The 67,580-nt window shown below is 53.7% G+C and overlaps 4 protein-coding genes across 4 annotated transcripts; 2 read left to right on the plus strand and 2 right to left on the minus strand.

The window, feature by feature from the left end:
* Positions 1 to 2,229: 2,229 nt before the first annotated feature.
* LRRC59 (leucine rich repeat containing 59) lies at positions 2,230 to 15,129 on the plus strand. The gene is made up of 7 exons (XM_045984698.1): positions 2,230 to 2,561; positions 3,916 to 3,975; positions 5,551 to 5,709; positions 5,911 to 6,015; positions 9,330 to 9,402; positions 11,407 to 11,580; positions 13,172 to 15,129. The coding sequence occupies exons 1-7, from the start codon at positions 2,457 to 2,459 to the stop codon at positions 13,414 to 13,416; spliced, it is 921 nt and encodes a 306-aa protein (XP_045840654.1). The 5' UTR covers positions 2,230 to 2,456; the 3' UTR covers positions 13,417 to 15,129.
* Positions 15,130 to 15,270: 141 nt separating this feature from the next.
* Positions 15,271 to 21,872, minus strand: EME1 (essential meiotic structure-specific endonuclease 1). The gene is made up of 9 exons (XM_045984697.1): positions 21,218 to 21,872; positions 19,893 to 20,692; positions 19,676 to 19,803; positions 17,523 to 17,612; positions 17,309 to 17,430; positions 17,042 to 17,165; positions 16,710 to 16,825; positions 15,810 to 15,999; positions 15,271 to 15,577 (listed from the first exon to the last, which is right to left on the minus strand). The coding sequence occupies exons 2-9, from the start codon at positions 20,665 to 20,667 to the stop codon at positions 15,401 to 15,403; spliced, it is 1,722 nt and encodes a 573-aa protein (XP_045840653.1). The 5' UTR covers positions 20,668 to 20,692; positions 21,218 to 21,872; the 3' UTR covers positions 15,271 to 15,400.
* A 125-nt stretch (positions 21,873 to 21,997) lies between these two features.
* MRPL27 (mitochondrial ribosomal protein L27) lies at positions 21,998 to 27,323 on the plus strand. Its single transcript, XM_045984699.1, has 4 exons — positions 21,998 to 22,063; positions 24,598 to 24,729; positions 25,146 to 25,213; positions 26,933 to 27,323. The coding sequence occupies exons 1-4, from the start codon at positions 22,024 to 22,026 to the stop codon at positions 27,137 to 27,139; spliced, it is 447 nt and encodes a 148-aa protein (XP_045840655.1). The 5' UTR covers positions 21,998 to 22,023; the 3' UTR covers positions 27,140 to 27,323.
* Positions 27,324 to 33,414: 6,091 nt separating this feature from the next.
* Positions 33,415 to 47,181, minus strand: XYLT2 (xylosyltransferase 2). The gene is made up of 11 exons (XM_045985992.1): positions 46,977 to 47,181; positions 40,356 to 40,848; positions 39,889 to 40,064; positions 39,424 to 39,626; positions 38,952 to 39,032; positions 38,355 to 38,571; positions 38,077 to 38,253; positions 37,534 to 37,796; positions 37,052 to 37,247; positions 36,097 to 36,430; positions 33,415 to 34,625 (listed from the first exon to the last, which is right to left on the minus strand). Exons 1-11 carry the CDS (start codon positions 47,109 to 47,111, stop codon positions 34,303 to 34,305), a joined length of 2,598 nt encoding a protein of 865 aa, XP_045841948.1. The 5' UTR covers positions 47,112 to 47,181; the 3' UTR covers positions 33,415 to 34,302.
* Between the last annotated feature and the right edge of the window lie 20,399 nt (positions 47,182 to 67,580).

Below are 67,580 nucleotides of genomic sequence, written 5' to 3' on the forward strand. Positions count from 1 at the left end.
CCAGATTCTCTCCCACAACCCACTCACATGAGTGCATGCTCTCTAAAAAAAGAGAGAGAGAGAACCATAAAAGGCACTGTATAGTCTCTTTTTGTACTTTATCACAATGAGATAATGGGTGCTCAAGGGCTTTAGAGATTGCCAAGTGCTAATGTATAATTATTCAATTGCCTTGTCTGGTTCCCAGAAACCCAGCACTGTGCCTTGTGCCTTGTTGTGGGTGGGAGGGGTGTGCACAAGGATTTGTGAAATGAATAGGTCCCGCCACCGACTTCGGTTGGTCTTCACAGTTGCCCTCTGAGATAAGCTTTGATGTACCCATTTCAAAGATGAGCAAACTGAGGTACAAAGTGGGTAAAGTGCTTCACTTGTTCATTCATTCATTCATTCATTCATTCTTTCTTTCATTCAGCAGGCCTTTGAACGAGAACCACCATGTCTCACACACTCAGACACTGGGGATACAAAGACAAAATCTCTCCCTCACAGATTGGGGCAGAGTGGAGGACAGACACATAAAGATAAATATAACACAAGGCAAGTTATGAATTACGGCTAATATTTATCAGGTACTTACTAAATGCCAGTCACTACAGTAAGCTCATGGTGTTTTGCTCATTCAGTCCTACCCAGACTCTACCAGCTAGGCACCATTATTATGCACATTTCTCACCTATCCATAAACAAGCATGGTAATCGCCTAAGCTTTCTGGTAAACCATAGGTCCTGCCTTAGACACCACGCCCTATCACCTCTGACAGTAAGGTAGCACATAAGACATTATCAGAGTCCCAAGGAGGGACCCCTAACTAGCTCTGGAGTTCATGGTGGTCAGGGGAGGTTTCCTGAAGCACTAGAAATTAGCTAAGCAGAGGTGCATTGGGAAGCAAGGCCATTCCAGGAGAAGAGAAAGGTGTGGAGGCAAATGCAAGAAAGAACTTAGGGTTTGAAGCCAGCGGCCAAGAAAGAATTCTTGAGACATCTTTGGTGCAAAAAGATGATTTTATTAAAGCGTAAAGACAGGACCCGTGGGCAGAAAGAGCTCCCCTGGGGTCATGAGGAGTGGCCCATCATTTACTTTCAAGTTGGGAGGGGGGTAAGGATAGCCTAAGTCTCAAAAGAATTTTGGAAGCAGGTTTCCAGGACCTTGAGGGGGCTAGCTATTGTTGGAAAAATGTCATTTATTACTGTCTAATAAAACCTTAGTCATGAGACCCTTCAGATGTATATCGGTGGGCCATATGCTTGGGGGATGATTGCCAATGTGTATCTTAGAGGGGTAGAGATAACGGAAGTTTCCAAAGGAATTTTTATATGTTGAAGTAGTCTTACAGGATCCTGGGGCCAGGGTGGAGGACTGGGGGGGTGGGGTGGTCAGGCTTGTTTTGCCCTTAATAAGGTATTAATATGGAGGCAGCTGAGTTCGGAGAGGAATGTCACTCTGTCTGTTTTAAGGACTTAGCAGTGGGCTGTAAGTAGTAAGGAAATTTAATAATTTTTCTTTTGCCTTTGCTTCTTACATCAGAGGCCACCTAATGGACGTCTACACAGCATCCTAGGCAGGGAGGGGCTGGGGATTGTGAGGAGACTGCAGAAGCAGGCAGGAACCAGTCTAGAAAGGAGAGTAGTCCATATTCTAGAGGTAGCCAGAGGTCTGAAGGGTTTTAAGCAGAGGAAAGACTTGGTTATATTTTTAGAACGATCATCTGGGCAGTTGGGTAGAGGTGGGTCGCAGAGAGAGAGACTCAAGAGTAATCCAGGCACGAGGTGATGGCGGCCTGGCAAGAGGCTGGGGCAGGGAAGAGGAGTTCAGAGAGATGAAGAGGCTGAAATTTCCTGATGATGATCATTTGGGAATTACGTAAAGAGGACAAGGAGCAATTTTGAAAGACTTGCAGTTTTGGCTTCTAATCCAAGGGAATCGGGGTGATCTGATAAAGTCAATTTTGGATGCAACCCAGGTCTTCTGGCGCCCACTCCCGTGCCCTTTCGCCTCTTGGCGTTGCCAGCGTCCGTAGCGCACCCTGGGCCATTGCAGGAAAAAACCGCGTCTCGGCCAGTGGGGAAAAAAACCTTGGCGGGGCAACGGAACTCCTAGCTTTGAACTCCACCCTTCATTGCAGTGGAGTTCACTGCGGCCACTGCAATGCGCCCTCCTAGGCGCCAGATGGCGTTCCCGCACACGCCCGGGCTGCTCTGGCCCCGCCCGTCTCAGTGGCCGCGGAAGGTGACGTGGACACGGAAGTGGTCGTCGTCGCCGCGGCGCGGGTGGGAGTGGGGCGCGGGGCTCAGAGTGCAGCAGGCGGTCGGGCTGACTACGGCGTTTCGCACCTGCGGTGGCGGAGGACGCGGGCCTTGCCGGTTGGGTGCGAGTCCACTGAACCGACGAGCAGCTTCTCAGCCCGTCTCCTGCCCGTTGGAGCCCCCGGAGCCGGGACCGCTCGGCCGGCGTCACCATGACCAAGGCCGGTAGCAAGGGCGGGAACCTCCGCGACAAACTGGACGGCAACGAGCTGGACCTGAGTCTCAGCGACCTGAACGAGGTCCCCGTCAAGGAGCTGGTCAGTACAGCCCCGCCAGGCCCAGGTGTCTCCCGAGACGGCGCTGGCCTCTGTGCGGGCCGCCTCCTTTCCAACGCCTTACTTTCCAGATCTTAAAACTAGGTGGGAGGAGTGGGACTTAGTTCCCGGGGAGTCCATCTCTGCCCCAGTTTTCTTCCTGGGAGGTACACGTGTCACTTTGGCGCAGTTCCAGAAGATGAGAAGGCGCTGCCCCTTCGGTCCTGGGCTGTTTACGGGTCAGGAGTGAATCTCCCCTCCCATCTCGGGAGCTTTCACAGCGCTCAGCTCCGTGTTTGACTCAAAGTAGGCGCCCACGGAGCGGTTGCTGGGTGTTCGGAGAATGAATGAATAAATGAATGAATGACTCCTCTAGAGAAGTAGGCCTCTGGGTAGACCTGGGTGTGGCCCGGAACTTTGCATTTCTAGGAAGAGGGCAATCCCAGCTGGCTGTCCCGGCCCTGAAGCATCCTTCCTTGAAGAATGTGTAGTGTCACTGCTTGGTTGGCAAGGGCTCTTCCCAACACTTCAACTGGCTGGAATCCAACTGCTGCTGCCCACCCCACCACCCCTCTACTCTCACACTCCCAGCCAGGAAACTGAGGCCTGAGGTCCCAGGAAGATCAAACTAGTTTGTTGACAAAGTGGAGTTAGATCACAATCCCTGCTTTTCCCATCAGGGTTCCTTCCAGCACCAGCACATTAGGGTCACTTTGGGTGACCTACGCTTTCCTGCCTTTAATGAATTACGTTTGCCTTTGGCACTTGGCTCTGTAGTGTGGAGGTTAGAACAGGTTTCCAGTCCATATTCCAGTTGCATTGCTTAAGAGCCACGTCCCTGCCCTTGGCAAGCTGGTTAACCTTTAAGCCCATAGATTTCCTCATTAATAAAATGGTGGTAATAGTTCCCATTTTACAGGCTTGTGAGGGTTAAGATTGGAGTGTAAGATCCTTGGTAGGTAGTAAATGTGGACACATTCAGCTGTTATATTATTATTACTATTCCGTAATATTTGAGTGCTAATTTTTTTTTAAATATTTTATTTATTTGACAGAGAGAAATCACAACTAGGCAGAGAGGCAGGCAGAGAGAGAGGAGGAAGCAGGCTCCCTGCGGAGCAGAGAGCCCAATGTGGGGCTCGATCCCAGGACCCTGGGATCATGACCTGAGCTGAAGGCAGAGGATTTAACCCACTGAGCCACCCAGGCGCCCCTTGAGTGCTAATTTTTAAAGGCCTTCCTAATTGTGGGAGTTTTCTCTGGAGAAGGCTTTTTCTGGAGAAGGAGTTTTCTCTGGAGAAGTCACTGAACCATTCCATGTGTTGGTTTGACATTGTGTTCTCATTCCTTTTCCTAGGCTGCCCTCCCGAAGGCCACTGTGCTGGACCTGTCCTGCAATAAACTGACTAGTCTCCCGGTAAGACTGGCAGGCGGGCACGCTTCCTTGTAGAGCCGTGATGCTTCTTGTTTGAGGGAGTTATATCTTAAGAGTCGTAATTTCAGGACAGGCCTGCAGCCAAACTGTAAATGAATGGGAGCGTGCTGGGGGTGGGGTGGGGTGGGGTGGTTTGTCTCTGCAGGAAGGAAAGCACGGTGGAGGCTTCATTCTTTAGAATAGTGGGAAGGTTAGGCCGTGAATAACTAAAGTCAACAGAATGCTGGCTGAATCACTTTTTTCCTCACTTATATTATTCCTTTGAAAAATAGTTTACCCTCCCTATTGTGGAGAGGAGAGGAGAGACCACTCTGTAAGTTCCTCTGATTTCCAGGGAGAAAGCTGCTGATGAACAGCTTCCGTGTGTTTCTTTTGATGAGGAACAGGAAAAAAGATGTGGCTTTTGGGAACTACTGTATTATTATTCTCCCAGCTCTTGAATTACTTGAGATACTTTTTTGTTTGACACATCCAGCCCGTGGTTGGATCCTTTCGATTTTTCTTGCACAACTCCCAGTTCTCCTTCTCCATCATATGCTTTGCGATGTCTTCAGTACACGGTCCTTTATCTGCGTAGGCCCCAGAGTGGTGCAGCCCTTTAGCTGCTCCTGGGTGACGGCCGGCCTGTGCTCCAGAGCAGCGTGCCGTCAGTGTCAGGACCGAGTTTGTTGCCGTTGTTGTCTTTGCCAGCAGTCACTCTGGCCGTGTCACTCCCTGCTCGGCTCCACTGGGCTCCGCTCCGGGATCGGGTCTCAGAAGTTGGCAGTTTCTTCCTTGGGTCATTAGTCTGTTCCCCCGTCAGTATTCCCCTTGGGCCTCGCTCATTATCTCTAGCATCTTCCCGCAGCTCAGCAAGAACCGTTTCTCACTGAGAAAGCATCCAAGATCCCACTGCTTCTAGGCAGCATTTCGTGTCTAGTGAAAGGATGGTGGCCAGTCCCTGCGGCCTGCTGCCGCCGTGCGTGTTGTCCACAGTCCCCCCACACCCCTCCCTGCCGTGCGCTTTTCAGTCCGAGCGAGTTCAGCTGTTTGTGCCTTCCTTGGCAGTGCCGATCCACTGGCAGTTACAGATCCCCAGAGAGCGTGAGCAGTGCCTCTGCGCCAAGGTGGGAGCAGTACCGCAGATAGGTGCTGTGTTAGGTGCTGCAAAGAACAGAGAATAACCGCGAGTGCTTGAGGGCGCTCTATCGTTTTAGGGAACTGGATGGTCCCTCTGCGCTTTGACTTTCCCCATGGAAGGAGAGCACAGGGTGCCGTGGGGGGGCCGGAGAGGCCCCTAGTCCCTCCAGGAGCAATGTGGAGGTTGGGTTGGAGGGTGCACGGAGCATGAGGGAACACACACTTATTTTGTGCCGACTTTGTGCCAAGTCCTTGGACGGAAGCAGCTCACTGCTTCCCCTGCAGAAGTGCTGAGTGTCGGCTGCATCTCCTTGCAGGCAGAAGAGCTGGGGGCAGGTGGGGTCAGGCTTTCCACGCAGCTGCCTCCGCCTCCAGGGCTCTGGCATCTCCCGTGGAGGAGTGGGCCCAGGGCCGAGGTGTTCTGTGTCTGGGTCCTAGGCGGATTTCTGTGGCCTCACACACCTGGTGAAGCTGGACCTGAGCAAGAATAAACTGCAGCAGCTGCCGGCCGACTTCGGCCGTCTGGTCAACCTCCAGCACCTGGATCTCCTCAATAACAGGCTGGTGACCCTGCCTGTCAGCTTCGCTCAGCTCAAGGTAACAGTTCGTGAACCAGTGTTTGGTGCCAGGTGAGGCAGATGGCCCGGGGACGGGCGGGGCACAGCCGTGTGCGTGGCCCGCGGGGACCCCACCTTGGTGCTGCCGCCTTGGAAGTCAGAGGCTTGCTTCCAGCTCCTTCAGCTTGAGGGGCTCTGTGTGAACCTGGGTTTAGACAGCCTCTCTGTCCTGTCTCTTCAGAGCCTGAAGTGGCTAGACCTGAAGGATAACCCCCTGGATCCTGCCCTGGCCAAAGTGGCAGGGGATTGCCTGGATGAGAAGCAGTGCAAGCAGTGTGCCAACAAGGTAAGCAGGGAGCTCCCTGGGGCCTCCCCCGCTCGGTCCCCTGGGACTCGCGGCTGCCTCCTCTTGTTTCTTCCCCTCCTGGGGGACCTGTAGCTGTTCGAGGTTTCCAGTACTGAGGTCTCAGTGAAATAGGGCTGCTAGTGGCCCATCAGGCTGTTTGTGTTCCTTTACAAGTAGAAAAGTACTGGCTTCTCTGTTGCAGAACTTCCATTCTTAAGAAACCGGCACTTCAGGGCATCTCGGTGGCTCAGTCGGTTAAGCCTCTGCCTTTGGCTCAGGTCATGATCTCAGGGTCCTGGGATCGAGTCCCACATCGGGCTCTCTGCTCAGCAGGGAGCCTGCTTCTCCCTCTGCCTATGCCATACCCCCTGCTTGTGTGCTCGAGCGTGTGCTCTCTCTGTCTGATAAATAAAGTCTTAAAGAAAGAACCCAGGACCTTGCCTAATCCAACATCACACCATTGACAGTTCTTTAATTGGACAAGAAGATTATCTGGGTCACAGGTATTGTAGGAATTTTGATAATAAAAGTGTTAATATTCGTAAGCTTATACCTGTAAGCAGACACATCCTGGGCAGATCTGACATTTGATTTCAGTCAAGTTGTCTGATGTGGGAGGAACTAAAGGCAGCATGGAAGGCAGGAAGGCAGGTGTCACCAACAGGCCTGAAGATGCCTCGCACTTTTTTTTTTTTTTAAGAATTTTTATTTTTAGAAAGAGACTGAGTGTGAGAGGGAAGGGGAAGAGGCCGAGGGAGAGAATCCCAAGCAGGCTCCACTCTTAGTGCAGAGTCCGATACGGAGCTCGGTCTCATAACCCTGAGATTGCTACCTGAGCCGAAATCAAGAGTCAGATGCTTAACCAATTGAGTCCCCCAGGCGCCCCACGCCTTGCACTGCATCTCTCTTAACGCCAGCCACGGCCACTTTTTCCCTCCAGCTTTGGAACAGCTGAGCGCCAAATGGCTTATTTGGCCATGTCTAGGAGGCATGAGGAACAGAAAGGACTCGAAACGCTTCAACTTTAAATGCTAGAATTAAGGGAAGTGGAATGGGGGCACGGTGGGTCTCTAGGTGAATCCCAGGAATAACGGCCTTTCTTTTCTTACCGTTAGTTCAGGGCTTCTTAGAAAGTCTCATCTTATGTCCCACCCGTTGTCACAGGAGACCAGGTGCAAGGTCATTGTGGCCCGGTAGCCCTCGGCGGAGAACAGTACAAGTGATCAGTGCGGCCCCGGTGCTTAGGAGTGCTATCTGTTCTGAAGGACGGCAGGCGCTGTGACCGACCACTCCTGTGTCCCGCGTGCTTTATGCCTCCCCTCCTGATCTCATCGCCCTGGGAGGCATAGCTCCCTTCCGCTCCCCTGACACACGAAACACTCCCTGTGCACACCCATTTCATTTATCTGCATGTTCATTCAACTAATAATAGGTTAAACTGTATGAAAGTGCCAATATTTCTCAAAGATCGTTTATTTATTTATGTATGTATTTGACAGAGACATAGAGAGAGAGGGAGCGTAAGCAGGGGGAATGGGAGAGGGAGAAGCAGGCTTGCTGAGCAGGGATCCTGATGCAGGGCTCCATCCCAGGACCCTGGGATCATGACCTGAGCTGAAGGCAGACGCCTGTGAGCCACCCAGGCGCCCCTCAAAGATCGTTTTTATTGAGCACCAAGATGTTTAGTGTTAGCATACAGCTTCCAGAGTGAGCCTGCTACTGCCTCGTGGGTGTGGTCTCTGAAGCCGTGCTACCTGGCACCATGGCCCAGCACAGACTCTGGTGTTTGGCACACTGTTAGGCGTCATAGCAGAGTGGCTTGGGCCAGCCAGAATGAGGTCACTTGTCCCCAGGAGTTAGCTTAGACTTCCCCAGCTCTGACCTTGTGTGGGTGCACAGAACAGCTGCAATAAGTGATAAGCTTGGAGCAGAGTACCGCACCTTTTAAAAATAATTTGTTAGCTGGATGGTATTTATCAAGTGCTTACTGTATGTCGTGGACTGGCACAGACAGATGGTGTCTGCCTTTCGGGGCTCACGGTCCACAGTAGAGGTGTTGCTCCCATTTCTGAGCTTGGTGTGTTGTCACAGAACTCGTGATGTACGGGAGCCCGGGTGAAAAGGGATGTCTCTCAAACCTCTCTGGTCTTTATTTAGCCACCCATATACCCCTTAAAACCACCAGAATGGTTGGTGTTTATTTAGTATTTGGAGTTCAGAGTGAGATGGTGACTTTGAACTTGGGTTGCCTCCTGCCATCAGGCTTGACCTTAGACAGATCTGCACTCCTTGTTGAGTGGCCATTGTTTAGTGAGCTTGACTCCCTTCCGAGAGGTTGCAGCAGGTTCAAGGCCTGGGACAGGGTTCCTCGTGGCTTCAAAGCAGGCTCTTGCAGGAAGCCCAAGAGGGGAAGTCACTTGCTAAGGTCACACGGTTAGGAAGTGGTAGAGTCAGGATTGCACTGGTCTCTAAGCTTGCACTCTGTCCTCTACATCCAAGGGATACTAGCTTCTAAAGATACAAACACACCTAAAAAATAAAGTCTTTTACCTCCTCTCCTACCCGTGGCTGTAATGAGAATTTTGGGGGCCGTTGGAGTCAGAGGCCACCCGTGACTGAGTGGACGACGACTGGGCACTAGGGCTTTGTCTGCTAGGTGGGCTGCGTGGTGCTTCCCTTCCTTCTAGAGGCTTCCTGGCTCTGTGTGCTGACATGAGTGGGACAGGCTCTGGCCCAGGAGCTCAGAAGACCTGTACTCTTAGCTGTGCTACTTTGAAGCCATGTGACACGGACAGATCATCCCTTCCCGCCGCCCCCCTGCCGGCCTTGGTTTTTTGCCTCTTGAAATGGGGAGCCAGGTAGTTGTTCATCAAACATAGTATTGAGTGTCTAGCTGGCAGACGGGACAGCACTCTCCATCCTCAGGATCCTAGTGTTGAGACCGGGAGAGAGAAGACGCCTCTCCCGATAGGGAGGCGCGGAGCTTGCATAACGGAGCCAGGGTGGGAAGGCTCGGCAGCAGAGCTGCTGGAGGCCAACAGGAGACCACGTGTGGCAGTGACTACAGAGCGGGACCCTTGATGCACTCCAGCTGGCATCCGCTCACAGCTTTGGTGGCCTGGGCTCGAATGACACGTCTGCTACTAAGGCCGGCGGTGTGAGTCAGGAGACAGGGACGGGATTGCCTTCCTTAGCTCTGCGTTGCCCGGGGCTGTGCCAGCCTGAAAAGAGCAGGGGGCCCCTTGGAGCCTCTGGAGTGGACGTGTGCTCCGTGGCTTCCCCGGCTCCCAGCACTTCCTCTCTCCCTCCTGCAGGTGCTGCAGCACATGAAGGCCGTCCAGGCTGATCAGGAGCGAGAGAGGCAGCGGCGGCTGGAAGTAGAACGAGGTACGTGCCATCCCCTCTTCAGCTATCTGCCCGTCCTTCTGCAGCTGCTGACTCCCCCGTGGTGGGAACTGGGGTCCCTGGAAGCGGCGGCAGAGCAGCAGGGGACCGTGTGGCAGTGGACGGCGTCCTCTCTGTCCGGCGGGTCTGTCTCCAGGCTTGGCTCACCCACTGAGCTCCAGAGCCCTCCAGCCTGCTAGGAGGGTGAAGAGGCATCAGAGGTTAAACAATGTCAAGACAGTCTCCTTCAAGCCCTCCCCAGAGCTCCCCTCTAGTAGGCAGTCCCCATTCCTGCACCTGCTCAAGCCTGAAACTGGAAAGACGGCCAGGATTCTTTTGTTCAGTTACTCCAATATCCAGTCTGTTAGCAAGTCCTGGTGTGACGCTCCCTCACCGCCAGGCCGCCCCAGGACTCAGCCCCCCTGCTGTAGCCGGTCCTGGCACCTCCCAGCTCCATGGCCTGTTGGCACACTCGTGCCCCCTCTGCCCAGGAGCCACAGCGATCTTTCTAAAACAGAAGTCAATCATGCTGCTCTTTGCTTACAGCATTCTGATGGCTTCTGCTGGAACTTAGGATGACATTCAGACATTATCCCGGGGCCGACAAGGCTCGCCATGGCCCCAGCCTGCTTGCTTCTGCCGCTCCGACCCACACCCCAGGGACAGAATGCTGGTAGCTCCAGCTGCACGAGCCCCTGCTGTTGCTCGAGCACACCGAGGCTGCGCTCGCTTCAGGAGCTGGGCCGGGTTGCTCTCCCCTCAGCTCCTTACACAGCTGGGTTTGTGTGCTTTCTCAGGCCTGCTCACAGGTTCCCTTAGCTTTGCTGTAACCCCCTCAGAAGCACCCAGACTTGGGCCTCCATCCGCCTGTCTCTCCCTCACAATCTCTGTTACTCTCTCTCTGGCACACGTCACGTACGGTTTGTTCACTTGTCTCCGTCCCTAGGAAGCTTTAGGCGCTGGAACCTGACTTGTCCTCCCCACTGTATCCCGAGCACCTCGAATAAGGCTTAGTGCTCAGTGGGCGCTCGTTGCTGGAGGACTCCCAGGATTGGGGAGGGACGGGTGTAGTCCTGGTTCTAGCAAACCCTGAGATGGTGTCTGAGTGACACCAGGCCCTTTTACATGCATGGTCCCATGACGCCATATTTCCTTGGGCCACGGCTGCTTGACTTCCTGCCGCCATGTGCTCTCTCCGGGCTGGGTGTAAGTGCCCTTGGCGTTCTCAGTGCCCAGCTGGAACTTGGAGCTTGTTTGTACGTGGAAAACCAGTGGAAAGCTCCAGTACTTAGCGTACTGCTCTTCAGCCACATTATGGGTCAGATAGGCTTTTAAGCTGTTAAGGGACTTTTAACTCCCTAATTTGTGGCATTCTGGCTTTGGAAAAATGTGCTTCGTGCTTCCAAATAGCTTACTGGGAAGTGCATTTTTAGAAGCCCGTGATTTCTGAGTTGGGTACTGGATGTGATGCACTTGAACCGTGAAGTAAATCAGAAGGCGCCACGGACTCCTGAGGTGAGGTCTAGAGTTTACTCTCTGACAAATTGTTAGTCTTGCTCTCTCAGCAAAACACTTCCATCTTCTCTCACGGTGAACTTGAACACTCACTTTCTCTTCTTCCTTGCCCTTCCCATGCCACGTTCCTTTCTGAGGCTTGGGAGGATAAGAGTCCCATAGAACCCACACCCCTGGTGTCTCTTCTCCCGACAGCTGAGTTGTAGAAGGCTGTCACTCGTGTGCTTTCTGAAGCCCCCCAGCTCGTCTCCCATGCCCCTTGTTACGTCACCCTAATCTCTCTGCTGCATGGGGCTCGGACCCCTTTAATCCATTTAGTAAACCCTGAGAGCGGCTTCCCCGAGAGCAGAGAGACTGCCTTTTCCCCTTAATACAGCTTATGTGACCTGCGGCCTAAGGGAAGGGAGGCTGAACCCCAGCTTTTAGTTCCTCGGGAAAGCACTCTTGCAGGTTTGTGGGCGAGAAGTCATTTCGGGATGCATTTTCTGGTAGAGGCCGAGAAGAAGCGGGAGGCCAAGCAGCGGGCTAAGGAGGCTCAGGAGCGGGAGCTACGGAAGCGGGAGAAGGCGGAAGAGAAGGAGCGCCGGAGGAAGGAGTACGACGCCCTCAAAGCAGCCAAGCGGGAGCAGGAGAAGAAGCCCAAGAAGGAGACGAATCAGGCCCCAAGTACGTGTTTGCAGTCGCAGGGCTCCTGCTGGGGTGCAGTGGGGGCAGAGGAGTGAGTGTGTGAGGCAGCCCCCATGGTGAGATCGAGCAGACTCTGAGGCTAGGGGAAGCTTGGAGGGTTTGGTGGCCGGGTGTGGGGGGCCGTCCTGGGGAGCAGGTGCTCTGCTGCCGTGTTGCCCCAGGGTGTTCGGTCAGAGGTGGCTGAGGGCCTTCCCCGAACAGGGAGCTGCCCTTCCTGTCAGGGTTAGATGCTAGAATCGCGACAAGGCGAGGACAGTGCCCTTCAAAGCCCCTCATGTCATCTGTGATTCTGGGACGTGCGCGTGGCATCTTGAGTGCCGGTACCGTCCCGGGGAGGCTGGCACTGCCTCTGCTTCTCCCTGTAGGTCGGAGCAGAGCACTCGCTCTCTTTCTGCTTGAACACCAGCGGGATCCTTGGGCTGTGTTCAGGGAGCCGTGTAGTATAAAAAACGCGCTAGTGTTTTGCCTGAATGTGTCCAGTTGAGTTCGTGAGGTGATATGGCTCTGTGTGCAGTGGGGGGCCGCATACCCTCTGGGTCAGCGTGGCCCCCAACGGAGAGGCAGCTGAGGGCGGAAGGAGCCCTGTCGGGTGGACCGAGGCCCAGGACGCTGCTGCTCGCCCTTGCCAGCCTTGAGCAAGTTGCCTACACTTTTTTGTTTCCTTGTGTAAAATGAGGATCGGACCTTCTTACCGGGCAGCCTTAAGTGAGAAAATCTATGTGACAGGATCATGCAGTTCTTGGCATGTGGGCAGTCCGCCAAGATTTTTAAAGTTTGGTGTAAAACAATCTCAAAACCAATTTTTTAAAAAGAAATTAGAAATGTGATATATATATGTTCATTCCAGAGAACTAAAAAAGTTCCATGTATGTTTCAGAAAATGGCAATCACCTGTAATCCCCCACACCCAGCAGCAGTCACCGTTGACGGTGCTAGCTCACCTTCCCGGGTTGTTTTTAAGATTTACTTATTTGAGAGACTTACTGAGCAAGCGTGCGCACAAGCAGGAGTGGCAGAGGGAGAGAGAGAGTCAGGCAGACTCTGCGCTGAGGGCACAGCCCGATGCAAGGCTCGATCTTGTGACCGCAAGATCATGACCTGAGCAGAAACCAAGAGTCGGCTACTTAACCAACGTGCGCCACCCTGGTGCCCGGGCTTTCTTTTTATGTGCCTCTTCTTCTATAATAAGGACACAAACAACAATAACAGATCTCCAGCCTATTTCCCCAGATGGGCAGCATGTTACCCGTGCTCAGTGCCCCCTGAAAAGCCCGTCCCCTGACCCTGAGGGTCACCCCAGGGACCGTGCGCTGCATGAGGCACCCGGAATGAGTTCTCGTTCCGAGCAAGCTCCCTGGAGAGCCACCAGGGGAGGACGTCTACCTCAGTCTCCATGTCAGCAGAGTGTACGACAACTCAGATGTCCCTGAACGTTTCTCTTCGGGGCCTGGGGTCTTCATTGCAGAAGAGAGGGGAGCGGGTCCGCTCAGGGAGACGAGCGTCGCTGGGTAGAGTGTGCTTCTCCTCAGACTGATGGAACTTTCTATCTGTGGTGCCTCTGTCCCTACAGAGTCCAAGTCTGGCTCTCGGCCCCGCAAGCCACCTCCCCGGAGACATGGCAGGTCCTGGGCCGTGCTGAAGCTGCTGCTGCTGCTGCTGCTGTGTGCGGCCGGCGGGCTGGTGGCCTGTCGGGTGACCGAGCTTCGGCGGCAGCCCCTCTGCACCAGCGTGAACACCATCTACGACAACGCGCTCCGGGGGCTGCGCGGCCATGACATCCTGCAGTGGGTGCTGCAGACCGAGTCTCAGCAGTGAGCTTGTCCTCAACACCTGCTGCCTCCCAGCCTTGGAGCTTGGATTCCTATGGAATTGGGTTCTGCTGGACACAAACCTCTTTTTAGCGTCAGACCTACCTGCCATCATCCAATGGCTGCCGATTGGTACTTGAGATCTCCTCTCTGTAGGACTTCTTTGTTCCTTAGTCAGGGTTCCGTGGTGGAATGAGGAGAAGTGGGAGGTGGGGACAGTTTACCTGCACGCCTAAAGGAATAGGCTTAAGGTGGGCAGAGGGAAAAACGGCCTTTTCTAGTTGTTGCCCAAAGCTGTGTAAAGGCAAGGCTCGTTTCTACTAAATGATCAGGTCAGCTGTCACTACATTTATACTTTTGTATGTCACAAACCCTTTCTTTCATTCCTCCCTGCATAGCCAGGGCAGATCAGGAGGCAGTGCGATATCGGGGACGAAGGGAACACCGTACTCAGCAAATCTAGCCTAAATTGGGGGGTGGGGGAGGGTATACCTATTTTCTTAAGGACCTCAGACATTTTAATGACCATACAAAATCTCAGGCTGTGAAAGGGACTTCAGGACCATCCATTCCATTAGTAACATGTGCAGACAGGGAAACTGAGGCCTTCATGACTTGCCTTCGGTCTCCCAGCTAGTTGGAGGCAGAACTAGACTCCCACTCCAGTATCCTCTCTTTCCATTAACTTTGCTTCCTTAACGTCTGGAGAGAAGAGAACTCACCCCGGAACTGTCTCTCGGCTGGAGTGCAGACTCTAGGGACGGTAGGCAGCTTTGTGTCCCACAAATAGGATTCTCCCAGCCAGGAGGGTCTGGGGCAGCTCGTACGGCGTCCTGCCCCAGCTCCTGTGGCTTTCACAAAACGGTCCAGGCTCCTTGGCTCTGTTAGAGCATTAACTCCCTCGTTGCCAGTAAACAAGGAGGTGGACCATTGCGAAGCCATTCTGTCTGTGACAGCTGTCAGTAATCAGTGTGACAAAGTGAGAGGCAGCCTGCAGACTCAAGTTTCGTAGGGCTGGAAGTTTAGCGTTGTTTGGGTCTCAACCTAAAACCACCTCCACAACGAAGGGAAACAAGTAGCACCATGGAGTTGGAAAGCGGCACGTTTACCAGCAGCTAGTGCAGAGAGGAGGGCTGTCTGTTCTCCTGCCTGCCAGATGCAGCCTCTTCTTGCTCTATGGCCTCCTTGCACAGAAGCCAGGGGAGGGATAAGGTGTAGTTGTCATGGTGCTCATTCACTGAAACTCCCAAATGTAGGCTGCTCATCTCCCCCTCAGGATGGCAAGAACTGGTCATGATGCAGAGACAGAGGGTGGGGCCCAGTTTTTGGCCTTTGTGGCTCATCTGGATGGAACACCCACTCCTGACTCCTCAGACTGAAGAGTGACTTACACCCCCCGCCCCCGTCCCCAGACATCTCTGCTGCAGGGACCCACACCTTACTCAGAAATCACTACACATTCCTTAGTCTTCCTCCAAGCTCCAGAGCCATTGCTACAAATGCTTTATTGAAACAAAATCCATAGTATGTGAGAAGATGAAGAGGATGGGGAGTCAGTCCAGGGATCAGACCCCCAAGCAGGGGGGCTGGGTGAGAGCGTGGCAGGGCACACCCGGCCCCCTCCAGCCAGCCCTCTGAGGGAAGTTCCCTCATGATCTCGAGATTTGAAGCTGAGGTTCTTGTGGATTTCTACAGTCATTAAATATGTGTCTGAGTGGTCTGTCTTTGTTCCTTTGTGTTTTGAGGGCTGCTGGGGTAGGGTGACTTGTGCACGGCAGCGGAGTTTCGCTGGGAGAGGGACAGTCCGTGCTTGTGAAGGTGAATGCAAGATCTCAGCCGCCTGTGCTAAGGTGGCAGGGAGACTCTGCAGATACTGACACTCGGGAAGGAGTCTGTTGTGAGCCCCACTCAGGCTTGTGCTTCCAGCCTCTTCCCGTGGTCCTCTTCCGAGCTGGGTGAGGTGGAAATCTCCAGCTTCCCCAGGGCTGGCCTCAGTCTGCACCATCTAAAGAGAGATCTGGCTGCCGAGCAGTCATCTGAAGGTAGATGCGCCTGGATAGCTCTGGTCCAATCCGGCGGGAGGTGGCAGTCACGCCTTCCCCTCGGCGTACCTGTATGTCCGCCAGCAAATTCTGACATTCTTGCTCCGAGAGACACCGCCTATAAGCCTGAAAGTGGCAAATGACCTCTCAATACTGTACCACCCAGAGTCACCGCCGTCCATCAATAAGGGGGCAGTGAGCTTGGGGGTGGGGTGGGATGAGAACCCGTCCTCTGTCCTTGAGTCACTGTTCAGACTTCGGCAGGCCTGCACTGCTGACTACCGGTGCCCTCCATGGAAACTGCCTGGGAGTCCGCTAAAGTCACAGGGTGCTGGGGGTGACCACTGGAGCAGCCTACCTGGACCAGGAGCTGGGGGGAGGGATAGGCGTCCACGATGGCACTGGCCATTTCCAGGCTGACTCGGTTCAGCTGCTGAATCTGTCTCCTCCACGCCAGCATGAGTCCCCTGCCCCCGCGGTCCACCTTTGCCCCTCCAGCCCAGTCACTCTCCAGGCAGAAGGAGAAACTAGTTTGGTCTCGAAGATTCCTGTGAACGGCAGTTGAAGAGCTGTGAGTCACTCGTCACTCTACCTGTTCCCTTTGCTGGCAACTTAAACACCCTCCCTCCACCGACCCTCACGAGCACCTCTTTGGGCGCTCACTTTGTTCCCAAGCCATGCTAGTTGCTGGTTCCCTTAAAAATGACATCTCGTCCTTCTCATTGAGAGAGAAGGTGCCAGGAAGGTACCAGCTTGTTTCCCATGTTGACCTTGGGTTGCATGGCCAAGAGGCAGTGTGCACAGGGGTAGCCACTAGGGACTGGGTGTCAGGCCACCTGGGAGTCTGGTTCCACTTTTAACCTGCTAGGAGCTCAGACAAGGCAGTCTTCAGGCCTCTGGTCCCTTGGGTAGAAAATGAGAGACTTGGACTAGACTGAGATCCCCTACTAATTCTGACCATGAACACTCCCAGAGCTCAGTAGGCTGAAAGTTTGTTTTATGAGAACTTACATCGTGACCTGACCAGGGCCAGATCCCGGTAACTTGGCTCACAGGTGACCCAGTCACAGGTGACTTACAGAGCAGCTGGCGCAGCATGTTTTAAAGGGACTGGGCTTGAAGGCTCCTCGCCAGCCTCCCCAGCACAAGGTTGGCTCCGTCCAGCGCCAGCCTCACAGACAACGGGCTGGTGGCAGAGCTCAGGTGAAGAGGACACAGTGGGGCCTAGCAGGGGGCCCAAACCTTTCGGGGCACTCACTTGAAGGGCGCCTCAGCCACAGCCTTGGTAAACGCGCACGCGAAGTCGGCCAGCTCTTTCCAGGTCTGCACCAGTCGGGCCTGGGCTCGTGTGTGCAGCTGCAGATCCACCAGCGCCTACCCCACCAAGAGCAGGATGGGTTGGAGGGGCAGAGGGAAGCCTGTCTGAGGCTCCTCCCTCACGCCTGCCGAACCTGCACCCAAGCCCCTTGGCTCCGTTTCACCCCTTCTCCCCTACTCAGTGCCAAGGCAGAAAGGCGTGTTCAGCGGGCACTTTGCTCCTGATCTAGAGCAAATCGGGTTCAATGGGAGTAGGAGCCCCGAAGTTCTTACCTCTTCCACATCTACTCTGGACACCACATGCCCTGCGCTGGCCTCTGGTCGTCTCTGTTGCTTCTCCTTGGCCTGTTCCCTATCTGCCACTCCCTGCTTCCTTCTTCTTGAGGGGTTCGGAGCACTACAACAGGGGAGGAAATTAGCAGTAGCTCCCGGCTGAGCTCGGCAGAAGGGCTTGTTGGGGGGGACCCAGATGTGGGATGAGTAAGGTCCCCCTGGTGGAGCTATCCCTTTTCATGCTAAGTCTCCAGGACCACTTCAAACCTGAAGCATTTCTCCTGATCCACAATAACCAGGGACAGAGCTTTCCCAGCTGCCCTCGCCGTGGTGTTGGTCACAAAGCTCCGCAGTGTTTCCTTCCCCTGCTCAGGGCCGCCCACACTTCCCTGCATGAAAGGCAGATGCTGCGTTAGATAACATCCAGTCCCTAGAGGCAGCCCTCTGTCCCATGCCTGGGTGCTCACCCTGCTCTGCCCACCTGCTTGAAGTTCCAGACCATGGACACAAATGCTTCTGCCGGGAGCAGCACCAGGACCATCGGTTCCTCCACCCAGTCTTCCTGTCCATCCTGCCAAAGGACCCGGAACCCAGCACAGGGAGGCGGGTCAGCAGGTGCTCAGCACCTGTGAGAGAGACCCAGGCCTTCCGGGTGAATGAACGCACCCGCATCGGCCAAGCCCGTTTTTGTATTATTCTTTTTCTTCTGGAATGAAGCCTGGTGGCAAGAAACAATAACCCGTGATCCTGTCCCTCCCCAGTCCTCAACCTTGGTGTGCCACGTCTCAGAGGCGGTGAAGAAAGGGAGCTGAAGTGGGCTGAGAACTGCCAATGTTCCTGTGCACTCTGGATAGGGGAACAGGGGGAAAGGAAACTTCCAGAGGGTTTTGTGCAAAAAAGTACTTGGCCTTTGAGGGCAGAGGCTGACTAGGAGCTGAGTGGCCCATACAGACCACAGGTTGTGTGTGACAAAAATAAGAGCCACAAGGGGAGCTGCCACGTGGGAGGGCCTGTCCTCTTCACCACCGCCACAGGGCAGCCTCCTGCAACACATGCCCGCAGCGGTACGAGCGACGGGGAGCAGGGCTCGTGGGGGACGGTCTTCTCACTGGGTCCCTATAAGCAAATGCTAAGACCTATAATACAACCAAGTGTAGCGGGAGGAGCGGGGCCTCTAGTTCCCGCTCAGCCACCGATCAGTTAGGACCCTTCACACAGCTTTCAACTTCTCCCACCTGCCTCCCCGCCCGTGATGCGAGGTGAGAAGTCCCTCCGTGTGGGATAACCGCCATGGACAAGAGAGGGAGAATGCGGGAGTGCCTTGAAAGGTAACTCAGCAATACGAATATAAAGATTTGCTAATACCCCAAATTAAAAAGCGTCCAATTGCCCTAAGTTACTGAAAAAATTATGAAATGCAAATAAGGGGGAAAATTTTTGTTTTAAGCAGTCTCTATGCCCAGCGGGGGGGTCCTGAATTCATGACCACGAGATCATGAGTCTCACGCTCTACTGAGCCAGCCAGGTGTCCCGAGAGAGGCAAAAAATCTTAATGTTTCATCTAGAGACCTTACAAATGAGGGGTGGAGTATTTTGGACTCGCAGATAAGAGGAATGGAAGCCAAAGGAGCTGCAGAAACCTCAGGAGCCTCGGCCAAGGAAAGAACCTTTGCTGTGTGCCTACTATGTGCTCGGGGCTTGGCTACCTCAGTTCCATGGTGCACCCAGAGGGATGCAACAGTGTCCTCATACACGTGAGGCACGAAGAGATGAAATAATCTGCCCAGGGTCATAGCCATAAAGCTGTGGGGCCTGAGATTCAAGCACAAACCCGCCATGCCCAGTTAGAACCAGGAATCCTATGCAGAGTATCTTCTTTCTGCCCCTCGGATCCACTCTCCCCCTTCCAGCTCCGCTCTCTGCAGGAGACCACATCACCAGGTCCTCCGGTGCAAATGGCCAAGTGGGAACCGTGGGTGGGAAACCCAACAGGAGACTGGAGGGAGGGAGGGAAAGAGGGAGAGGGGAGTGAGGTCATTTCCCTAGCTCCCTTGAAATGGGTCACTTAGGGTTTGCTATGTTCCTCTATAAGAGGTCAAGCTTCTCTCAAGGGGGTCCTCTCTACATTTCTTTCTCCTTCTGGATTCTGGTAACCACTTCCTCCCCTCATCCCGCCTGGCCTAAGCACGGTAACAAACATGTCAGTAATCCTCCGCCAGGGCTGATTTTTCCCCACAAGGGCGTTTGGCAACTTCTAGACATTCCGTAGTGTCAGGACTAGGAGGGTGCCACCGGCATCGAGTGGGCTGAGGCCAGGGAGGCTGCTTGACATTCTCCCCCACACAGGACAGCCCTCACAACAGAGAATTATCTGATCTGAAATGCCACCTGTATCTGAGGTGGAGAAACCCTGAGCTAGTGGTGTCCTTACCGTGAGAAGCCATGTCGTCCCTTGTAGTTGCCCTGTAACCTGCCCAGGCCTACGACACTGTTCCTTTCTTACATCTTCCTCAGATTATCCTAAGTTGAGTGTGCCAGCTGTTTCCTGCTGGGACCCTAATATTCTTGAGAATGAAAGCACATATAGCACGGAGCTCGAAGGGGGAGGAGAGACATCAGCCTGAAACCTACTACCTCGGCTGGCGCAGCCCTTCTCCTCCAGGTGATGCTGCAGGGCACGGCCTGGGCCTCGATCACACACCTGCACTCCATGGACTGCAGCGCCCCAAGGAGCTGGCCTCCCCCTTCCGTCTGCAAAAGCACTGCAACAGATGATGGGAGAGGGGCGGTCAGGGGCTGGCCCAGAAAGAGGGGACACCCAGCACAGGATGAAGACAGATGCTAAGAGGACCTGGATCCAGCATCACAACCACATGCTTTAGGCATTCCTCAGGCCTCTGAGCTTTCAGCCTGTTAGCCACGGCTGCCTTCTTTGTCCTCTCCTGTTGTCCCAGAGCACGTTCCTTCCGGCTTCTTCGTCTCCGTGGCTGACGTCCCTGCGAGCTGCTCCTCTGGACCTCCTGGCTAGGCTTGGTTCTCTTCTGAAGTGGGGGGACCTCAGCATTTGTCCAGCTGCTGTTCTGGACAGGGCAGGTAGCTTTGAAGGCTGGAAGCTGGTGGCATAGACTGTCTCCCACAGGGTCCTTGTAATTTGATGCATATCTCTCTGAGGTGTCACGGAGGGGAACATCAGGGACCTTTGGAAAGAGTTCTTTTTTCCAGTCACAGGATGCTCCTTCACTATTTTGATGATCCCATACAGTTTTAACTGGGGAGCTAGAGTCCTCAGGGCTCAGTGGCTTGCGGGTCAAAAACTTACATGTGAGCCTCTTGGCCAGGGGAATTAATTCTACCTCATCCTCACTTTCACTGCTTAGCACCCTCACTGGTTCTGTTTGTGTGACGGATTCAGCTGTGTCTGAGGTAGGTGGTACATCTTTCAACCTTGGTGATGGAGGACAGGAGGCCTCAGAATCCGAGGTGTGAACCACAACAATCTTCTCCTCCCTCTGAGACTGCCTCCTCTTTGTTGAAGATGGTTCCTTCTTCAGGAAAGCAAATGTTGGCAACTCTTCAGAGTCACTCTCACTGGAATCCAGTGAGAGTGATGACCTCTTTAGAGCCATCAATGCGTGCTGTCAAATTAATTCCCTAAAAGGAAAAGAGATGAGACACAGACTATGGCACTGAACTCAGTCCATTAGACGTGTTCTGTGGCCAAACTTTATGAAAACTACATACTATATAGAAAAGAAAAACAGGCTATAGTCCCAACACATGCACTCTGGAACTCAGTTGTCTGCAGTCTAACAGAACTCCTCAAATCCCTTCCAGGTCAAGGTGACCTAGAAACAAAGTGGAGATTACTACTGGAATGTTAACGCAGTAGTAACAAGACTCAACACCACTCCCTTGTTGATCTCTGCATTTGAAATGCACATGTTAAGTCTTCCTTTCTTTAAAGATTGAGAGGTAACTCACCTGCCAGAAACTTCTCTTTCAAGTGTAAAACAGTTCAGTAGTTTTTAGTCTATTCACAAAACTGTGCATCACTAATTTCGGAATATTCTCAGCACCCCAAGAAGAAATCCCACAGCCATTAAGCAGTTATTGTTCACTTCTCCCTCCCCCAGTTCCTGATAACCACAGATCTGCTTCTGTTTTTTGTAGATTTACCTGTTCTGGATATTTAGTACGAACAGAATCATACAGCGTGTGGTCCTTTGTGACCGCCTCCTGTCACTTAGCATGTTTCTCACCGCTTATGTTGTTGCGTGTGTCAGTACTCCATGGTTTTTTACGACTGAATAACATTCCACCGCATAGATAGGCTGCCATTTGTTTCTCCGTTCAGCACTGCCATGAACATTCATGTCCAGGTTTTTGTGGGGACAGGTTTTCAATTCTCTTGCATGTATACCTGGAAGTCCAACTGCTGGGTCGTGTACAAGAATCGCTCTTCGAAAAAACGCTCCCAAACACTGTAGGTGTGACCCCGGACGCGCCATGTAACCTCCCTGAACCTCGCTTTCCAATTTAGTAAAACAGGGATGATAACAACACCTATTTCATACGATTGTTTGAAATAACTGAAATCGTGCATCTACAGCGCTTAGCACAGCACGGAGCCCACAGTAAGCACTCGGTAAAGGACGCTGCCAGTCTGGAGGGACGTCCCTGCACCTCGCCGGAGTCCAGCAAAACGAGGTTGCCTACCGGACGAGCCCGGCGCGTCCACACCGCGCGGCGGAGCCCCGGACGCCCTGATCACCGAGGTCCTGCGGGGCGGTGTTCAGAAGCCCGGCCCAACCCGCCGCCCGCCGCCCGCCGCCCGCCGCCCGCCGCCCGCCGCTCGCAGCCTACCCCGCCAACTCTCACCTGCGACTCTTCGCGCCACTCTTTCAACGCATCGCAAGCCCCGGAAGCAGATCCCCCGGTACCGGAAGCAGATTTCTGAGGCCGGAAGGGAGTGTCCGGCAAACATGGCGTCGGCGGCGCTGGCGCTAAGGACGCGGGCGGCTGGTAACGGAACGCCGTGATTGTTGCGGGGCGAGGGGTGCAGGCGGAACGGAGACCCTGCAGAGAGGCGTTCCCTGTGGAGGCCCCTGGGCGCGGATCCGGGAGAGCGCCGGTTGGGGGTTGCCCACGAGCTTTGAGGGACAGCTGTCACTGGCCACGTGACACATGGGGGGGGGGCCGGCCCTGGGTGGTTGCGCGAGGAGCCTGTGTCCTTTCTTTGCCCCGTGCGCAAGTGCTGCTTCCCTAGAGTTTGGTGACGTGGGCACGCCGCTTCCACTCCGTGGATTCCCTTCATCCATAAATACTGGCACACTAGTGCTCAGAAAGTTAACCCGCTGGTTCAACAGATTTAAGTCTCTTTGCCAGAACAGTGAGGTTAGGTGTTGGGGATCTCAGCAGAGATGAAGAGAGTCTCTAGTTCCTGGACCAGTTCTACCTAGTGGATAAGCCAATAACTACGCACATAAACTGGTTGTAAATCGTGGCGAGTGCTTTTAAAGAAAGCAAAAGCGTGTGTGTGTTGTGTCTTTTGAGGGGTTGGTGGTCAGGGGAGCCCTTTGACGAGGTAACATCTAAGACAAGACCTAAAGGATGACAGGAGGCCTAATCCTGTAACAGAATGAGGGGCAAGAGAGTGACATAAGCCAGTTTTACATGTTGAGAAGCAAACCGTTGCTCTTATGTGAATTTAAAAGGGGGTAGGGGTGGAAATGAGGAAAACGGATGGGAAGCTGTAGTAGCCCTCATGAGACATGATTTAGCCAAGATGCTAGTGTCAGTGAACTTGGGGGAAATGGGTGGTTTTGGGATCTGTTTTGGAGGTAGAACCCAGAGTTTGCTCCTGAGCTGGATATGTGAGATGAGCAAAGGGAAGCAATCTGCAATCACTCCTTGATTTCTGCCTGAGCATCTGCACAGGTGGTAGCATCATTTCCTCTGAGATGGAGGGTGGGGAGTAGGCTGAAGAGCAAAGATTTGTGAAAGAGATGATGTAGATAAAAGCCCCATTCCTGGGGCGCCTGGGTGGCTCAGTGGATTAAGCCGCTGCCTTCGGCTCGGGTCATGATCTCGGGGTCCTGGGACATGATCTCGGGGTCCTGGGATCGAGCCCCGCATCGGGCTCTCTGCTCCGCGGGGAGCCTGCTTCCTCCTCTCTCTCTGCCTCTCTCTCTGCCTGCCTCTCTGCCTACTTGTGATCTCTCTCTCTGTCAAATAAATAAATAAAATCTTAAAAAAAAAAAAGCCCCATTCCTCAGTTTAATAAGTTCGAGGATGAATGAATGAATAGATTTAAAGGTAGGTAGATCCTGGTGCTGGGCATTTAGGATGTCTTTCTAAGTATTTATTTCCGGTCCTTTGTGCCAGCTACTCTCTGTCATTAAAACTTCAGAAACCTGGTTTTAGGAGCTCTGAACATGTAGGCTCCAGAGACTCACAAGGCTTCTCTAAAGATTTTGGCATAATCCTGATTAACCATGGCTGAGTCTGGAGAGCTGAAAGCAAGGACTGCCAGCCCTATGCTTGTCATATAGCAAGGGACTTCCATCTTGGTTGGTATGAATTTTAATTCACTTTCCTTTTTTTTTTTTTTTTTTTTAAGATATTTATTTATTTATTTATTTGACAGAGAGGTCACAAGCAGGCAGAGAGGCAGGCAGAGAAAGAGGGGGAAGCAGGCTCCCCGCTGAGCAGAGAGCCTGATGCGGGACTCGATCCCAGAACCCTGAGATCATGACCTGAGCTGAAGGCAGAAACTTAACCCACTCAGCCACCCAGCCACCCCTAATTCACTTTCCTTTTAAAAAGAAATGCCATTGAGCATTTTGGAATGAGTATGGAGTGGTCAGTTGTCAAGGGCAGGGTGTCAGTCTTCTTGGTCAGGACCCGCACTGGGTGGGCTTGCTGATGAAAGAGTCCAGCCTTCTGAAATAGCTAAGAGCCTGTGGGAGCCACCCTCAGAGAAGCTGCCCTTTTTGTTTACAAGTATTTGGTGTGCAGGGGATGGGTGGATGGTTGCGAAAGTGGTGGGTGACGCCAAAGCAGGACCCTCTCTCTCTGGGTGTCCTGTTGCTGGGCTCTGTGGTCCAGCCCCTCCACAGTGTCTGGACCCTTGAGGACATGTGGTGAGTGAGGCTGTAGCGGGCAGCCCTGTGGCGTCGTCTTGCTGGCTTGTATTTCTGTGGTGTTTGTTTCTCCTCAACAGGACTGAATGTGTCAGGACCCAGGGCACATGGTGTTTATTTTTTTCCGTGAATATTTCACTACCCACCGCCTCCCCCGGCCACACACACACTTCTCATGCAGCGCATACACCCTGGACAATACAAGGAATGATTTGTCTCCTGCCGTGGGAGAAGGCCAAGGATTTCCAGACACTCCCTGAAAACCAACACAGTCGAGTGGCATTTCTGCTTACGTATCTTCCTCACCTCCCCTGCCGCTACCCCCTGCCACCTCTCAGCTTAGCAGATGGCCCATCAAGGCAGAGAATGAGTGATTGGGAGCCTCTCTGAACAGCATTTCTGTTCTGTCTGCAGTTACAGCCCTGCTGAGCCCCACTCCGGCCGCATCTCTTGCCGTCAGATACGCATCCAAGAAGACAGGTGGCAGCTCCAAAAACCTGGGTGGAAAGTCACCAGGCAAACGCTTTGGCCTCAAGAAAATGGAGGGTGAGGGTGTGCCTTGGTTTCCATTTCCCAGCTGCACTGTCCCTTGTTGTCCCTGGCATTCCTTTGCAGAACAGGGAAACCATGTACCCTCCCAATCTTGTACTCTCCGAGTAGCTCGCCAGAGCTCTTGGCTCCAGATTACAGATGCAGAGAAGACCTGAGGCGGGGAGAGGGTCCTGCAGAAGATCAGATAGGTGTGAACCTGGGCCATGTGACGAGAGAAGAGAAGAAACTGGCAGGGTGTGGGGGCTGCTTGTGTCCGAGAATGTAGCAATTGGCTTTGTGCAGGGCCATGCTTAGAGGTTGGTGTGTAGCATTTGGGCCAGAAAAGCAAGGGCCAGTATGCTTTCTTAGCAGTTTGCTGTGCTGCCCATCACCGGGGCCCACAGTCAGTGTGCTGCGGACTTCTCTTCTAGGTCACTACGTTCATGCCGGCAACATCATTGCGACTCAGCGCCACTACCGTTGGCACCCAGGCGCCCATGTGAGTTGCTCTGTGGCCCTTTCCCCTTTCTTCTTTCCCAGGACCACATCTCTCTGTAGCGTGGTAGTGATAACCAGACAGCTGTGTTTATTGGGTACTTAGCAAATACCAGGCATCGTTTTGCTTCCTGGGCCTGTATTGTCTCATTTCATCCTTACCCTATCCCAGTGATTCACTAAGTATCACTAAGTATCCATTTTCCAGGTAAGATGCCAACGGAGTAGAGGGGCCCACAGGACAGAACTGGGATTCATGCTGGGGCTGCCTGACTCCCAGTCACTGTGCTTTGCCTTGTGGGGCATCAGCCTGGATCTCTTGGGTCTCCTTTCTGACCCCCAGCTGTTAGAGGAGGAGATGCCTAGTGATTTGAGACACTTTTTGAATCTTGGGAAATCAATTTCAGTGTATTCCTTATGAGATGGTTGAAAGATAGCTTGAATTTAATAAAACAGAATTCAGCATGTGTGCCAGAAATTAGGTCCATATCAGGCAGGGATTTTAGTTTTCGGCAAGTTGGGATTACTTTCTGAGGTAGAAAGCTGCTTCTTTTTTTTTTTTTTTTTAGGAAGCTTCTTTGTTAACACAGATCTGTACTGTACTTTCTTTCTTTTTTTTTAAGATTGATTTATTAGAGCGTGCCAGTGCGTGTGCAGGCAGGTGGGGTTGGGGGCAGAGGGAGAGGAAGAGCAGCAGACTCCCCACTGAGCTCCCACCTTAGCTCGGAGCCAGTCTTGGAGGCCTGATCTCACAACCCTGAGACCATGACTTGAGCCAAAAATAAGAGTGGGATGCTTAACTGACCGAGCCACCCAGGCACCCCTGTTCTATACTCTTCCCATTATCTTAAATGTTAGTTTAGTTTCCTTTGTAATGGATTAAGTACCCCCCTACCGCCCCTTTTTTGGGTAATTTTGATAGGCATAGAAAGACTGATAGTAGCCAATAATTATGTCAGAAATGCTCATTTACACGTGAATTGATTGTATTTATGTAGCTTTTGTCTTTTAGAACTGGAGACACGATGTGTGTGTTAACTCTTGGGACTGGCTAAAATAATGACAGCAGTAATAAAGGCTAACGTGTTTTGAGCAGCATTCTAAGCGCTTTATGATTAACTCACTTAATCCTTGAGGGGACCCCATAAAAGTACTCACTACCCCATTTTGCAGATGAGAAAATCGAGAACAGTGAAGTAATGCAGCTTGCCCTGGCCGCACAGTAGTTCGTAGGTAGTGGTGCTGGGATTTGAACCCCGCATCCTGACTCCAGAGCCAGGGGCTGCATTTTGGCAGCCGTTACTGTGATCGCTGTTTTGTTTACTATGACAACTACAGTGTTTTTTAATTTTAGATGAGGCAAGCTCCCGGTTGGGGGTTGGGGGACAGGCAGTGATCAGGTGCATTTTCCTGGACCTGGTTTGGGGATCTGTTTGGTGTGGCATCTGGCCAGCTGCACAAACGTGGGTCCAGAGACCAGCCTTCAGGGACCAAGTACCCCACGAGGACTGGCTGTTGGGAGTTTTCTTTTCCCTCTTCTGTCACAGAGTCACCAAAGACGTAGATGTCCAGGAAGCACCAGGCAGCAGGACAGGGAACCTGAGATAGAGCTCTCTGGTCTGCCTGTTGGGCCCAGACCTGAAGCCTTATGAGAGGTTTGTCCTAAAGTCCTGGGATGGACCACCCGGCTGTCGGCCCAGCTGACCTGGTCTTTGTGTTGCAGGTGGGGCTGGGGAAGAAGAAGTACCTGTATGCCCTGGAGGAGGGGGTAGTCCGCTATACAAAGGAGGTCTACGTGCCCAGTCCCAGCAACGCCGAGGCCGTGGATCTGGTCACCAGGCTGCCCAAGGGTGCTGTGCTCTATAAGACTTTTGTTCATGTGGTTCCTGCCAAGCCTGAGGGTACCTTCAAACTGGTAGCTATGCTTTGAACTCCTGGTTGAGGCCACTGGCTGGAGCGTGGAGCTGCCGGAGTGGGGCAGTCGAGGGTTGGAACAACAGGGACTCCTGACGAAGTCTGCTTGGTGGTGATTGCAGAAGACTCCGAAGTGACTGGTGGGGAAGCCTTTTGGGAGACCTGACCTGGGGCCTGAAGTAAAGTTTGCTGGGTCCTGAGTCTGTGCTGTGTGGGGACAGACCTGGCTGGAGATGCGGACCTGCTTGCTGGTCCTTACCCATGTTCTGTGGTGCACACTGAGAAAAGAGACCTCTGAGAGTGAGGAAATGAGAAGAGGGGCATGTGTTTGAGGAGGGGATTGCTTTAACACCAGCTCTCAGAGGGGAAGGAAGACAAGAGCTTGTGTTTGAGGATGGTCCCCCCCCCCCCCCACCAGGATCCCATGCCAGGCAGGGCACTGGGAGGAGTGGGTGGGAGGGGCTACAGAGGAAGCAACAAGGTCATGTCCTCTCCTAGAGCTGTATTTGGAGGGAGCTGGGGCTATAGCCCCCCGAATGGCAAATCCCTCCCTGACTCCGTGGGTCCAGCCTAGAGAGGCGAGAGGCCAGGTGGACCCAGGTCCTTTCAATGAGGGGGCAGAATGGGTGACAAACGGGCTTCTTTCCGTGCACCAGGAGAGAGAGAGACACTCACCTCACATCCTTTTCTGGTTCTTGATTTATCTCAAACCATAAACGGCAGCAAAGGATCTGGCTTTAGGAATACCCAGTTGGGGCTTAGAGTGGGCTGGGGCAGGCCTCCATTGTTGATCCAGCCCAAGACCCTTGAGGCTTGGCTTCCGGTGAATGGGCCAGGAAGAAAGTCTCAGCTGGGGCAGAGGGTTGTCCTGGCCTTTGGAGGGAGGCAGTTTGTGGAGTCTAGTGGCTTCCTTCCAAGGACTCTGCCTGGCAGGCAGGAGCTTCGGGGATTGGGGGTGCAGAACCCCCACAGTTTGGGAGATCTGCCTTGAACTTGTCACTTTGTTCTCTCAGGGCATAACCCCAGCTTCTCCACATGCAGATCCTGGGCAGAGGTGACCCAGAGTTTCTTGAGTTTCACTTTGGCTCCCTTCTTGTGGGGTCTCAATACCAAGGCCCAGCTGGGAAGATGACTGGGGGCATCTCTGTGGGCTCAGCACTGTCCCTCCAGGCCCCCGGAGAAGCAGGAAGGGGAGGGATGCAGGTCTTCCCTCCAACACAGTGGTGGTGCCCCCCCAGCAGAGCAGGGGGCTGCTTCAGAGGTTGGGCGAGCAGAGTCACAGTTGGGTGGTGGTGCTGGCAGTGACCTTAGGGCCTCCTCCTAGCTTGATGGCAACTGAGGGGTAGGAAGGAAGGGCTTCAGCCATCCTCTGACACCCCAGCCTCTCTCCACCTGCCCATACATACACTTCTTGGGGCCTCAGACTCCTGTGTCTCCTTTCCCCCAGTGATGTTCTGGATTCCAGAGCAGGCACCCCTTGGGTTGGGGTCCTCTGTCCTTCCTTCCACCCAAAGAGGTGAAGTGGGGCTTCCTTTCAAATCCTGGGGCTCTCCATCAGTGGCCCTTTCCTTCTCCTGGTCTGAGGGGCTCTAACTGGGCATTACGTGTAAGTATAATATGAAAAAAGCTCACTTCTCCAAAGTACCCAAGGCAGGGAATGCTGAACGTTCACCTCTCTGCAGGCCCAGATCCCCACGCACTGTGCAGTCCGCTGGTGAACCGGCTTCTGCTGGTCCTTCTTCCCAGTACTCATAGCCAGTCAGGTGAGCCAGCTGCCACAGAGGCAGCCCCACACAGAATCCCTTTTCCCACTGGGGATAGCCCTGTAACCAAGAAAAGCCGAGGGAACCAGGCAGGCACACACCACCCTTCAGCTTCCATCTGGACCTTCTTCCCCATGGTGAGCCCAAGATTAGGGTATCACACACTGTCCGCTCCCAGAAGTCTCTAGGCATCACTCCATCCACCCTAGCTACCCTGGGCCCCTGGCCTGGCTTCAGGCCCCCAGTCCACACCATTCCACTGACTCCCTGGTGCTAGCCCCAAGGGTCCTCCCTCACTTGGGTCCCCTGGGAATCTCGGCATCTTTCCACTGCCAAGACCTCACTGGGGCGTCCCACTGTGTAGAAGCAGGGAAGGGGGCAGTCCTGGGGAGCATGAAGGATGACTCAGTGCAGCCCTCGATGCAGGGTCAGGGTCAGAAAGTGAAAGAACAGAGCCCAGCCACTTTTGTCCCCATGTCACTCTCCCCATCCCCTTTAGTTCTCTCTAGCGAGATGAAGGCACAGAGCTCACTCCTCAGCAATTCTGAGATGTGCTCCGTGTAGAGCCACCACTCCTCTCCAGTCACCAGGTCCCTCTCACTGTCTGGCAGCCGCTTTGAGGGCCTTTGGGGAAGAGAGAAAACCTCCTGTGCCCACCTCTCCGTTCTCTCTGTTTGCCCAGAAGTACATGTATGTGTGTGTGTGTGTGTGTGCATGTGTGTGTGTGTGTGTGTGTGTGGAGGGGGATTAGGATGAGAGTATGTGGAGGTTGCAGATCAGACAATTCATTTTGCTTTCTGTACCGAGGCTCCCACATGGTGCTGCATCCCTGGGGAAAGGCTGGCCTCTTCCCCTCGGATGTCAGTGCTCTTGGGCTTTCTCTGGGGACCTAGGGAGGGGAGCTAGGGTGGGAGAGCTGGGATAAGAACTTCGTTCTCACCAGCAGCTCCCAGCACAGGCTCCCCATTAACAATAACAATCACCAGACGGGAGAAGGCAAGGACTTTATTAACCCTTTCCACACTGCTGTCCCGGCCCCAGGGGAACCCAGGCTGAAAGGTACAGGGTCCATAGAGTAGATCCCAAAGGCCCCTTCCATACTGAACACTTGCTCCTCCCTGGCCAGAGAGCAGGCGCCCTTTTGTTGGTATTGGGGTGGGGGGCAGCGGCAAGGGAAGGGTTGTGGGGCAGGGGTTCCTGTGTATTGACTGGGGATCCAGAACAAGTGGCAGGAGTGGAGACCCTGGCCGCACTCCAGCTCACACTGGTCCAGCAGCAGCCAAAGGATGGCCATGACGAACACCAGGGATGAAACTACCCTCCCCCTAGAGGCACAGTCAAGGGCCCAGCCTGCACCTAGCATGCATGGGCCCACCTCACCTCCCCACGTTGGAATCCTGCTCCAGAAATTAGGTAGGATTGACATGACCGTCTAGCATCAGTTTGACATGTAGGGGAAACTGAGGCACAGCCAGCTCCCTTTCTGTGGGGGCACCAAGCCCCCCCCCCCACCCGCAGGAGACTTAGGAGAGCAATGTAACTTTTTTTTTTTTTAAAGATTTTATTTAACAGAGAGAGAGGTGTCACAAGAGGCAGAGAGGCAGGCAGAGAGAGAGGGGGAAGGAGGCTCCCTGCTGAGCAGAGAGCCCGATGTGGGACTGGTTCCCATGACCCTGAGATCATGACCTGAGCCGAAGGCAGAGGCTTAACCCACTGAGCCACCCAGGCGCCCCAAGAGCAATGTAGTTTTATCCTGTCTCTTCAGCCCAGGGAAGTGGCATGTGTAAGGAGTTCAGAGAGGGACAAACTTAGGGAGGGGAAGAACTTGTGGAAGGGCTAGGCACCCTTACAAGTGGGGGGTCTGCGGGGACCGGCGAGGACCCCAGAGGACCCCAGGACCTGAACTCAGCCCCTTCTCCATTCTTCCAGACTGTGGCATCCCAGAACTTGGCTGGCAAGGGCCTAGCCAAACACAGCATTCTTCCCCAGTGGCTTGCTCTAGGTGACCCTGTAGATAAAGAGGCTGGGCTTCCAGCCCATGGCAAGGGGTCAAGGGTCCATCTGACCCAACCCCGGGACTCAGGACAACAGGAGGCACTCACAACAATAGCTAGGAGGCTATTGTCTGTGGGGATCTCTGCACGCAGAATGGCAGCAGCAGAGGGGTGGCAAGACAAGGCATCAGCCTTGAGCCACCTTGAAGACAGCCAGAGGGGCCCCTCACCCCAACTCAGGAACCCTGGCCCTGGCTCAGAGCTAGCTTGTTGGCTTCCGCCCCTGCTCAACCTGTCAATGCCGTGCCATGACCCTGTGTCCCACAGAGGGCATTCCCCTGCGGGCCTGGCCTCCACAAAGCTCCCTCCCGGACTTTCAGAAAAAGTTGGTGGGAGGGGGCTCAGCTTCTGGCATACCTGCTGGCCAGCCATGGGGGCTCCAACTTGCCCAGACCTGTGCACTTCTCACTTCCCCCAGGAGATCACCTCCTGGGGACTCTGCCTTGCCACTTCCCATTGGCCCAGGTAATGGGGCTCAGGATGCCGATTGGCTGTCTTCTGCTCTTGGCTCCCCCTCCAAGGGAACAGAGCGGTCCAAGGTTGCCCTGGAAACTGGGCACAAGGGCCACAAAATACAAAAGCCTCCCTCCCCAAGCACTCCCCCTCCCTCCAAAGGAATTAGTGCTTAGCCTATGGGGTCTAGCCTGCCCCAGCCAACCCACCTCCACCCCTCATCCTGCCAGTCCTGAATCCTGATCTTGACCCCAGGGGCCCAGCCTGGGAGGAGGATTTCAAAGCCTCAGAGCCCAAACCTCCAGGCTGAGCTAACCCTCCAGAAAGACAGGGGTGGGGAAAACGGGGGGCAGAGAAGCTGCGCTCTGGCCTCCGTGGCTCACACAGAGGAGAGGATGGGAAGGGAGGGCCTCTGCAGCCAAACCTGCTTTCTGAATCGGCCAGGGGTTCTGGAGCCTGGAGCCTGGAGCCTGGTCTGGGTCCCGCAATGCTTCCAACTCAGGAGGTCAGCCCAGGCCTGCCGGAGCAGTGTGGGTGGAGTTGGTCCACAAATTAGGATCTCCTGAGGGAGCTCTGAATCCATGCCTCCACTGGGTTCCCGCCTCACCAACGAACTCAGAACCCTCAGGCAGGATGCCCAGCCACTGGGCTCAACGTGCAAACTCTGAGCGTTTATGGCAGTGGACGGTTGCTAGTAATAAGTAACCGGGGCCTGGTGTGATGGGGTGAGCGTGGCAGGGCCTGAAACAGAGAGCGCAGGCCCTGCTGAGTTCAGAAATGAAGACTCTGGAAACTGTTGTGCTAATCTAACAACAGCCCAGGTGAACCCTGCCAGCTGGATGGAGCCCACAGAGTGTAAATGCTCTGACCATTACCGGGACCCGCTTAGCAATTTTTCTTTTTATCGACCTAAGAATTTGTGTTAAGAAAAAAAATTCTAGAGACCCAGGGGGAGTTTCAGAGGTTGACAAAAATAGCAGCCAGAACAATGTCATCCTACCCCCTAACCCGAGTTAGCAGGAGTTCCTGCTGTCAGCTCCTTGCTGGTGACCTGCTCTCGGGAGGGCAGGGGGTGGCCAGAGTGCAAGGCAGGCCTCCTGCCTCCGCCAGGAGCTTGCTGCCACCACTGGAGTGCTGTGACTTCGGGCTCATCATTCCAGTTTCCTGGTGTGCCGCCTGTCCATCCTAAAAGCGCCTGCCTCGCAGTGTAAGGATTCAATGAGTTGCTATGCAGAGTGCCCGCCCACCGGCTGAACAGACCACCCCACCGCCCTTCCTGGCAGTCAAGGGCGCCCTCTCCTGGCCACTAAGAAAACTTGACATGTGGCAGTCGAGGCAGGAATGAGCCCTTTGTTACCCCGCAGAGCTGAGCAGGCCTATCTATGCAGGACCACCGGTGGAGGGCTTTTAAAGGTCTGAGAAACCCTCGCTCCCACATTAAGTCAGGCGTGAAGGTCTGATACGGAGCTCTTGCTAACAGCAGGAGAGCTTGAGGGAGAAAGGGGTTGGCAGAGGAGGGAGGTGGGATAAACCCTTCTAGCATGGCCCTCCCAGGGCCTAGGGTGGTGGCCGGGGACCCACGCCACTGTGACTCTTGCCCCTACAGCTCCAACGTGAACTACCAGGCTGCGGCTGGGGCTGCCTCCATTCTGGGGGGTGCTCCATACATCAGAGCCAGGCAGGAGAGTGAGGAGAGCTTGTGGAATGGGCCTTGGGGAGGCCAAAGGTAAAGAAGCCAGCATCCCAAGGAAGTGCTGGGCCAGAACCCTTGAGAACTGAACTGGCTTTCGTGCTGGCCTCCTGGCCGGCAATGAGCAAGGGCCTGTCTGGCCCTCAGAAAAAGAGGGAGCTGCTCTAGATGGGTTCCTGCCTCCCTTCTGGTTCTTGGATTCTAAACCGTTCCCACTCGAGGGAAATAAAACTTCCACCTCTCACAGCTTTCAGAGCAGCGAAGACATTTGGGGGAAGGCCAGACAGTGCCAGCTTCCCGACAGCTGGGAGGAAGGACACGGAGGCTCGACTTAGAGAGATAGAGATATATTTCTTCTGTTGCATATTTCAGACTGCACACGGAGCTTTCAGGCACAATGCTTCTCTAGGTTCTTCTGAGAGCCCTGACAGAGTCTTCTTCCCACACTGCTCCCGAGGGCTCACCCCTCCAGCACGGGAGCCCAGGTCCGGCTTGCAGTTCTGGGTACCTGGGAAACTCTGCATCGGTCTCAGCAGGCCCTGATGCCCTGCCTTGCCCATCGAGGGGCCGGACGTGCTGGAAAGCCTGAGAGCCAGCCCCACCCCTTCTTCTATGGTCCCCTGGCTACAAGAAGAGAGGCTGTCCCACTAGAGTCCAGCTCTGCAGCGCTCCCCCAAATCACCTGGTCTCCGGGCCTCAGAGCCTGGCGTGGCACTTGTACCCCTGTAGAGCCTCAGCCATGAGCACCACAAGCCCAGGCTGGGGAAATGAGGTCCCGGAGAGTGAGGCAGGCCCGGCCTCCTCCAGCGCAACAGCAGATGGGCTCGTCAGGCCCCTGCTCCCCAGAGCCATGGCCCACTTCCTGGGGCCGCTCTGAGCTCTATTGCACAGCTTTCATTTCCAGTTCCTCCCCCTACCACCCATTAGAAACAAACAAACAAACAAAAAAACCCAAACAATAAGAAACCTGGAAGGGAAAGTGAGGAAGAGCGGGATGTGGAAGCTGGAGCCCTTCTCTCCACACTCCTGCCCTCCACTGGGGTCCCCAGCAGAACCGTGAGCAGTAAGGAGCATGCCCCTCTTCCCTGCCGTCTGCTCCCATCCTTGATGGCTCACAGGGCTAGCCTGCCTGGGCCTCTGGTTCTTGCCTGTGGGGAGGGGACATCCCTCCGCTGTCTGTAAGGTGCAATCCCCGGGTCATCCGGAGGCCAGGGCCCTGCTACCTGAGTCGCCCGTCCGCTTTGACGGGCCCTAGCTCTGATTTGGGGTCAGGGGACACAGAGCTCCAGCTGGTCAGTCTGCAAAGCTCTAGGCCGGAGCAGGCAGAGGGGCCCATGGCACACAGTCCGGCCACAGACCAGAAGCCGCTCAGCTCCCCATCTGTCCAGGCCTCCAGGGCCGGGCCTGTGAGCTCTGCGTGCCGCCGGGCGGCCTCCTCTGCGGGTTCTGGCTGGGGCAGGTTCAGGATACCGCTGAGGCCCTGGAAACTCTGCTCCATGTACTCGTTGTGGGGCGGCCCAGCATGCAGCCAGCTGGCGTCATCTGCGGGTGCGGGACAGACAGTGAGCGGCCCCGCCCAGCCAATTCAGTGAAGGCCAGCCCCCGCCCCTGCCACCTCCCCATGCAGGTCTGGGCACCCCCACAGCTCTACTAGGGAGTCACATGGCGCTGAGTGACCTGTCACCTTGTGCTGACCCACAGAACTTTCTGGGCGTGTGACGCTATCCGCTTTTATGAAATCAAGGCCGTAATCTCTGAATTCCCATCTTGAGGATTCATAACAGTGGGATCAAGGCACTTTGGGAGAGGAGGTAACTTTCCCATGATGGTCTGGTCTGTGTCCCTGTGCCCCTTCTCAGCCATCCCCGGGGGTTCCCAGAGCCTCGGGCCCTCAGCTGTGGGGCCCTGCTTTCTTTGCCAGCTTTCCTTCCCACCACCCCTTACCTCCTACCCTCTTGACCCTCTGTTCCCCTCATGCACCAGATGCCCATGGGTTTGTCTCCTCAGCTTAGAACACCCTTCTCTATAAAAATTCCAGCTCATCAGGGCTCAGCACCGGCCTGCTGGACAGCTGCCCTCCACCTGTCCCCATCTCCTGCATCAGACTCGGAGTCCCAGGAGAGCAGGGGTGTGGCTTGTCTGCTCTGGATCTGCCACAGTCCCCCCCACTCCCGCCGCACCTGTAACCCATCTATCTCTGGGTTATTCCTGATCTTCTCTGTGATTAAGATGGAGCTAGGGGAAGGAAACAACACCTATCTATTGAGCACCTACTGTATATAAGCTATGTTTACCCACATACTCATCCCTGGTATCTCCCAGGGGGTAGTTAGTTGTCCTAGGCCCCTCTTGAGGGAACCTGAAGCCTATGCCTGTGTTCCAAGCCTGCTTCCCTTAGCCTCACCTAAGTGTGGGCTGGGCCACAGGATCCCGCCCACCTAGCCACACGGTGGTTTGGGTGGCCCTTCAGCTCTGCTGCCCCAAGAATCAGGAATCTGGGGACCAGGAGGCCCTGGTCAGTCTCTGCCACATGGAGAGCCCAGTATCATGTACTTAGAAGCCAGTGCCTGGGGCTGACACAGACGGGACAGGTGGCCCCACGGAGACATTTCCTGGGTTCTGGGGGACAGCCCTGCATTCTTCCCATAATTTCCCCATTTTACGTGAGCTGGTTTGAGTGGACTTGTGTTCCACACATCTTGAAGGCCTCCAGTGGTTCTATCCCTCCTACTTTACACAAGTAAGACCAGGGCTTGGCTCTGAAGGCTAAGTAACCTGCCAAGGATAAAGGTCCAACTAAAATGTCAGAGCTACGTTCCAAAGCCAAGTCCACCTGACCACAAAGCATGCCCAGCCCTACCATGGTACAGGGATACTAAGGAACAGATCATCCAGGCCCCAGCCCTGCCCGTTTCCCCTACTTGAGGGTCAGCCCTGACAGTCAGCCTCCTGGGACCGGTTGCCAGCCTGGCGAATCCTGTATCTTGTCTGGCTTCTGAGCCTAGATCCTTACCTTTCCTGAGAGGTAGTTTGCGGTTGAAGGTCAAGGGCAGCACAAGGAAGCGGGTCTCACCCAGGGGCTCCCAGAATTGAAGAAGCCGAACAGTCCAGGCCCCTGGCCGCAGGGGCCGGCTCAGCGGGGGCTTGTACTGCGTGACCTCGGTGTCCGCGTCTACCGTGACGTCATACGACGTGGCCACCACGTAGGTGGGGTCGATCCACACCACGGTGGTTGTGAGGTTGGGGCCCCGGGCCCAGCGCTGCACGGCCACAGGCTCGTCCAGCGGCCCCAGCAACCCCCCAAAGTTCCGGAAAAGACGCTCTTTGGGGTCCCACTCGGTGCCGACCTGTAGGGAGGAAGGCAGCTGGGCAGGCGCCGGGGGGACAAGTCCTCTCTACTCTGATACTGCCTCTAACTGTGTGACCTTGGGTCAGTCACTGCGTCTTTTCAGGCTCCAGCCTCCCCAGTTTGCAGAAGGAAAGGCTGGGACTGGGATTTGCTCTAAGATCTTTCTCAGCTCTCGGATTTGTCCTAGGCTCCTGTTCCGGCTTGCTCTGTTGTGGTGGGGGCCGCAAGGCCGAGCTGAGGTTTAAGGCCCTGCCCAGAGACCATCCCCACATGAAGCCACAGCCTCCAAGAGCCAGAGGACATTCCATAGCCTAATGGAGTATCAAAGTCCCTCTAGAAGGAAATCACTGCAGCGTAGAAGACTGGGCTTGCCCTCTAGAGCAATACAGTCGTCTCCCTGCTCCCTGTATGTCGTCTGTGCACCCCACGAGGGAGGTGCCACTCGGCGTGTCCCTGTCGGGGAGACCCTGGCTCCGTCGCTGGGAAGGGAGAGCCTATGAACCCAGTCCTGAAAGGCCTAACCCAGTCCTTATCCCTCCCGTGGTGTCTGTCCCCCTCTTCCCACTACCCGGAGTCTTAACTGGGGGTCAGGAAAAAGCAAGGGGAGGACCTGTCCCACCTCCAGACTCTGGAGCCGGCTGGCCTGGTCACTGCGCCCCAACAGCTTCAGCGACCCCTGGGGCATCAGCCACATCTCAAGCGTCTCTGCCGGCCCCTGGGCTGAGGGCTGCACCGCCTGCGTCACCAGGTAGCCCTGGAAATGGTCGTCATAGAAATACAGGTGCACGCTGGACGGCAAGCCCCGGGGCTCAAACCTAAGAAGGTTCCAGCAGGGAGAAAGGGAGATGCCATCAGCACACCTGACGTGGCCTGGAGTCCCAAGGAGGGGGCTCTGGGTAGTCCCATCCCCAAGTGTGTCCTTTGCCCCGAATCTCACACCCATAGCACCTACGTGCCTGGCTCTTGCTCTCTTTGCTTTATTTGCATTCTCCCCTGCTTTGGATGGGGGACTCCCTGGGGTTGGGGCGGTCTCTTTCTGACTGGCTTCCCCACAGGGTGCCACACGCGCAGGGCCTGCGACAGGTCAGAAGGAGTTCTCACCTGCAGAGCGGGGAGGCCAGCGGGGGTGTCGCGGTGGCAGCGTGGCGCAGGCTGAGGCGGGCGAAGGCGGTGTAGGCAGTGAGCATGACGTCACCGAGCCCACTGGGGCCATCGGCCACGTCGTAGGTGTTCTCCCAGTAGGCCTTGAGAGCTGGTGTACCCGGTGGGTAGCTGCCATAGAGGTGGAAATCCAGGATCTCCAGGACCTCCTGGTTCACGGTTGACTCGAACTTCCGGGCGAAAAAGGTGGGTCTGGAGACTTGCTGGAGCGGGAGAGGCAATGAGGGTGAAGAGGTCTGGAGGTCCCAGGTGGTGTGACTAGGCTAGGGGGGGCCCTCCCCTCCCGGCCTAGACATCAGACCCCCGGGACCCTTCCCACTGCCAGCAGAGCCCTGAGAGCTGCTGCAGGGGAAGCCCCCGCACTCCAAGATTCTCTGATGGGGGCTCAGCTTGAATCCTTTCTGCCGGCAGGAAGCCCACAGAGAAAGGCCGGGCAGGAGGCGGCTGGGCGGCGGGGGGGGGGGGGGGGTCCCAGAGAAGCACCTGCAGCCGGAGGAAGTCCTGCGGCTTGAAGTCGTTGGGCGAGCAGCCGCACCAGTCCACGATGTGCTTGTACTGGCACTTGCAGCCCAGCCTGCGGTTCCAGTTGGTGACCCGCAGGTTGTTGTCGACCAGGCTCTCGCAGGCCGGGCTGTTCTCCAGCACCGTGTGGAAGAAGGACTGTGTGTGGGGGGGGTGGGGCGGTGGGGGGGGGTGGGAGGTGAGCTGCAGGCCACAGCCTCCCCGCCCTCATGGTTGGGGGGGGGACCCGGGGCACCCACCTCGGCGGGGAGCAGCGTGTACGTGTAGAACTGGCGCAGCTGGGCCACCAGCGGGTCGTCCGTGTACACTACGTACTCCACGAAGCTGCGCGTCAGCACGAACCAGTCCGAGCCGCCGTCTACCACGATGCCTGCCGGGATCTGCCGCTCGCCCAGCCGCCACATGTGCGAGTCGCACTCATGGAAGAGCCGGTCCAGGCCCTGTTTCTTGATGAACCTGCCAGGGTGGCGGGGGTCAGATGCGTTACGATGAAGGTCGTAGGGGGGCGAGGGGTCAGACGGGCCACGATGAAGGTCGTGGGGGCCAGGGGGCACACGGGCCACAATGAGGGTCATGGGGGCCAGGGGGCATATGGGCCACAATGACGGTCATGGGGGGCGGGGGGCAGACATGCCATGATGAGGGTCATGGGGGGCGAGGGGCCACGATGAAGGTTGTGGGGGGTAGGGGGACAGACAGGCCACAATGACAGTCTTGGGGGGCGGGAGGCAGGCTCTCTCGTGCACCCAGGGACCAGCATGCTTCAGTCTGGGCTTGGCTGGGAGGCCCTACAACCCCCCTGTACATGTGGGAAGGGCTGTAATGAGACCCCTCACCTGGAGTTGTCCCGGCCATGTGACTTGAGGAAGTTCTTGTCCCGGTTCTTGGACAGGAAAGCCACCAGCTCCTCGTTGGTCCTGGAGAGGGGATGGGGCACAGGCAGTGTGTGTGAGGGGACTGGCTTAGGCCCCACTCCCCACCCTGGCACCCTCTGCCATTCCCTGCCTCATAGGGAGCTGTCTGGGCCACATGCCCTGCCCTGGGCTAATGCTCTGGGGTCATGGGCACCCGCAGACCCTGTCCAGCCCTGCCCTTTGACCGTGCACCCCAGGTCCAGGCCTCTGCCTACTTCCTAGTCCCTTGTCACTCTCAATCCTGACATGACCTTCCACCAGGCCCTCCCCTCAACCGAGGATGTGGTTCGGGACCAGAATGAGACCTGGAGGAGGGGGGGAGTTGCTCAGGCCTCTCCCACCCCAAGGACACCCCTCCCCCTTTTCTCTGGAGGACTTGGAGCAGTGCCCGTACCTGGTCGGGTAGTCGGTGGCACTGAGATTGATGAAGAAGTCCCAGGCCCAGCCGGGCACCTCCAGCAGGTCCCGCATGCTCCGCAGGTACATTCGCAGCAGGCTGGCCCCGCCCCAGATGGTGACCATGCGCCAGGGTGTCACCCGCACATTGTCATACTGCCGGGCCAGCTCCACGACCTCGCGGTGCAGGTAGTTGGAGCGCTGTGGGGGACGCGGGGGTACTCAGCAGCCACAGGGGGGGCCCCCAGCATTACAACCTCCCGCCCCACCACCCTCGGATGAGTGACACAGAATGGAGAGACCACAAGGCAGGGCTCCAGCTCCCAACCGGCCGCGCCCCACGTTCTCGGCCTGCTCCCCTGTCTGGGGGGCCACTCGGGCAGACCAGCGAGCCTGGCTACCTGTGACCTGCTGGGTCTTGGCACAACTTGCTCAGGTCCCTGTGCTGTCCCTCCAGTCGTACCTTGTCTACGTGGATATAGAAGAAATGCTGCGCGTGGTAGACAGCCTTGAGAAGGCGCTTCAGCTGGCGGATGGCACGGCCGTGAACCACCAGCATGTAGGCGATTCGGACCGGGGGGCCATCTGCGGGCTGCTGGGCCCGGACCTCGTCCCACTGGATGCCGGGGCTCATCTTCCCTGAGCAGAGAGCAGGAGCAGGAGCAGCAGTGAGGCCTCTCCCCAGGCCACAGGGTGGGGGTGAGGCGGGAAGAGGACTGCCTGCCTTCCAAAGGAAGGACCTTGGACTTGGAGCCTGACGCTCCTGGGTACTAGCTGTCTTGGCCACTCAGTGCACGTTATCACCAGTCTGGCTGGGGAGGTGGGGGGGGAGGCTCTGAGCTTTCCTCCCCCGGGCAAGGAAGGGTCCTGCCATGGTCCCCCAGCCCTGGGGTGGCCACCCCTCCACCCAGCCCTGTCTCTTCCTCTCACCAGCCAGCTGGCAGTGGCGAGGCACAGCCTTGGGCATGAGGTTCCCGGCCTGGTGCAGGCACACCACGTTGGCAATCTCCTGCTGGCACTGCTTGGAGCTGGCCCGGGCCAGCGCAGAGAGCGCGTCCTTGCCCACAATCTCGCATTTGGGGGTGAAGCCGTTGTCCGTTGGCTGGGGGGCGCCCTCCACGCTCCCTGTGTCTCCATGCGGTGGGAAGCCGGCCGCCCCAACCAGCGCCTCCCCGGCTGCGGCTCCGCTCAGGTTCTGGCGGCCTGGGGCCTCCGGGGGTGGGGCCGGCGGGACACGGCGGCTGGCTCTGTGCCGGCTGGTGACTGCCCGTACCACCTTGGCCACGGGCACACCGGGGCTCTCGGCACGACCCCGCCAGCGCCCATGCCTTCTGCCCGCACTGCCCCGGCGCCCGGCTGAACTGTCTGTGTCCTTGGAGCCCTCGCCGGGGTCCAGCGGCCGTGGCTTCCTCTGCCTTCCTTTCTGTAAAAGATGGGCAGACGCGGGTCACGGGGATAGTCGCTGTCCTCTTGCTCTTTAGCTCCCTGCTGGCCTCAGGCCTAGAAGGTGCTGCCTCACCCTCCGCCCTCCAAGGAGGGCCGTTTGCAGGAGGGCTCTGCACAAGGAACACTTCGCCGGGAGGCCTCCCTGAGCAGGCGGCTGAGGAAGTACCACCAGGCCTTCAGGACACCGCGTGCTCACATGCCAGGGCCCCGCGTCCCCCCTGGGCTCTGGAATCAGACACCGCTCTCTTTTTCAGCAGATACGAACATGAATGTTGCAGAAGGGCGTGGAGACTCTGCAGAGGACACATAAGTCCCTCCTGGGCCTGGCCAGGAAGAGACAGAAGGAAAGCGTTCTGCCAGCTACAGAATGTCCATGTGGGAGTGTGGAGCCGCAGGAGTAAAGGGGCCTGGCCTGGTGGGGAGCCCCGAGGGGAAGCCTGCGATCCCAAGGTTGGGGGGATTCTCTGGGAGGCAGAGGCCAAGATGGTGTCAGAGCGCGTGACTTTCGCTGAGTTAACACCCAAGCAGGCCTGTCCCCGGTGTTAGAGGGGACAGAAGGAAGAGCTTTGGACAACAGTGCAGCTCGGAGAGAACCAGGGGCAGCTGCTGGGGATGGCACAGATGGCACAAGCCACTGCCACATGTTGTCACCGGCCGGGAGGCTGAGGCGGGGCCTCAGGGCACCCGCAGCTGGAGGCTGGCACCTGACTGCTCCTCACGGCATGTTTGCTCTAGAAGGGAAATCACAGCTGCCACACTCTGCTTCCTGGCTCTCTGGCCTCTTCTCAAACAGGTGCTCCCCTAGATGGCCTAGTCATCCCCAAAAGGCACAGGTACCCACCATCTTCTCCAGCTCTCCCCGTCCCCCTCCCTGCTGGACCAAATCCCACCCATCCTTCGAGAGTCGGCTCCGAGTCCCCTCCTGCGAACCGTTCCATTTGCCCCCAGAGGGGGACGTTCCCCCAGCAGGCTGGGCTCCCAAGGGAGGGACTGTCACACCAGCTCCATGTCCCGGAGTCCGGCGGTATAGCTGACACACAGAGGACGTGCAGCTCGTGTCTGGTGGCCGAGGCATGGAAAGAGCGGTGCGACTGCGCCCCTGAATGCCTACCTTGTCCGAGCAGGTCCCTCAGCTATGACGTGGGAGAGAGGTGTGAGCGTCAGTGAGAGAGAGAGCGCACACTGTCTCCGCCAGCTGTCCAGTGCACCCTCGCCGTCTCGAGGCCCCTCCACGGGCCTCCCTGGCCACCCACCACGGGTCACGGGCCTTTCCTGGCCTGGCCTCTGGACATGACCTGTGGTCCATAGCACCCTCCTTACTAGACTGCGGCTGCGCTCCTGGGGCTTCTGCTGTCTCCCTGGGCGCTCCTTCTCAGTCTCCTTGGCCCATCCTCCCCCATCTCCCAAGACCACCCTGGGGCCCTACCTCACCCTCGCTTCCTGGCGACCTCGAGCAGCCTCTGAACTCCAGCTGCTCTCAGGTGTCTCTGGCCCGGAATGCTCCCTTGAACCTTCAGGTGTTTAACTACCCACCTGCGCCCTCGGTATCTCCCCTGGGAGCCTGACAGATCTTTGGAACCCACAAGTCCCAAAGCGAGCTCCTCCTGTTCCTCCCTGACTTGCCCCTATGACAGTCTCCCTGTCTTGTTAAGGGTCACCCTTTCCTTCCAGTCATTCAGGCCGAAACCCTCGAGGAGTCATCTTTGACTCTAGTCTCCCTCACAGCCCATCAGTCCCCCACCAGTAAGCCCTGCTGGGGCCACCTTCACAGTACACCTCTCCTGGCCTCCACCACGGCCACCCCTGCCCAGCGTCCCTGGTTCCCCTGCTCCTCCTCTGGTTCCCTGGTCTATTCCCATCACAGCAGCCAGTGTGTTCCCGTTAAAACAAGCCCCACCTCAGCACCCCTCTGCTCCAAACCACCCATGGGCTCCCCTCCGAGAGAAAAACCCCAAGCCCCTTCAAGAGCATAGAGAGGTTGCGTGAACCGTGTCTAGCCGCCCCTCCGGCCACCCCTCCCCTTCTGACCTCATCTCCTGCTAACCTCGTGCTCACTCTCCTCCAGCCGCGGTGGCCTTCTAGGTGTCCCTCCACACCACCTGCCACGCACTGTCCCCGGTGCCTGGAATGCCCCCCCCAGATGTCCCCACTACTATGCCTTGTCCCCTTCAATCCTCTGCTCAGATGCCACCTTCTTAGCAAGGCTCACCCTGACCTTCGCTTCACTTTTCCCACAGCACCTCCTTCCTTCTCTCATGCTAGAATGTCCTTATTTCTTCTGTGTTATTACAGGTGTCTCACCGCTCACAAGAATGGCATGTCCATGAGGACCTGGCTTTCGTTGTGTTATTCATGAGTGCATTCCAAGAGCCCGGCAGAATGCCTGGCAATAGGAGAAATGGCAATCAATAGTTGTTGAATGAATAAATGAATGAATGAATGATTGAGTGAGTGTAAGGTTCTTGGTACAGGCTCAGCATTTGAGAGATGCTAATATCCTCATTATTATTATTATTACTACTACTATCACTGGAAAAGGATTAGGAAATAGTCAAAAGTGAAGTGAGAAGAGGCGCCAAGGCCCTTAGACACTGTGGACTCTATCAGGTTGAGTTTTCCCTGCCCCCTTCCCCCTCCTCCTCAGAGCACAGCAGGCACCCCGCCTGCCAGGCTGACAGCTACCTTAGGGCCAGAGCCCGGCTCCTCCACCCAAGCACCCACACTCTCTGTGCACGGCACCCAGCCAGCCTCTGATCTCTTTGAGAGGTCCCCAATGAGAGCTGGGGGCGTCTCTCTCCATCTGAGAAGACAACACAACACGGAAGGCAGGGTGGGAGGCGGGAGTAGACCTCACTCTGCACCCACACTGGGGAGGGCGCTCTGGACCGCACAGCCCCCAGGAGAAGTGACTGCGTAGTCCCTTGAGCAGAGCGTAGGTCAAGCTGGTGACGTCCGACCTGGCGACACCACGGGCAGAGAAAGACATTCATTCTCAAGATCCGCTGGATAGAGATGGCAGAGCCGCTGTGGGCGCTCGCACTGGAAGCCGGTACCAGCGAGTCAGGAAGTCGGTCAAGAGGGCAGGGCGTGGGGCACACAGCCAGGCTGGCTGCGGTGGGGATGGGATGCGGAGGAGGTGGGCAGGCTGGGGCCCTGCAGTGCAGCTGTGGCTGACCCTGAGAAGGTCAATCCAGAGGAGCTGGGGGACCTGGAGGCAGCAGTGAGGTATGGGGGGTGGTCCCTAGTGGAGAGCCAGCCGCCACCACTGCCCACCCATGTTCACAGGGGCATTGGCAAGGCCCCATATTTGTCCCCCCGAAGGAACTTTCCCTAGTAGCCCTGAGGTCAGGGTCCCCTTTGCTTCCTGAGGGTGGGGACCCGCTCTCTGACCTCTGGCCTAGATGCGTTCTGGCCTTTGAGGTCCCCCTTCCCCACGGAGAAGGTGTTCAAGTCCTCTGCCACTTCCAGAGAACACAGAATGGCTTCCCCCACACCCCACCACCTTCGGACATCTCAGACTGTGTTTAAAGTAAATGGTGAGACCACGTTTGTGAAAGCTTTTAAAACCATAAAGTGGTTCTTTGGACATTAACGGTCAGACCTGGTCTCCACTGCAGCCCCTCCATAGATGGACAGCGTGCGCATCTGAAACACACGTGACCCCACTGCCTCACCCCACTTCACTTACAACAGCACCTGGGTCCCTCCCTAGGGTCTCCAGGATGCACCCCGGACTAACTTTCAAACCTTCTTCCACGGAGGAGCATGCCCCACCCTCCTTCCCATTCCTCTAAGACACCCAGTCACGCCTACTCTCCGCGGGGTGCCCCGACTCTGTCCACCTCTTCCCCTGCGCCCACCATGCTTCCTGCCAAAGCCTTCCCCAACCACCAGCTCCACCAGCCCCCTCAACACTGAGTTGCCTTCCCACTGTCAGCCACCCCCCCGCCCCCCCGCGTACCATCTGCCCTCCGGCGCCCCGGCCTTGTCTACTTTGTTTATTTCCGTATCCCCAGTCTTAGCAGAGCCTGCTACCGAGCACGAGTTAACCATCGTTTGTTGACTGACCAACCGACCTGATGAATGGATCCCTATGTCCAGCGTGCAGGGCTGAGATCATATTATTTCCTGGTGGTGCAGCATGGGCCAGGAACTCCTGCTAATTCTTCACGGGCATCATTTTTACTTAACTGTCACGACGGCCCAGTGAGAGAAGTGCCGTGAGTACCCCCTCTTGAGGCGGGGGTCACTGCTGAGGACTTGGAAGGAGGCTAGGTAACATCCCTGTGGTCTCACTTGGCAGCAGAGCCAGAAGCGGACCCGGGATGGGGAGGCGGGCCGGTCGGACTTGGAAGCCCACTGCGCTGCTTGGCAACCCCTGGCTCTGGCGAGGGGGCTGCTGAAGGGGTTCATGTGCCAATGCCTGCCTGCACTGCACAACCTTTAGGTCAAGGATCTCTTCTGTCCCAGTCCAGTCCAGCCCTATCAGCTTCTGCCAGGAACCTGGACAGGGAGGTGCGGAGGTGGGACCCCTACTCTACTGCCAGAGTTCCCCACCCCGGGCTGTGGGCAGGCCAAGCAGGGATTTGAGGCCTGGACAGTCTCTCGGCCCCTTCAGAGACTCACTGAGCCATGAAGCTGGGGGCCACTGGTTTCTGTGAGGCCTCAGTGGCTAGGCTATGGCCCTCCCCAGAATGGTCACCGGCCTCTGCTTGCACACTCCAGGGTCAGAGAGCTCCCCAACTACCTCGGAGAATGTCACAGCTGCCCCGTCTTCTCACATGGACCCTGAAACACTCTTCTTCCATCTCCTCCTCCTCCTCACTGGTCCACACAGAACAAGCCCACTCCCTTTGGATGTCACAGAGCCAGCCTCCTCCCCACCCCACTCAGCTCCTCTTGGAGTTACAGACTCCCATGACTCTGTTACGGCTCCCTCAACATCCCAGCCTCTTGGTTCCCCCCAAAGAGACAAGGGCAGTCCTTCTCCCAGTCTCCACGACAGGCCTTCCAGACTGCCCAGGTGTAGAAGGGGTAAGTGGACATGGAGCTCCCTTGGCCTTCACACTGCCAGGTGCAGAGACCCAAGAGGACACGGCAAGAAGAGCCACCCGACTCTGAGCCCTAGAAGCACCAGAACTGAGTGGGTAGGGGTATGGGCAGAGAAGCCCTGCTCACTGGCCCACAGCTTAGGGCCAGGGTGTGGCTTATCTCCTGGACCTTCCAAGATGGCCCCAGAACCCAATGGACCCTTCCCAACTAATGTGGGAAGCGACGCGTCAGGGCCCCAGCTAAAACCAGCCAGAAGTGAGTGTCACTCTCAGGGCAGGGATCTGGGTACTGAGCTGGACGGGTTTGTCCCTGCTCTGGGGCCTGAGGCTCTGCTAAACCAGCTGATGCTGCCCCATTCCCTAAGAGCTATACACCCCCCCCCCCCCATTCCCTAATGTCCTGAAGCCACTCACCAGCTCACTTTGCCCAGCCATCTCCTCTTGAAGACCCGCGGCTTTCTTCAGACCCCAGGTTAAGAAAGCCACGCCTGGGGAACACTCCAGTCCTCTCCCTCAGGGTCACTCCCTGTTCCCTCGGTTGCCGTACTGAGTTCCAGCCCCGGGCTCCACTTCTCCACTGACGGCTGTCCGTCAGACACTTCTGGGCGCGGATGCCCGGGGTCCCTTGGCCCCGCTCCTCCGCCCACGACGCGCACACCCCCGCCCCCTCCCAACTTCAGAAAGTTTGGCCTGGGGCTCCCCACCTCCGAGCAGGCTCGGGCCCGGCCCCGCCTCCCGGTCCTGCGCCCCGCGCCTGACCTTCATAGCTCCCCGGGCCGGAGACCACCCGACCAAGACCCGTTCCTCCCGCCCGGGCCCCCTGCCCGCCCGCGGCCCGGGCCTCCGGGTCACGCACCGCCCCCGCGCACAGTCCGTGGGGCCCTCCTGGGAAAGGGGCGCCAGGGGCCCGACGCCCTGCTCCCGGCGGCCGCCCGCGCCGGCACGCACGCGGCCCGTGCCCCACTTCCCCGGCCGGGGCCGCCTGCAGCCCCGCCAGGACCCCGCGCGCCCCCGCGCCCGGCCTGCCCGCCTGCCCGCCCGGCGGTCGGAGCACCTCGCCCGGCTCGTCCTCCTCCAGGCCGCTGAAGCTCCACACCACCAGGCCCTGCAGCAGCAGGATGGCCAGCGCCGTGGCGATTGCCAGCTTGTAGCGCCGCACCAGCTTCTGCACCCGCGCGCTCGCCACCATCTTCCTGCCCGGGACGCGGGGCGCGCGCCCAGCCCTGCAACCCGGCCGCGGGAGCGCGGCTGGGCGCGGACCGAGCCGACTCCCCCCTCCCAAGGAGGCGGGCCGGGCGCGCGCCGGGGCGGGGCGGGGCGGGGGGCGGGGCCCACGGGTCCGAAAGGCTGCGCCGGCAAGCCGGGGGCGGAGCCTAGGCCCGCCCGAGCACCGCCCGCCCCAGCAGCGCGGGGTCCGCCTCCCAGGCGGTCCTTTCTCTGTCTTCGTCTGCCGCGGGCTCCCGCGTGCGCTCACCTGGTCCTGGACCGCTAAGCCCATATGTACCCGCTGGTGGAGAGGTCGGCCGCCCAACCTCTCGCTCGCCGCCTGGTGTCGCGGGGGGGTGGGGCAACTGAGCTCGGTGCTGATTAGCTCTCCGCCCAGGGCGCGCAGAGAATGGTAGAGCTCCCAGAAACGCCGAGATGGGAGAAATTGTGTAAATGCGACAGGCCCCTGCTTAAAAACCCTGGAGGCCGCACCACCAGGGCAAAGTCTAACCCCCTTGCCTTGCATCCGAGGCTGCGCACAGAGCCTCCTTTCCTCTCGCCTCTTTTCATCCTAAGGATCTTAAGGCCTCTCCCAGAGCCGTGATTCCCAAATTCTAGAGTGCATTGGAAGCACCAAGAAATCTTGATAAAACAGATTGCTGCTCCCCACCAGAGTTTCTGCTTTGGTAGGTTGGTAGGTCGGGAGTGGCGCCCCGAGAATTAGAATTTTCGACAAGTTCCCAGGTGATGCCGATGCGGCTAGTCTGGGACTACACTTGAAGAACCGTTAGACCTTTGCATATCTGTTTTCTTTGCCAAGTGCTAGCAGCTGTTCCCCGCCTCTGTCCTCCCCATCAGTGGCATCCCTCCCACCAAGTGCTTCCCCAGCACCGGGCAGCTGAGCCGCTTACTACAAGCTGGTTGTGATTTTTCTGGGATCACGCCTTATTCACTTTTGAATCCTTGACCTGCCATTGGACACCCAGCAGTGCTCAGTAAATGTGGCAAACGAAAGAGGTGAAGCCCAATTTGCTGTTTTTAGCAGCTGACCCTAAAGGTTTCTGAGGGTCTGGTATGTTCCAGCACCGCATAGACAAGGTGTGAATGCCGGCAGCCGTCCACTGAACCTGGCAGTCCACAGAGAGAGGGAAGAGAAGGGGGAAAGCAGTGCCCACCAAAGCAAGGTGCATGCCTTCCTGATGAAGCCAGGCATCACGAGAAGGAAGCAATAAAAAGAGCAAAACCAAGATTGAAAATTTAAAATAAAGACTTTAGGATCCCTGACAGAGCGGTCTGGAAAAAGAAGTGATTATTTGTTTATTTATTTACTTTTCTGAAAGCAATGATAAAGGGTTTTGGAAGTTGCCAGGCCATAAACCGGGTGAGGGAATTCTAAGCTGTATTGAGTACAGGGGATCCAGTTCTTTCATGGCACTTAAATAAAACCTCTGTTAATCATCTCCGGCCTCTTTGGTATTTGTAATTATTCCATTCTTAAGCATTAGTTAAATGGGAGAGTTATAAACAATGTTTTAGATGACAGTTTGGCTACTTAAGAGAGCCTATAGCTCCAGGATTTTGGAAAACATCAGTTGACATGCTAGCAATTGATATGTTAATTAAATATTGATCTTGTGTGCTCATTAAATCAGGTCCCCTAGGGACTTCTACCTGTCAATACTCCTCCCCCCACACACCCAATGAAAATAGCTTTATTTTCCACTGATTATTTAACTAGTATATACTCATTGTATAACATTTAAAACATAGAAAAATATAAGGAATAAACTAAACATCACCTCTAATCCCATCCCTTGAGATAGTCATCATTAGTATTTTGGTGCATCCTTTCCCCCATCTCTTTAAGTGTATATAATTTTGTACAGATGGAGTCATATTACACAGTTGGCTTTTTAAATATTTTTAAGTATTTTTCCCTCTTTCTGCTCAGTTCCCGATTTCATTTACTTGCTTGGTTCTTTCTTCCCCTCCTAACTTCTTTCCATCTTTCTCCTAATAATTCACACATGTATTAACACGTGCACACACACACATTTTTTTATTTAGGATCATTATATTTTAAAAAGTTGAACCATGTTACATTCACTTTCTGCATCTTGCTTTCCCCCCCAAACCATAAATGCATAGTAGAAAGTCCTCCAAGTCAGATGAGACAGGTCTACCCCGTTCTCTTTTTAATGGCTGCATAATATTCCACTTGGCCATTCACTTGGTTTCCAGCTTTTGCCACTACCACAGGTTGTAGTAAACCTGGTTCTATGCAAATCCCTATGCACTGATGCTTTTTTTCCTATGGTAGGTTTTCCAGGCATGGGCCTACCAGGGAAAAGGGAATTTTATATTTTAAGAGCATCGCCAAATTGTTTTCCCAAAATGCTGGATAAGTCACATCTTCAACAGCAGTGAATGAGAGTATTGCTTTCCTGCATCCCTTCCAGCAGCAGATATTACCACTGTTTTTAGTTTTTGCTACTCCGATGGGTGAGAAGTGACTTCCTTGTTGTTGGTGCTTTTTTTTTTTAAGATTTTATTTATTTATTTTGAGAGAGCACGAGCGGGGGTGGGGTAGAGGGAGAGAGAAAATCTCAAGCTGACTCCATGCTGAGCGAGGAGCCCCACGTGGGCCTCGATCTCTTGACCCATGAGATCATGACCTCAGCTGAAATCATCAGTCAGTGCTTAACTGCGCTACTCAGGTGCCCCTACATTTAAGTCTTAATCCACCTGGAATTTGTTTTGTGGATGGATCTCAATTTGTTTTGTGGATGGATCTCAATGGGTCTCTGTGCCCATTGAGATTTTACTATTTTTTGTAACACACTTGTTACTGAGGCGTAACGTGCATCGATTGATTTCGGTTGGACCGTAGACAGTGCAAGGTTCCTCGCACCCCACTGTCTCTTCTTTTCTTCAGCTTCCTCCTATAACTTCCATTGTGCTTGTTTTTTCCTTTTATGGTAGAGGATTTTGAATGGCTCCTTAGACCATCAGAACAGGAAAGCATTTTTAAAGTTTTAAGTGGGCAGCTCTTACGCTATATTCTTTCTTGTGTGAAGGCTTTCTCCTTAGAGTCTTAGTTTTACGAGCTATTTATGAGCCATGGATGCTGAATGTTTTCAAATGTATTTTCAGCAGCTAGAGTCCAGACTTGGCTCAGAACCAGAGGGCAGGCCAGCCGGGCAATAAAGCCTCAAGGCTGTGCCTCCAAGAATGTCCCCGGGCTCTGTCTTCTTGCTTTAATCTGGTTTCCTCTTCTCTGTCTGGTTCCTGGGATTGACACTTCACTGGGCTGTCTGCTGGGCCTGGTGCTGGCCTCATCCCAAAGGTACATCCTCTGCCTGCCGGGGCCCAACCCAGCTCTGGATCCCGGGGCTTCTGCTTGTCAGGGAGTAAGTTACAACGTCTATTGAAATGATCATATGAATTTTTCTAAGGGTACCTGTTGAGATGATGGGTTGTTTAAAAAATAATGTCCACATATTAAAATATTGTTGCATCTCTTGGGGTAAATGTAACTTGGTTTTGGTAGACTGTTTAAAAAAAATTGGAGTATAGGTTGCTAGTATTTTCGTTGGGACTTTTGCATCTATGTTTACAACAGAGATTGACCTATGTGCAGACTGGTGACTCATGGGACTTGTTTATTTGGGCAGTGGAGGGCTTTGAAGTGTTTGGTTTTGAGTTCCTGATGTAGGAGTGCACACTCTCGAGTTCCTGTGGCTCCCACTTTCCCTGTCATTTCACACCTGAGTGATGCCACCCATTTGTAGTACTTTCTGGCTTACAGTCACTTGTATTTGCAAACCCTGGTCTATAGTTTCCTTTGCTCTTTTCTTTCTTCTTCTTTTTAGATTTGAGAGTTATATCAGTTTACAACACATTCTTTCTTTTTTTATTTTTTTAAAAGATTTTATTTATTTATTTGAGAAGGAGAGAGAGAGGTCACAAGTAGACAGAGAGGTGGAAGCAGGCTCCCCACTGAGCAGAGAGCCCGATGCAGGCCTTGATCCCAGGACCCTGAGATCATGATCTGAGCTGAAGGCAGAGGATTTAACCCAATGAGCCACCCAGGTGCCCAGGACCACTCTTTCTTTATTCTGTGTTTGAAATAATTTTTTTAAAGATTTTATTTATTTATTTGACAGACAGAGATCACAAGTAGGCAGAAGCAGGCTCCCTGCTGAGCAGAGAGCTTGATGTGGGGCTCCATCCCAGGACCTGGGATCATGACCTGAGCTGAAGGCAGAGGCTTTAACCCACTGAGCCACCCAGGCACCCCTGTGTTTGAAATAATTTATACAACAATAGACACAGCTATTCCTTAAACATTAGAAAAGCCTTGTCAGCAAAAGCACCCCAGTTGGCAAATCATGTAAGTCTTTAGGGAGCTAATTTTTTGATAACATCTCTTTTCTTTTTCTCTTGGTTATGGGTCTATTCCGAATTTTGTGGGTTTTTTGGGGGGAGGTCAGTATTGTAATTTGTGAATCTTCTTTTGTTTTCTGGAGAAGAATTTAAACACTCCACTGTGTTTCTCTTATTTTTTTGTTTTCCATTATTTTGTTTATATCATATGTCAACAGTATGAATTGTTCCAAAAATGAAAGGGTCATATCTCTTTGATTTTTCTTTTTAACCAATTGGGAGCCCATATGAAGTCTTCGCTTTTGCTTTGGTCTTCTGAGTTGTCTAAAAAGGCTGTGGTGAGCACATGCAATTCACAAATGGGTGTCAGCTAGACTTCCCCCCCCAAACAGGAGAGCACTTTGCTTGGAACATTCTGCTCCTGCAAATCATTTCACTGCTCCGTGGAGTCACTAGAGGAGGCTGGTCAGTAATGAGGTGTCCAGATGGGCTTTTCCTAGTTTGATCCACAACCCTGCCCAGCCCACTAAGCCTGGACAAAATGCCCATTACTTGAACTCTCAGGGTTGTGATTTCAATACTCATTTCCTAAACCCCCAAACTCTATCTTCCAGCATGTTTCCACTGGGAGAAGTAGAAGCTCCGTCTCCAAGTGACTTAAACAAAAACATTAACAAGAGGAAGGTTGGAAAGTTTCTGCTTTGACATACTCTCTATGTTCCAAACACGTAGCAAGAGAGAATAAGTATAAACAGGTTTAAAACACACACACACACACACACACACACACACACACACACACACACCCCAGGATAAACATCTCAGTGGACAAGAAAGAGAAAACCACAGTGGTGAGTAGGTCCAAAGCCAAGGGCCAAGGGCCAGTGGGATAGTGGAAGCTAAAACGTTGCACATGGAATAAAGAACAGAGCCAGACTCTCTAGCTGAAGCCAGGGACTGGAGTGAAGCCTCCTGATGTGTGAAAAGAGGCCAAAAAGAATGGCAACTGACTAGCTCTTGGGAGCTATGGCCAAAATGGTGGGCCTGAGGTAAGAGCAGAGCAAAGACAGCCTCACAGCCAAGAACTGGTTCAAGCTGTCCCCTAAGCCCACGACTGAGTCCGCAAGACCCCCAAATCAGTGAAGAGCACAAGTTCACAGCTGCCATCACAAGACCAGTCTTGGACTTGTCTAATGGATGCAACCACAAAACTAAACCCACCAGACAAGAAAGGAGGGAGAGAAAAACAGAGCATAAAGTAAAAGCAGAAATCATCAGCCATAACATGCCTATAAGCCAAAATTCCAAAGCACATGGAGAAATCAGATGCTAAATAAACCAACCAACTCAACAACTAAAATAAGCACGCAGATGAAATTTATTTTTTTTTATTAGTCTCGTAAAGACTGGAAAATAAGGATGCATGAAGAGATAAATGAGGACATCATTCGGCAAACAAGAAATTACGAAACAATGCATGAAATTATGAAACAATGAACATGTAGAAATGAAATATGAACAATTATAATCTGAGAAATAAAAAGTAGTCATTAAATAAAAACATCTCAAAAGATGGGATAAATTTTAGGCTGGACATAGTTGAAGATAAAATTGATGAATTGGAAGATAGTTCTGAAGGATGTACACAGAATGCAAGGAGAAACAGGAATTAAAAAATAAAAGAAGCAGGGGCACCTGGGTGGCTCAGTGGGTTAAGGCCTCTGCCTTCAACTCAGGTCCTGGGATCGAGCCCTGCATCGGGCTCTCTGCTCAGCAGGGACCCTGCTTCCTCCTCTCTCTCTGTCTGCTTCTCTGCCTATTTGTGATCTTTGTCTGTCAAATAAATAAATAAAATCTTTAAAAAAAATAAAAATAAAAGAAGCAGTTCAAAGAGCAGGAGAATGGATTGGGAGCCTCTAATAAGACTTGCAAAAGAAAAGGATGAAGAAAATGGCAGGGAAATCATACAGAAGATATGATAGCTGAGATTATTCCAGAATTGAAGAAAAAACTCATAACATACAATAGAGATTTTATTTTGTATCCAGTCTGATCATCCATATCTTTCTAAGTGTGTTTAAGCCGTTCACTTTTATTGCTATTAATGATTTATTTGGACTTGCTTCTGCTATTATGCTATATTTGCAGCTCACCATCCATTTTCTTCATATTTTTTCTCCTTTCCTGCCTCCTGTTGAATGGAGAAGATCTTGTGTTTTCCTTTTCTCTCCTAGCAGGACCATACTTTGTACTATTGTGGTCAACTTGCTAAATGCTTTCTGGGTTTTTTTTTTTAAGATTTATTTATTCATTTATTTGACAGACAGAGATCACAAGTAGGCAGAGAGGCAGGCAGAGAGAGAGGAAGGGAAGCAGGTTCCCCGCTGAGCAGACAGCCTGATGTGGGGCTCGATCCCAACACTCTGGGATCATGATCTGAGCCACCCAGGTTTCCCATGGTTTTTTTTTTTTTTTTTTAATATAGTCTTGTGTGTGTGTGTGTTTAAAAAGATTTTATTTATTTATTTGACAGAGAGAGATCACAAGTAGGCAGAGAGGCAGGCAGAGAGAGAGGGGGAAGCAGGCTCCTCGCTGAGCAGAGAGCCTGATGTGGGACTCTGTCCCAGGACCCCAGGATCATGACCTGAGCCGAAGGCAGAGGCTTTAACTCACTGAGCCACCCAGGCGCCCCTGTTTTTGTTTTTAAAGATTTTATTTAGTTATTTGACAGAGAGAGGGCCAGCAAGAGAGGGAACCAAGCAGGGGAGTGGGACAGGGAGAAGCAGGCTTCCTGCTGAGCAGGGAGCCTAATGTGGGGCTTGATCCTGGGATCCTGGGATCGTAACCCAAGCTGAAGGCAGATGTTTAATGACTGAACCACCCAGGTGCCCCTAGTCTTGTGTTTTAATTACCTTCTATTCACTCCATTGGTGAAGGAAGGATTCCTGCCCTGGGTTTATGGGCATGGCCCAATGCATGTTACCTAATACTGGGCAGTTTCCTCGTCCCTTAGGCTCATTGCGCAGGGAAGTGGGGAGCAAGTACACTGTGCGGGGCCATAGAGGGTGCATTCAGGAACAGAATGTACAAATGGGCTGTGTGAGGCAAGCTTTACAGTATCAAAAGGTGTGATAGCTCCTGGTTTTCATGGGAGGATATTATTGGTTTGCTTGAATAATTACGCAGGCTAGGGGGGAACTGAAACCTGTTCCTCAGGAATAAGCAGGACCTACTTTTGGTATTCTTGATAAGGAGAGGTCTTTGGCTCTGGGACCTTATCCGAGGAGTGATTATAAGTTTAATGCCCCTTATTTACGAAGAAGATCATTGTAAAAATGAGAAGAACAGTTTCAAAAGTAAAGCATATTTATCACAAGAAATCAATTCAAAAGTGTTTCAGGAAAGCCAAAGCCAATGATCTTCCTTTCTCTGCCCCCTGGCCCCACCCTTTAGAATTAACCAGGTTTTTGTTTTTTTTTTTAATTCCAATTAGTTCACATACAGTGAAATATTAGTCTCAGCTATATGATAGAGTGATTCAGCACTGCCATACATTGCCCAGTGCTCATCTGGAAGAGTGCCCGTCTTCATCTTCATCCCTATTTCCCCACCCCCAACCCACCTCCTTCTGGTGACTATCAGTTTGTTCTCTTGAGTTATGAGTCTGTTTCTTGGTTTGTCTCTCTTTCTTTTTTCTCCCGTTGCTCATTTGTTTCTTAAATTCCACATATAAGTGAAATCACATGCAATTTGTTTTTCTCTGACTTATTTCACTTAGCATGATACTCTCTAGCTCCATCCATGCCATTGTAAATGCAAGATTTCACTCTTTTTCTATGGTCGAATAATATAGAATCAGCCAGCTCTGACAGTGAGCTTTGCTCCCTCCACATTTGTCTCTCTGCTCTTATAAATGTATGCAGATGTAAACCCTGAGTAGGTCCCCCTCTGCGGTACACAGAAATGGGATCATATGGAAATTATTCAACTACTTGCTGTTTAAAATCATTTTCTCACAGATACCGTTCTAGGTTTATTTTATCATGGACACTCTTCCAGGTCAATACATGCATAGCTGGTTTATTAGAAATAGCTACATGATGTGTACTACTTTAGTATGGATGTATCATCCTTTATTAAACCATTAACTGGTTATTGGATGTGTTGGTCATGGCTGGTTATTTGGCCATTACACGTACTGCTGCAAGAAGCATCTTAGGTCATGTATCCTTCCACACCGCTGTCTTTGCTTTTGTGTATACATTTGCAAGGGTGAAATGACTATGTACATTTCAATGTTTAAAAGCTATTGCCAGAAGATTGCAATATATGAATCCTTCTGAGAATATATGAGAGCTCTCCTTTCCCTAGCCCTCTAAGCAAATGTCTCAAGGTGGATTTTTTTTCTCATTCATGAGTTTTTGCAACCGATTTTTTTTTGTAGTGTCCTAGCATACATTTGCAAAAGGAGTATGTGATTTAGTCAAGGACAGTACTCAGGAGGGATTATTTTTTAAACAACTTCCACCCCTAAGAAGGTCTTTTTGTTCCCTTCGTTCATGAATGACAACATGGCTTTTCCTTTAGGTGTCTCTAGATCAGTGTATTTCAAACCCAGGTCATAACTCAAATCAATTTACTAGATTGTGACTGCATTTTAAAAAGCATAGAACGATATAGGCAAAAGTAGAAAATATTGAAGTGCTTTTTTGGTAATTTTTGCATCATGAATGTCTGAAGATCTAAGAGGTAGATTTAAAATTTTTATATCATCTATCTATCTATCGGTTACAAAGTACGATGTGTTTCTTTTTTTAATATTCATTTGTCTATTTTATTTTTTTAAAGATTTTATTATTTATTTATTGGACAGAGAGAGACACAGTGAGAGAGGGAACACAGCAGGGGGAGTGGGAGAGGGAGAAGCAGGTTTCCAGTCGAGCAGGGAGCCCAATGCAGGGCTCAATCCCAGGACCCTGAGATCATGACCCAAGCAGAAGGCAGATGCTTAATGACTGAGCCACATAGGCGTCCCAAGATTCATTTATCTATTTTAGAGAGAGAGAGAGAGTATGTATGTATATGAGTTGGGGGAAGGGCAGCGGAAGAGGGGGAGAGAGAATTCGAAGCAGACTCCCATGAAGCATGGAGCCTGAAGAGGGACTTGATCCCAGGACCCTGAGCTCAGGACCTGGGCCAAAATCAAGTCAAACACTTAACTAACTGAGCCATCCAGATGCCCAAAATTAAATGTATTTCTAACAATGAGTTGAGGTTAAAAAAAAAAAAATCCATTCTCTGGATGATGTGAGAAGTTTGAGATCATTTTAATGTAGGCTTTTGTTTTCTTCTTCCCCCCATTTGTCTATAAGATCCTCATTTATCACCCCTCCCTCCAATTTGAGCTTATTTTTAAAATTATCAAAGAAATATATGCATGTGGTGTTTTATACACACACACACACACACACACACACCTCAGAACAAAGGATATTGAAAGAAAAGTAAAACCTTTCTCCCTCTTCAATTTCATTCCAAAGCTTGTGTGTATGTTCCAGAAATTTTAACTTTTTTTTTTTTTTTTTTTTTTAGAATGCTGCCATAGTGTGTCTAAATGTGGCCTTCTTTTCGTCAACTTTGCTTGGGACTCTGAACATATGCTCAGCTTCCAACCGAGTTCTTTCTGTATACCAGGAAAGTTTTTTCCTGCTAGGTCTTTGATTACTGCTTTTGCTGTACCCACTCTTTTCTCCCCAGATTCCTATTATTCCTAGGTTGTATCCCCTGTGCCAGACTGCCTGCCTCTTTCCTTTTCATCTCTTCATCATTTTCCCCTTGACCATGTTAATTGCATTGTCTCCAGTGTCTCCTCTGCAATTTACAGCCTCCATCATGGGTCTTAACCCAGTCATTGTGGTTTCTGTCTCCCTGCTCTACTTCCTGCTCTCAGATTTCTGCCCCGTTATTATGATCTTTTATAGATTCTAGATCTTTTCCAGAGCCCTCTTGGAATCCTATTGAGAATTCAAATCTGATATTCAGATATGTGTGTGTGTGTGTGTGTGTGTATTTAAACTTGCGTAACAGTAAATTTTTTTTTCCCAGAGAGATCTCTCAGAACCTTCGGGGGATGATTATACTTCGAGCTGCAGAACCTTCCCAGATCCTATGAGCTTCCATTTGCCTCATCCTCAGAGGGGAGTCTGCCCAGAATGGCTGTCAGGGTAGAATCCTTATTCCCTGTTTCATTTTCCGTGTGGGGGTAAGACTAGGGGTGGGGGTTAGACTAGGGGTGGGGTGGGGGTCAGTGTCCTCCCCACTCCTCAGAGGAATATCTTCTCTCATTGGTAACGGGGGCTCAGTTCCTTCTCAGAGTATTTCGTGGGCAGCTCTGTGCCTGCAATACTCAGCTTGGGCCTGCAGGGGGCAGTGTATCAGGGGCTGCCTGCCAAGCCTGTCCAGTTCAAGCGTCCACCACTAGGGAGCCCATCTGAGGAGCCGAAGCTATGAAGCTATTCTCCGCAGTCCCCTTTGTCAATGATAAGCCGGGCATTTTGATCTCCGGTTGTCCAATTCCTCTGACCTATTTCTCCAATGAGGGGAAGAGAAGAAAGGGATTTTTGTTTTGTTTTGTTTTTGTTTTTTTGCCGATCCAGCAACTACTCAAGAAGGAAATAAGCCACGTTCACTGGGGAGTTGGTAAGAGTTCCTGCCTGACTCTTTCTCAGAGCGTGGTCAGGTTCAGACGGAAGGAATCCAGGGAAACGGACAGAGAGAAACACAGAGAGAATGATCGCGTCAGACACGATGCAGCCCAGGAAGCATGGCGGAAAGCTGGAGCTGAGGAGTCAGGGCCGGCTGCATGAGTGATATCTCCACGGATGAACTTGTAGAAAAGGGGAAAAAAAAATGGAGTTTTATTATTTTTAAATTCTCAAGAAGACATCACCATTGCAAATAAGTTCATCGAAAGTTTGGGGGAATTCCTGGCAGCATGGTGGCATTCTTTTCTACTTCAGAGAGCCCCCCCCCCCCCAGGCACGCAGAGCACACTTGGGGTGGTTGGGAAGCTGCGGGCAGGCACAGGTGGGAGGAAAGCTCAGGGGGGGCACCCTCACCCCACCATCTCTTGGGTGAGAGAACCCCCAGTGTGGCCAGCATCCCCTACCCTGTCCTAGACACATGTCCCCTGTCCGAGGGGGTAGCAGGCTGGCTCCTCTTGTGATGCCTTCCCCGTGGCCCCACGGGGTGCAGTCTGATAGAAAGTTCTGATTTCCTGGGTGGGGATGACTAGTTTCCAGGGGGTGATGAGAGTCTTGGAATTGGCCACCTTCTTCTGGTGGCCATTTCAGGAGTGTTCTATTAGGGCAGGAGGAGGGGACAGGCTGAAAATGGTATCCAGAGAGCCATGTCTACACGACCCTCCTGCCAGGAATTCCCAGCCAAGGTTTACTCACTTCCTCATAATTCGTATGTGTATTTGAACGTTTGAAAACAAGCAAACTCAATGTTTTCCTCTTCTTAACGCTCTACATTCCAAGCTTTTTGGATCCTTTCCCCTGGTTACCGCGATAGGATTTTCTCATGAGTCAGGCACTGAGGACAGAGCCTTCTCTGGGTGAATAGCGCCGGAGGGAAGAGACACCGGCCCGGCCGGCCTCGGCGCGGCTGGCCAGCTGTCGCCAGGTGAACACTACCTCGTCTTTCTGTGCAGCTTACAGTCCCCCTTCAGTTCTCCTCCTCCTGGGCCCTCCCCCTTCTCTAAATCCGAATGGCCACATGTGTCACCCCCCCCCAACCACCTTCTTGTGCCCTCACCCCCTCCCATCAGTGCGCACCCCTGCATTTGCTGGGCACGTGGTCCTCTCTTGGCCTCTTCTGATTTTCAGAGGTTTCCTCCTCCCCTTTGATTTCTGATTGCGGAAACACTTCAAGGAGCCATCTTCTGTGCTGTTAACATTTTAAAATCTCCTCACAGAGTGGCTGAAACAGCTAAAACCGTAGCCAGGTAATCAAGGCTCCTGGGTGTTTGCGCCCGTGGAGGAGGGTGGATAATGCAGCTGAGGAGCACTTCGCTGCCAGGAAGGGGTGTGGGGACGCTGGGCGGCGAGGTGGGGGGGTGGGGGGGGTGGGTGGTGCGGCGTGGAGGGCCTCGAGGCCTCCTGAGACCTTGTCGGCCAGACCTGACAAAACTGCCTTCTGCAAGGTTGTGGTGGGCATCGAATGTCCCTTCGCGCCGAGGGTGAACACAGGGAGACATGAGTTCCGTGGGTGGTCAGCAGGTTCCCACCTGTCCTTCCTGGGGAGGACCCTGGGGTCCCTGACCAGAACCACCCCCGCCCTCGAACATGAAGTAAGTGGTCTGCTTCCAAATGTCAGTGGGGTGCAATGGTGCGGAGACCTTAGTTTACAGACTCAGAAGCTTCTCAGAATGGATTTCAGTGGTCTGTGACTTGTGATGTGTGTGTCTGTTGTTCACACACTCACAGATGGGGTAGGCGTGAGTCGGGGCTCTGAGGAAGCTCCCACAGGCCTGACCCTGACTGGCTTTGGCTAAAAAGAAACTGGCCTGGGTCTGGCAGGACTTAACTTGGACCAGACCGCCGATGCCTCGTACGGTGGTCTTCAGCCCTCAGGGATCACTAGGAAACGTCCTGACGTTGGGGAGTTTCTGCCTGGTTTGGTGGGGGCTAAGGCTAGACCATACCCCTGTGCGGTGTTTTCCCTGAGGAGGGTCATCGGTTCCACTGTGTGGCAAGCCGGGAAGAGCTGGGTGCCATCATGAAATACCAGAGCTCCTGGGATGGGCCTGAAACTGGGAGGAGGGAAAACCTCTCCTGTCTCTGGGCCTGGGGGTTATTGGACCAGAATTCCAAACAGGGAGGCTCTTCGCCATTCAGCATCCAGCGGATTTTACTTGAGCACCTACTATATGCCAGGCACCGCTCTAAGTGTTGGGATACGGGAGTGAATGGCACGAAATCCTTGCTCTCAGGCGGCTTCCAGTGTTCCGAGGAGAGATAGATGACACACAGGCCAAGGTGAAGACTGATTCAGTGAGTGACAGGTGCTGTGAGGACCATGAAGCAGGCAGAGGTGGCAGGGAGGGCCTGGGTGGCTCCCGTAGACAGTGTGCTCAGAGGAGGCCTCCTGGAGCAACATTCCGAAAGGAAATAAAGGTCAGAAACAGCCAGCTGGGTGACCCAGGACAAGCAGAGTTCCCGCAGCGGGAGCAAGGTGGGTGCGTTCTTGGAACAGAATGAAGGCTCGAGGAGTTGCAGGCTGATGGGCAAGGGGAGGAAATGAGGTAGGGGTGGAGGCTGAGGTCAGATGGCAGTTTCCCTGCCGCCAGCCATGAGCAGGGGGCCGGAGAGCTTAGAGGCCCTGAAGAATGGACCCTATGTCATGGAGGAGCAGCAGAAAGTGAGTATCCTGCCGGCCTTCTCTCCCCTTCCCCCTGCAGTGAACTGTTGACGAGGTGGAACCTAGTCCCCTATGTGTCGGACTCCTGGAAAGGTCTGGGCCGCTGCTGGGGATGAGGAGGCTTGGCTGAGGGAGGCTGGGGACGGGCTGGGGACGGGCTGGGTCCGTGTGGGCAGCAGGGGAGGCTGGCGAAAGCAGAGTAGCGGTAGGGGCACAAGATGGCAGAAACGAATGCGGCGACACTCCCCCACAGATCCCAGGAGCGCTGGGAAGGCTGGGCCTCCCCCACCTGAGTGGGCCGGGAGCTGGAACGCCAGTGACCTGTAGCTCCTTTGGCAGGCTGGGCATGCCAAGACCAGGGCACGCCGATAACCTGTGGCAAGCGCATCCCCCTGGCTGGGTGTCCTAGGCGAGCGTAGGCAGGCTGCGGGCTTGGAGAGCCGGCGGCCCCGTGCGCTCTTTGGTCTGAAATGATACACACGGGTGTAGGCTTTTGTGCTGCAGGAGGAGGGAGAAGGGCCTCTTGGATCCATTTTTTTTGTTGTTGTTGTTCTTTCTACAAGGTTCATTGAGCACCTGTTATGCACTAAGTATTATTCAGAGCAATAAAGATACAGTGGTGAATAAAATGGGCAAAAAATACGTGCTCTCGTGGGGGTTACATTCCTGTGTGTGTCTGTGTGTCTGTGTCTGTGTGTGCAAATGCACACACACACACACACACACACACACATTATGTGAAAGGAAATCCAGGAATGAGGAAGTAAGAGAGGAGAAGGGAGGGAATGGAGAGGCCCATGTCCCCTGGGGCAGCCCGAGGAACTGGTTAAGAACCTTAATGGTGACAGGCATGGGTGGGAAGCTGAAGGATGCACACACCTCTGTCCCTCTGGGACCCCAGGGAACAGGATGTGGTGTGGAGCTGCGGAGAGGCCCTTCTTCCTCTCTTCCTCCACCTCCCAGTCTCCCCAGGCCCCGGCGCTTCCTAGCCTGAAGGCTCTGGGAACCCCAGCAAACACCAGCCGACAGGGGGCAAAGCCTCACCCCTGCAGAGCTCCGGAAGCAGAGGCAGTGCAAGGCCCGGCTTCCAGGAGACATGTGGGCAGTGGCTGGCTGGAGAGGAGGTTCAGACAGGGAGGCTTGTCCTTGGGTGCAGAGCTGTCCCTCATTCAGAGACGCTGAGGAGGGGGTGGCCGGGCATTTGGGGTGCTGCAGGCCAGAGCAAAGAGCTTTTGTGGTTTGGGCATTAGTGATAATTCACACCCACAGGCTGTTAAAGCCAGGGGCTGGGGGACCCGAGAGACGTGGGTGCCCCTTCAAACCAACATTCTCTAAACCCATTAATTGTAGATGGGGAGAAACATGCTCTGTCAATAAAATCTGTATATGAATTCCTTAACGTTAAAAACAAGGGACTGACACGTCTATGTGCTACACGGTCTTTTCCGAACCATTCAGACAATGCATCGGAATGCATATTAAACTGTTTAAATATTAGACAATAAAATCTCACCTCCTGGGTAAGCAGCCTTCCCCTCGTGTGATTTGATTTCATAATTTCAGCTGAGGGCGGCTGCTGCCTTCAGGGAGACACATCAGAGCCGTGGCTGCACCTTGAAATTTGCATCTTGGAAGAAATACACCACAGAAATGGTTGGGGGCTGATGGACAGTATTTTAAAATTTACACCAAGGGCGTTGCCCACTCTGGCAGGAGTGGGGAACTTTTAGATCCTGCCTCTAAGATGCGGTGTCTCTTATGGACATATGAGTTAGCTGGCACTGCTTTTCGGAGTGGGGGGCCAAGGGGTCCCCCCACTCCCAGGCAACAACCATGCTGCCCTCCTTCTGAAACTGGCCCTACCGGGAGAAGCTGGGTTATACTCAGACATAATTAGTACCAGGTTAAGCTAAAGGTAAGGATAACCCTTCAGTTTGGAAGGAGGAGAAAGAAAAAACCATCTCATGAGACAATCAGCCCTACAGTCTGAGCCTCAAGAAGGATTCAGGAAAGTTTATCTATTTTGGGGGAAGCCCATCCAGTGGACATCTGAAGGCTCCCTCTCTGGTTTCTGCTTATTTTTTTCCTCCCCTCCCCGCCCCTGCCCCAACCAGTCATGGGCCATTTTATTTTATCCATTTGCTTCCCCATTCCAGGCTGTCCATCAGAGGGTTCTTTCTGGTTTTTCTCTTAATGGAAGTGGAGGTGGTTTGTGTGTGAGGGAGAGGTTTCAGTTCCCTCTGAGCAAACTCTGAGCAGTGAAATCATCCCCAAATGGATCGTTTCTCGCAGGGCACTTCACCGAGTGATTCTGCTAAGGAAGTATCCGTCACTTCCCCCTGTCTTACCAAAAGACTTTCTTGTATATATATCCTAGCTTGGCATGGGGCCTAAAGCGAGGGGGAGGGTAGGTGCCCTCCTGTGGAGGGTAGGAAGGAGAAACCCTGGCCGACCACGTGAGGAAACACTGCTGAATGACAGTAGATGTCCTAAAGAGAAACAGGGAGAGGTAATGAACATCCTGCTTCAAAGTGTCCAAATAGGGCTGGTGAATTACCTCTGTGGTGAGAGATTGGACACCACGATCTCTCAGCTCCGTCCTAAAAGTAATAATCTAGGGACATTTTTCTTGGCCACTTGCTCCCCACACAAATCTGTCCCTGTAGTGGGCATCTGCTGTTTCTGCCTCCCACTGCCCTCTTGCCCTTCTCTCTGGCCTGAGAGGCATTGGCTTCACCCCAGCCCCCGTGAGGTTCTCGGTGATCACATTAATGAGTGATAAAAAATTTTCACACCTTGTGCCCCCTCCCACGGGCCCATCCACATGCCTTTCCCAAGACCTCTTTTTTCCCAATCTTTGAATGCTTCTCCTTCTAGGTCCCTGACCGACCAGCCAAACCATATGCCATTCCCCCCTGAATTCACGTGCATCTCTACTCCCAGCCACTTCTCTTTGTGCACAAAGCAGATGACCAGCTGTACCACCTGAAGGTCAGAGCATGCGGAGGATTTCTCCTCTCTGCAACTCCAGGGCACTCCTGAGCAGAGCTCCAGGGCAGCTCTTGTCCTTTGGTGGCTTTCCCCCACATGCCAAGCCAACCCATCCATGAACCGAACATTGCCTTTTTCTTATCCTGTCATCTGATTATAAGCCCATGGCCTCCAGCCCAAGGTGGCTTTGGATGTGGTAGAAGGAGGAGTTATGGAGCTAACAGTGGTGGATGTCAGAGGGTCAGACTGGGGAACTAAATGGGAGAACCAATGAGACCATCCTTTAGGTCTTGAAGGGTGACACTCAACTCTGCCATTACCCTGATGAGACAGGATTATTGGTTGGCTGCGATGGGCTTTCCCTTCTCCTGCCTCCCTGTCACAGCCCTTACCCCATAGAGCAAGGACCCAGTGCGAGGATTCTGTCAACTCTCAGCTGTGTCGATTTCAATTATATATTTCGAGGCCAGCAAAATGCCTACTAGGTGGGTCTATGGACCTGGTGGCCCTACTGGAAAGCTGGTCATGGGCTAGGACGACTCCCTGATCTCCATGTCCTCCTTCTGCCAAGGGCCATGATGATGCCTCAGTTCCCTGGGTAAATGTCCACTTGGACTCTGTGTCCAAGAGTTCCCCAAATGTCTATGTGGTCCCCTTTCCCCAGTGTGCGATTTCTTAAGCAATCACCCAACTTCTTCCTCTGGAAGGTCTGGAGATACTCACCCTACCACGTGCCTGGTGATGCGGGGCCCTTCTTTATTCAGCAGGTTCTAGGTCTTACCTTAGCCTGGGAACTGGACAAAGGACCATGACTTTTTATTGGGGCGGCTGATTGTTTTTAATTAAGTTAAGCAACGCTCTTTCTCTCTGCCCATCTAGCTTGCCTCTGGAAACACCATGTCCTCTTCCCCAGTTCCGTGGCTCTCTGAGATCCCAGACTTCTGGCTGCCTCTCTGGCCTGGCGGCTCCTGGGAGAATTGTGCCCATTTTCCCAGCGTCAAGGGCTACCACTTGGTCTCTGTTATTATAGTTTCCTCGTATCCCTGCCGCTCTCGGGGAACCCATTCTATAGCAGCAAATCCCACCCGCAGCCCTGGCCAATAGAGGATGTAGCCAACAAGGAATTTCTCAAAGAAGCTAAGCATGTCCTAGGGGCTCTCCTGAGAACAGTCAGCGGGGCCATTTTCGGGCCCCCCACTCCACCCCCCAACTGCAGGATTATCCAGCCTCTCAGGCCCTCTTCTCGAAGCCATGTGGTCCTTGCTTCTACCCCCTGCCCCAGCAGTTCTGGCTTTTCTTTTACTTGATTTGAGCCATTGCTGTTTCCAGGCTCTCAAAAGCCATCCTGGCACCTTCTCTTGGGGTCCTCGCCAGGGGGTGAAATCTTATATCACAGCAGAGCGCTCCCATATTATTAAATCTTCTCTAATCAACCTCTTCTGTTCTGCTCCTGTGGCCCTCATCCTCAGGACCCAGGCTCAGGTCTAGTCTCTGGGCTCCTGCCAGGACATGGTGGCACGGTCTGGTAACTCTTGCAGGGGACAGTGCAGGCCTGTTCCTCTCTTAGCAGGAGGCCCAGCACTGCCCAGGCTGGGTTTTGTGGTGGCTTGACCCGTGTTCTTAGTCTGGTGGCCAGGAGAGGGACAGGAGAGCTGTGTTACAGAGAGACCCCTGCACCATCTTCAAGCAAGAGCGGGGAGCTTTAGCCCTAAACAGGGAGGACGAAGCACTTCTGATCAACAGGACCAGGAGACCCAAGATTTTTGAGAGCATGGACCCAGATGTTTCCGCACCAAGTCTCTGAGTCCCAGTCCTCCTCTACGGGGGCATGACCTTGGCAAAGCAGACTTGTCTTGGTTGAGAATTTGACTTTGGAGCTCCATTCTTCTTCTTCTTTTTTTTTTTTTTCCTCCCCCGGGGTTGGTTTCACATTGTTGTTGGGGCCACAGAGGGGCCCTTCTGCCTGTCAGCAGAGGGGCTCACAGTTTCATTAGCTTCTCCAAACTTGGGCCGTGAGGGTCCAGGGGTGGCTGGGTACGTTGGGCATGTTCCCATCACGGCAGAGGGGCACTGGGTAGACGCTGGGCAGCTGTAGGGTTGATCATGATGGTGTACTTGGTATAGGGCTGAGTGGGGACAGAGTTATAGCAGGGGCCCCAGAGAGGGGGGGACACAATCAGCCCTGGCTCCTTAGCCCAGGCATCCTTGAGGAAGGTGTCCGTTCCCGAAGGGGGTGGGTGAGAAGGGTCGCCATTGTGGCCATCTTGCCTGTGGCGGCTCCTTTCCTCTTCCGGTGAATTCCCAGACCAGCTTAGCTTTTTCTGCCTTCCATCTGCAGAAGATAAGAGTCTCTCTTTACTTGCTGCCAAGGAAACTTTCACACTTTTCCCTAAATGGATGATTCAGTCCTCAAACTTTCATTGCCTTTCTTTAAGCATTGATAGCGTCCAGCCATGTGATTGCTACTTCCCTCCCACCTCTGAAATGCCTGGGAAATGCCTCCACCAGCGCCTTCCCATCCATTCCAATCCCATCCCAGTGCAGCCCCCGTGAAGAGTTTTAACTCTGCTGTGCTCCGCCTTCCAACTCCAAACGGGTGTTTGCATCTCCTTTGTAAATCTTCCCAAGTCTCAGCTATCCCAGGTCTGGGTCGCTGGAGACAGGTTCTGGGATGGAGATTTGCAAGCCAGAAACCCAGTGGGGTGTAGTCTCAGAAGACAGGGATCTCCGCAAGCAGTAAGAGGGCAAACCAGGGAGGACTGAGCAGAGGAGGAAGGGGAACTGACATAAGGTTGTAGCAAAGGGTTCAGCTGGTCCCGCAGGGAGCTCTGGGGCTCCCTGAGGTAGCCCTTCAGCTGTCTCAAATTCAGGCAAGAGGCTTTGGCATTGTACCCCAGCCCTGACCATTCGTTGGGAGGCCATGCATCCTCAGGTGAGGCAGAGGATGGTATTTGGCTGGGAGGTATTTGAGGGCTTACTAGTATGAAACAAGGGTCGTGAGCCATCAAGGGTCAAAGCCACCCAACAGCTGGGTGACTGAGTGCCTTGGTCCCACAGTGGGACGAGGTATAGGGCTCTCACTATCACAACCCCCAGGGGGGTGAGGCAGAAAGATTCCAAGGTTCTTGGTGACATCATCCTTCAAGCTGCTGGATGGAACCTTGCCTGACGTCACATTTCCTTTGTCCTTTGCAGTCAAACACGCAAGCAAATTCTCCTCTTTTTTAAGCCACGTAACATGAGCTTTCTGTCATCCGCCATGCAGAGCCGACCCATGATCTATGGAGCCGCGTGCCAACACTAACCGCTTATTGCCTTTTTAGAAACCGGAAGCGAAGATTAAATTTATGAAATAGAAAATTCATTAGTGAAAAAAAAAAGGCTTCCGTATAAATTCATGAGGATTTTTTTTTTCCTTTTTTGGTGGGGGGGCTCAGTGTTACCTGTGCATGATGGAGTGGAATTACTTATGAAAATATTTACAAATTTATACTGTGGTATAGTTGGTGCTTGTTTGAATACTTCATTAATATTGAATTTTCACCACTTCTTGAACTAATTTATTTGCATGTTTTTAGCATGCCGCCAAGAGACTTAACATAAATCACATTAATAATAAATGGCACGAGAGCTTTTTATATTTCTTTTCTGA

Source organism: Meles meles, chromosome 18, assembly GCF_922984935.1.
Source record: "Meles meles chromosome 18, mMelMel3.1 paternal haplotype, whole genome shotgun sequence".
Classification (NCBI taxonomy): domain Eukaryota; kingdom Metazoa; phylum Chordata; class Mammalia; order Carnivora; family Mustelidae; genus Meles; species Meles meles.

What these genes read in the sequence shown, in the direction of transcription:
- XYLT2 (XM_045985992.1), bottom strand. Translation starts at nt 47,111, where the DNA reads ATGGTGGCGAGCGCGCGGGTGCAGAAGCTGGTGCGGCGCTACAAGCTG. An exon ending in TCTATATCCACGTAGACAAG is followed by an intron (nt 39,627 to 39,888) that starts GTACGACTGGAG and finishes CGTCCCCCACAG; the next exon opens with CGCTCCAACTACCTGCACCG. An exon ending in CAAACTACCTCTCAGGAAAG is followed by an intron (nt 34,626 to 36,096) that starts GTAAGGATCTAG and finishes CCGCACCCGCAG; the next exon opens with ATGACGCCAGCTGGCTGCAT.
- EME1 (XM_045984697.1), bottom strand. Translation starts at nt 20,667, where the DNA reads ATGGCTCTAAAGAGGTCATCACTCTCACTGGATTCCAGTGAGAGTGAC. An exon ending in GGTTGTGATGCTGGATCCAG is followed by an intron (nt 19,804 to 19,892) that starts GTCCTCTTAGCA and finishes CATCTGTTGCAG; the next exon opens with TGCTTTTGCAGACGGAAGGG. An exon ending in TGGTCTGGAACTTCAAGCAG is followed by an intron (nt 17,431 to 17,522) that starts GTGGGCAGAGCA and finishes CCTTTCATGCAG; the next exon opens with GGAAGTGTGGGCGGCCCTGA.
- MRPL27 (XM_045984699.1), top strand. Translation starts at nt 22,024, where the DNA reads ATGGCGTCGGCGGCGCTGGCGCTAAGGACGCGGGCGGCTG. An exon ending in GCTAAGGACGCGGGCGGCTG is followed by an intron (nt 22,064 to 24,597) that starts GTAACGGAACGC and finishes TTCTGTCTGCAG; the next exon opens with TTACAGCCCTGCTGAGCCCC. An exon ending in GTTGGCACCCAGGCGCCCAT is followed by an intron (nt 25,214 to 26,932) that starts GTGAGTTGCTCT and finishes TTTGTGTTGCAG; the next exon opens with GTGGGGCTGGGGAAGAAGAA.
- LRRC59 (XM_045984698.1), top strand. Translation starts at nt 2,457, where the DNA reads ATGACCAAGGCCGGTAGCAAGGGCGGGAACCTCCGCGACAAACTGGAC. An exon ending in ATAAACTGACTAGTCTCCCG is followed by an intron (nt 3,976 to 5,550) that starts GTAAGACTGGCA and finishes TCTGGGTCCTAG; the next exon opens with GCGGATTTCTGTGGCCTCAC. An exon ending in TCAGCTTCGCTCAGCTCAAG is followed by an intron (nt 5,710 to 5,910) that starts GTAACAGTTCGT and finishes CTGTCTCTTCAG; the next exon opens with AGCCTGAAGTGGCTAGACCT.